This window comes from Ranitomeya imitator, chromosome 2, assembly GCF_032444005.1.
Source record: "Ranitomeya imitator isolate aRanImi1 chromosome 2, aRanImi1.pri, whole genome shotgun sequence".
NCBI classification, from domain to species: Eukaryota; Metazoa; Chordata; class Amphibia; order Anura; family Dendrobatidae; genus Ranitomeya; species Ranitomeya imitator.
This window is the reverse complement of record NC_091283.1, coordinates 11,112,681-11,184,769: the sequence shown is the minus strand read 5'-3', so window position 1 is coordinate 11,184,769 and position 72,089 is coordinate 11,112,681. Positions and strand designations below refer to the sequence as shown.

The 72,089-nt window shown below is 47.6% G+C and overlaps 1 long non-coding RNA gene across 1 annotated transcript; it reads right to left on the bottom strand.

Moving 5' to 3' along the window:
• Positions 1-15,363: 15,363 nt before the first annotated feature.
• On the bottom strand, positions 15,364-39,414 carry LOC138667108 (uncharacterized). The gene is made up of 3 exons (XR_011318601.1): positions 39,276-39,414; positions 18,164-18,303; positions 15,364-18,012 (listed from the first exon to the last, which is right to left on the bottom strand). It is a non-coding gene; the product is annotated as an uncharacterized lncRNA (long non-coding RNA).
• Between the last annotated feature and the right edge of the window lie 32,675 nt (positions 39,415-72,089).

Here is a 72,089-nt window from a genome sequence, read left to right as displayed (position 1 = left end):
ATTTCTTTTATTTATATTTTTACAAACTTTTTTTTTTTTTACTTTTTAGAGGACTTACTGGTGTATTGCAGTGTATTAAAAAAATCGTCTACTAATGAAGCTCAACTTTTGGTTAATGACTGAGCTTCACGGGAGTACCAAAATAGCAGTGACAGCAGCGATGATCGAGCAATAAAATGCTTGAGAGCTCGTTTCTCAAATCAAGCAAATTGTAATGGATAGCCAGTAGTTGTATGGCACAGAAGAATCACAAAAGATGCTGGTACGGTCAACAAGGTACTCCTTCCCCTCTTCAAAACACTTTTCCTTTCTTGTTAGGCTACCTTGCGCATCAGGGCCTGGGCACTGGAAGGGTAACATAGTAACATAGTTAGTACGGCCGAAAAAAGACATTTGTCCATCCAGTTCAGCCTATATTCCATCATAATAAATCCCCAGATCTACGTCCTTCTACAGAACCTAATAATTGTATGATACAATATTGTTCTGCTCCAGGAAGACATCCAGGCCTCTCTTGAACCCCTCGACTGAGTTCGCCATCACCACCTCCTCAGGCAAGCAATTCCAGATTCTCACTGCCCTAACAGTAAAGAATCCTCTTCTATGTTGGTGGAAAAACCTTCTCTCCTCCAGACGCAAAGAATGTCCCCTTGTGCCCGTCACCTTCCTTGGTATAAACAGATCCTCAGCGAGATATTTGTATTGTCCCCTTATATACTTATACATAGTTATTAGATCGCCCCTCAGTCGTCTTTTTTCTAGACTAAATAATCCTAATTTCGCTAATCTTTCTGGGTATTGTAGTTCTCCCATCCCCTTTATTAATTTTGTTGCCCTCCTTTGTACCCTCTCTAGTTCCATTATATCGTTCCTGAGCACCGGTGCCCAAAACTGGACACAGTACTCCATGTGCGGTCTAACTAGGGATTTGTACAGAGGCAGTATAATGCTCTCATCATGTGTATCCAGACCTCTTATAATGCACCCCATGATCCTGTTTGCCTTGGCAGCTGCTGCCTGGCACTGGCTGCTCCAGGTAAGTTTATCATTAACTAGGATCCCCAAGTCCTTCTCCCTGTCAGATTTACCCAGTGGTTTCCCATTCAGTGTGTAATGGTGACATTGATTCCTTATTCACATGTGTATAACCTTACATTTATCATTGTTAAACCTCATCTGCCACCTTTCAGCCCAAGTTTCCAACTTATCCAGATCCATCTGTAGCAGAATACTATCTTCTCTTGTATTAACTGCTTTACATAGTTTTGTATCATCTGCAAATATCGATATTTTTCTGTGTAAACCTTCTACTAGATCATTAATGAATATGTTGAAGAGAACAGGTCCCAATACCGACCCCTGCGGTACCCCACTGGTCACAGCGACCCAGTTAGAGACTATACCATTTATAACCACCCTCTGCTTTCTATCACTAAGCCAGTTACTAACCCATTTACACACAATTTCCCCCAGACCAAGCATTCTCATTTTGTGTACCAACCTCTTGTGCGGCACGGTATCAAACGCTTTGGAAAAATCGAGATATACCACGTCCAATGACTCACCGTGGTCCAGCCTATAGCTTACCTCTTCATAAAAACTGATTAGATTGGTTTGACAGGAGCGATTTCTCATAAACCCATGCTGATATGGAGTTAAACAGTTATTCTCATTGAGATAATCCAGAATAACATCCCTCAGAAACCCTTCAAATATTTTACCAACAATAGAGGTTAGACTTACTGGCCTATAATTTCCAGGTTCACTTTTAGAGCCCTTTTTGAATATTGGCACCACATTTGCTATGCGCCAATCCTGCGGAACAGACCCTGTCGCTATAGAGTCCCTAAAAATAAGAAATAATGGTTTATCTATTACATTACTTAGTTCTCTTAGTACTCGTGGGTGTATGCCATCCGGACCCGGAGATTTATCTATTTTAATCTTATTTAGCCGGTTTTGCACCTCTTCTTGGGTTAGATTGGTGACCCTTAATATAGGGTTTTCATTGTTTCTTGGGATTTCACCTAGCATTTCATTTTCCACCGTGAATACCGTGGAGAAGAAGGTGTTTAATATGTTAGCTTTTTCCTCGTCATCTACAGGGTCTAATGCAGTGTTCCCCAACTCCGGTCCTCAAGAGCCACCAACAGGTCTTGTTTTCAGGATTTCCTTAGTATTGTACAGGTTGCCCAAGAATCTACGACCTCTGCCTCCAGCCTTGTAAGATAGGACTTTTTCTACTAATTGTTCGACTAGGGCCTTCTACTATTGCACAATTTTACTAGCCCTTTCCACCACTGAGGGAGAGATGCAAAGTTCTCATTGTAGCTTTGGTAGAGAAGGGTGAAAAAACAGTAATCCTCCATCTCCTCCTCCTCTTCAGCCCATCCATTGTGAACAGATGGGATGAAAGTGGTGTGGGTGTAAGAGGGTGGTGCTGTTATGGACAATAAGGAACATGCTGTCACTTTAAGAGACTGCACCCCCTTGCAGTCACGCCATCTGGCGTGATGGAATGTTCTGCTCCTCCCCTGCAATAGACTGTGTGTTGTGAATTCTGTTTTCGGGCTCCCTCCTGTGGTCATGAATGGTACTTCGGCTGGTTCTGTTCATGGACTTTCTCTGATGCCTGTGGGTGTTTCTGAGTTTCCTTCTACAGGTGACGAGGCTAATTCGTTAGTGGGCTGCTCTATTTAACTCCACTTGGATCCTTGTCCGATGCCAGCTGTCAATGTTGTAGCATTGGTCTAGTTCGCTCCTGGATCTTCCTGGTTACCTGTTTCCTCCAGCAGAAGCTAAGTTTTGCTTTGCTTTTTTCTTGTTTGCTATTTTTTCTGTCCAGCATGCTTATGTGAATATTGCCTTGCTTGCTGGAAGCTCTGGGACGCAGAGGGGCGCCTCCGCTCCGTTAGTCAGTGTGGATGGTATTTTTCCCTGCACTCTCTGTGTGGCTTTTGTAGGGTTTTTTGCTGACTGCAAAGTGACCTTTCCTATCTTCTGTCTGTTTAGTAAGTCGGGCCTCTCTTTGCTAAATCTATTTCATCTCTGTGTTTGTGATTTCATCTTACTCACAGTCAATATATGTGGGGGGCTGCCTTTTCCTTTGGGGAATTTTCTCTGAGGCAAGATAGGCTTATTTTTCCTATCTCTAGGGCTAGCTAGTTCTGAGGCTGTGACGAGGTGCCTAGGTCATGATAGGAGCGCTCCACGGCTATTTCTAGTGTGCGTGATAGGATTAGGGATTGCGGTCAGCAGAGGTTCCACTTCCCAGAGCTTGTCCTGTATTAATGTGCTATCAGGTCTTTTCTGGTGCTCTAATTACCAGGTCCACTATTTGTCCTAACCACCAGATCATAACAACTGTGTGAATGAACTCGACTGAGCAGAGGATGGAGATGGAGCCTGGACAGCGTGTGAGAACGGAAGCTGCCTCAGAGAGAACTTTGCACTGTTTGCTGCAAGAGAGGACCCACAGTCTGTAATGGAGTGGACTTGTGAAATTTGACGCAGCAAGAATGGCTGTCCTGTGTTAGTTTGAGAAGCCATGAAGATACCGAGAAAGGGACTTACAGTTTCCAGGAGCACCTCTAGGACCCCAAAGCAAGGAGAAGACCATGTTTCATGGAGCTGGCAGAAAGCCATATGCACCACCATACTAGACTGCTGGGGGCCCACCGCAACTGGATCTGAATCCCCAACATCAACTTGAGTTTGTTCCTGTTTTGTGCACATGTCAGGGCCTAGTGTAGGCTTCAATAGTGAGAACACAGCAGCCGTGAGGCCTTTATTTATTGTTTGCATTAACTTGTGTGACATATATCTGTAACAGTTGGAGCACTGTGCTATTTTACAGACAAGCTAAAGAATATAACTCTTGTAAATCATCTTTTGCCATTGCATACCCCTGTTTGCATCTTCCTCATCCACTTCATTATTTGCCTTCCAATAAATCTACCCTTTGTTGTTTGCACCTCATCTTGTGTACGGTAGTCTTCCTGCACCGTGGTGGTCCCCTGGCCATCGCTTCATGGGTAATGCCCTCTGTAGCGCAGGCAACCATCTCCTGTTCCTCCTCCTCATTATAATCACCCAATCCATGCTGAGAAGATGAAATGAGGCAGGGTGTTATGATCTGGTGGCCTAGGAGCAGCATGTGACGTACTCTGGAGAAGGTGGTACCTGTACTGACCGCAGACCCTGAACTTAGCACCGCAACTAGAAGTAGCCGTGGGATGTACCTAACACTCCCTAGACACCTCGACACAGCCTAAGGACTAACTTCCCCTAAAGATAGAAACGGGAAAACTATCTTGCCTCAGAGAAAATCCCCAAAGGATAGACAGCCCCCCACAAATATTGACTGTGAGAAGAGAGGGAAATGACATACGCAGACTGAAATCAGGATTTAGCAAAGGAGGCCTTGCTAGCTAAAAAGAAAGAATAGGACAGAGAACTATGTGGTCAGTATTAAAACACTAGAAAATATCCACCACAGAAAATACAAAACTCCACCTCTGACTAAAGACATGGAGCGTATATCTGCATCTCCAGAGATACAGCTTGGCTGCAAAAAATCCTAACACAGACAAAGCTGGACAAGACAAAACATGAAAATGCACAGAACTATAAGACCCACAGCATGTGGACAGCAAAAACAAAGCCAGAACTTATCTTTGTTGAAAAGAACAGCAAACAGGAGAGACCAGTCTGGGATGTGAATCCTCCAAAAACAATGGACAACTGGCACTGACTAAAGGATCAAGCAAGACTAAATAGCCCAGTCCAAATTGCAATTTGTCCAAGTGGACACACCTGATAAATGCTGTGATCCAAAGACAGCAGCACTACCACTCATAACCACCGGAGGGAGCCCAAGAGCAGAATTCACAACAGCAGGGCTGGGTAGTATAACCCTGTCTACTTTCATCCTCTATCTCCACCTGGTCCACAAGCAAAGCTTCCTCTTTAATTGTGAACAGCGAGCACTTGAGTAGACACAGAAGTGGGATTGTTATGCTGATTGACGTCTGTTGTGAATTCTGTGATCAAGCTCCCTCCTGTGGTCACGAGTGGTACTGCGGCTTCTGAGTTTCCTTCCTCAGGTGATGAGGTTAAATCGTTAGGTCCTGCTCTATTTAACTCCACCTAGTGCTTTGATCCTGTCCTCCAGTCAATGTTCTAGTATTGGTCTTGCTTCCTCCTGGATCATTCCTGTGGCCTGTCTGCTCAGCATAAGCTAAGTTCTGCTTGTGTTACTTTTGTTGCTATATTTTCTGTCCAGCTTGTTTTTTTGGTTTTGCTTGCTTGCTGGAAGCTCTGAGACGCAGAGGGAGCACCTCCGTACCGTTAGTCGGTGCGGAGGGTCTTTTTGCCCCTCTGCGTGGTTGTTTGTAGGTTTTTGTGTTGACCGCAAAGCTATCTTTCCTATCCTCGGTCTCTTCAGTAAGTCGGGCCTCACTTTGCTAAATCTATTTAATCTCTGTGTTTGTATTTTCATCTTAACTCACAGTCATTATATGTGGGGGGCTGCCTTTTCCTTTGGGGAATTTCTCTGAGGCAAGGTAGGCTTATTTTTCTATCTTCAGGACTAGCTAGTTTCTCAGGCTGTGCTGAGTTGCATAGGGAGCGTTAGGCGCAACCCACGGCTACCTCTAGTGTGGTTTGATAGGTTTAGGGATTGCGGTCAGCAGAGTTTCCACGTCTCAGAGCTCGTCCTATGTTTTGTGGTTTTTGTCCGGTCACTTGTGTGCTCTGAACTTCAAGGTCCATTGTGGTTCTGAATTACCTATTCATAACAGACGTCACAATCTTGGTTGATTCTTCAAGATTTTGGGGAACCGCACAGATGTCAGACTTCCATGTCCACTCGTTGGTTGTTATGTGCGGAGTCTGGCCAGAATATCAACAGGTATGTTGTAGCTGGTATTCAACTACTGGCCACTGCTGCTCGCAAAGCCTTGCCACCATATGTAATGTGGAGTTCCAGCATGTGGTCACATCGCACACTTTCGGTGAGCTTACATTTGCAAGCGCTGTTGCAGCACTGCCAGAATGTTGGCAGCTGTTGCCCACTTGCAAAAATGGTTGCACACACGGCGTAGCTTCACAAGTAGCTCAGGCAAATCTGGGTAGGTTTTCAGAAACTGCTGAACCCCTAAGTGGAGCATGTGAGCCAGACATGATGCATGTGCGAGCTCGCTAAACATCAAGCCACCAGCAGATTCAGGCTAGGTTCACATTTGCGTTCAGGAGTGCTACGGATGGCTGCGTACTTTCTCCCTTCTTCCTCCCTGAAGCTCCGCCCATGCTCCGCCTACTTCTGTATGCATCCTGCGTGCCTATCTTTAACATTGGGTGGGCAGGGACATGCATTGTATGCGGATGCGTCCACATGATTTGACGTGTGAAGTGTGAGTCGACCGCACGAAAACGTAGCAGGGTGGTGCCAGAAATCATACTGGAAGTATTATCTACTTTTCACCTGATATCCTGTTCCCACTGTTGTTGCTTCAAGAGTTGTGTCCCGCGCACCCCTTAAAAGTGGAACAGGAAGCCATCTCCAAACAGCTTGTCAGCAGAGGGAAGTATGCAGAGCTCTAAAATATCCTGGTAGACGGCTGCGCATTGGTCTTGATAACACACAGTGGACCTCCACCAGCAGATGACATGGCTCCCTAAACCATCACTGATTGTGGAGACTTCACACTAGACCTCCAGCAGCTTGGATTGTGGCCTCTCCACTCTTCCTCCAGACTCTGGGACCTGGATTTAAAAATGAAATGCAAAATTTACTTTCATCTGAACACAACACCTTGGACCACTGACAACAGTCCGGTTCTTCTTCTCCATGGCCAAGGTTGGACGCTTTTGACATTGTCTATTGCTCATGAGCGGCTGACACAAGGAATGTGACACTTGTAGCCCATGTCCTGGAGAAGTCTGTGTGTGGTGAAGCAATGACTCCAGCAGCAGTCCGCTCCTTGTGAATCTCCTCCACATTATTGAATGGCCTTTTCTTAACAATTCTTTCCAGGCTGCTGTTATCCCGGTTGCATTTGCACCTTTCTCTACCACACTTTTTCATTCCACTCCATTTTCCATTAATATTCTTGGACACAGCACTCTGTGAACAGCCGGCTTCTTTAGCAATGACCTTTTGTGGCTTCCCCTTCTTGTGACTATGACTGCACCAGCAGAATAGTGAGTGCAGCTCTGGGGTATAATACAGGATGTAACTCAGGATCAGTAATGTAATGTATGTACACAGTGACTGCACCAGCAGAACAGTGAGTGCAGCTCTGGGGTATAATACAGAATCTAACTCAGGATCAGTAATGTAATGTATGTACACAGTGACTGCACCAGCAGAATAGTGAGTGCAGCTCTGGGGTATAATACAGGATGTAACTCAGGATCAGTAATGTAATGTATGTACACAGTGACTGCACCAGCAGAATAGTGAGTGCAGCTCTGGGGTATAATACAGGATCTAACTCAGGATCAGTAATGTATGTACACAGTGACTGCACCAGCAGAATAGTGAGTGCAGCTCTGTGGTATAATACAGGATGTAACTCAGGATCAGTAATGTAATGTATGTACACAATGACTGCACCAGCAGAATAGTGAGTGCAGCTCTGGGGTATAATGCAGGATGTAGCTCAGGATCAGTAATGTAATGTATGTACACAGTGACTGCACCAGCAGAATAGTGAGTGCAGCTCTGGGGTATAATACAGGATGTAACTCAGGATCAGTAATGTAATGTATGTACACAGTGACTGCACCAGCAGAATAGTGAGTGCAGCTCTGGAGTATAATACAGGATGTAACTCAGGATCAGTAATGTAATGTATGTACACAGTGACTGCACCAGCAGAATAGTGAGTGCAACTCTGGGGTATAACACAGGTTGTAACTCAGGATCAGTAATGTAATTTATGTCCACAGTGACTGCACCAGCAGAATAGTGAGTGCAGTTCTGGAGTATAATACAGGATGTAACTCAGGATCAGTAATGTAATGTATGTACACAGTGACTGTGTTAGGGTTGGCGGAACGCACCAAATATATTGTTTATTAAAAGGAATTGGTGCGTTCGCAACCCGGGATCCACCGTGCAGGAAAGTATCTGCTGCTAAATAATGGCGGCTGTATATGGCGGTATATACTAACTCTGTTAGCCTCACAGAGTAACCGCGAGAGGAAAGCTCTGTGCCCTGTTAGACTTTCACAGAGGCACAGGCCAACTACCCAGATGTGAGCAGTGAGTGGTCATGCATGCATACACAATCTCCTCGCCGGAGGAGCCAGCATTCTAGGGGCTTATTTCAGCCGGGTCCCTGAACACACTTATACACAATCTCCTCGCCGGAGGTGCCAGCATTCTAGGGGCTTATTTCAGCCGGGTCCCTGAACACATACAAACACATGACCACATTGGCGCAAAGCATATAGCAAAGACGATACTAGCGCATGGCCGTGCGGTCATGCGCAGTTTATATAGTTGCAGCACAGGAAGCTGCTACTGAAGTTTTTGCCCTTTCAGGACCTTCCAGAAGGACCAATGGAAAGTGCTGCAGTACCTGAGCATGTTTTGCCCTTTCAGGACCTTCCAGAAGGACCAATGGAATGTACTGCAGCACCTGAGCATGTGACCGAATATGTGGCCCTCGACCTCCAATGGGAGACCCTGCCCTGGGCATGCTCAGTGTGAGTAAACAAGGACTTAGTCCCAGAGAGGCTCGTTCGCCGCAGATCAGTGCAGGGTACCATAGGAAAGCCAGAAAAGGCAGTAGTGACCCTATGCACCGAATCAGCCCCAGCGAGACGCTGGGAGCGACGTCTCCGCTGAGCAGAGCCCACTGCGGCCGATACCGAATGGGAGACCGCAGCAGACACGGATCGAGATTCCCCCTGTGCAGCAGAGGAAACTCGACTCCTAACATTACCCCCCCCTCCTAGGGCCCCCCCCTCCTTGAGCCTTACTACGCTCAAAAGCTGCGATAAGCAGCGGAGCCCGAATGTGCTCCACAGGCTCCCAGGTTCTATCCTCTGGGCCGTGACCCTTCCAGTCCACCAGATAAAATTTCTTGCCACGTACCACCTTGCACCCCACAATAGCATTCACCTCAAACTCATCCGTGGATGAACCCGACGTCCCAGCAGATGACTCGGAAAACCGGGACAAATGAACGGGCTTTAAGAGGGAAACGTGGAAAGTATCGGTGATACCAAGGCTTGGAGGAATAGCCAAACGGTAGACCACAGGGTTGACCTGTTCCAGAACCTTAAACGGGCCAATGTAGCGAGGAGCAAACTTAGTGGACTCAACTCGCAGCCTGATGTTACGGGCGGAGAGCCACACTAAGTCGCCAGGAGCAAAGACCGGAGCGGGGCGCCGGTGTGTATCAGCTGAAACCCTCATTCTCTCCTTGGAGGCCCGGATAGCATCCTGTGTGCGGTCCCAGATGTCACGTGCCTCCACCGCCCAGTCTGCCACCCTAGAATCGGTGGATGACACAGGCATGGGCACAGGGACACGTGGCTGCTGGCCATAATTAAGGAGAAAAGGAGTTTGACCAGTGGAATCGGCTACGGCGTTGTTCAGGGCAAATTCCGCCCAAGGTAGCAAAGATGCCCAGTCATCCTGCCTAGCAGAGACGAAATGTCGCAAATATGTCACCAGAGTCTGGTTGGTTCTCTCCACCAACCCATTCGTCTCGGGATGGTATGCAGAGGAGAGGTTTAACTCTATGCTGATTAAACGGCAGAGCTCTCTCCAAAACCGAGATGCGAACTGGGGACCCCGATCGCTGACAATCTTATCAGGCATACCATGCAAACGGAAAACGTGTTTAATGAACAACACCGCCAAGGCCCGTGCTGAGGGTAACCGAGGAAGCGGCACCAAATGCACCATCTTGGAGAAGTGGTCGGTGACAACCCAAATAATGGAGCAGCCACGCGACTTGGGTAGACCCACCACAAAGTCCATCCCGACCATCTCCCAGGGCCTGTCTGCCACCGGTAGAGGGTAAAGCAACCCAGCAGGCCGTTGCCGAGGAGACCGATTCTGGGCGCAAGAAACGCACGCCTGAATATAGTCCTTGACATCTCGGGCCATATGCGGCCACCAGTATGTTCTCGCCAGAAGCTCAGATGTCCTCTTGGTCCCAAAATGCCCACCCACTCTGGAGGAGTGAGCCCAAGAGAGAACCTCCGGTCGCAAGTTAGCTGGTACGAAAGTCTTGCCCGGGGGCACAGACTCTAGCGAAACCGGAGCTACAGTTCTCAGGCTCTCAGAAGGGACAATAAGCCGAGGCTCCTCCTCCTCCTCCTCCGATGACACCACGGAGCGGGAGAGAGCGTCAGCACGAACGTTCTTCTCCCCGGAGAGGAAATGAAAAGTAAAATGGAACCGGGAGAAGAACAGGGACCATCTAGCCTGGCGAGAATTCAGCCGCTGGGCCGTTTGCAGATACACCAAGTTCTTGTGGTCAGTGAAGACTTGGAAGGGAAAGCGAGCTCCCTCCAAGAGATGTCTCCACTCCGAAAAAGCCAACTTCATGGCCAGCAACTCCCTGTCCCCGATGGAATAATTCCTCTCTGCTGGTGTGAAGGTCTTGGAGAAGAAGAAGCAAGGATGCTTCCGACCTTGAGCATCCTTTTGGAAAAGGACTGCTCCAGCACCAACGGATGAGGCATCCACCTCCAAGATAAATGGCTTATCAACATCAGGGCGATGTAGGATGGGAGCGCTAGCGAAGTGTGACTTGATCGAGAGAAAGGCTTTGGAGACCTCCTCTGACCACAACTTGGGATTTGCTCCCTTCTTGGTGAGGGCAACCAAGGGAGCTACCAAAGTTGAGAAGTGTGGAATGAACTGGCGATAGTAATTAATGAACCCCATAAAGCGCTGCACCGCTTTAAGAGAATGGGGTTCTTGCCAGTCCATTACAGCCTGTAGCTTGGCAGGATCCATAGCCAAACCCTGGGCAGAGATGATATAACCAAGGAAAGGCAAGGACTCCTGCTCAAACACACACTTCTCCAACTTGGCGTAGAGGGAGTTTGCCCGTAAGAGGTCGAAGACTTTGCGAACATCTCTCCGATGGGAGTCAATATCTGGAGAGTAGATGAGAATATCATCCAGATAGACTACGACCGAGGTGGTGAGCATATCCCGGAAGATGTCGTTCACAAAGTCTTGGAAAACGGCTGGGGCATTACAGAGCCCGAAGGGCATCACCAGATATTCATAGTGCCCATCCCTGGTGTTAAAAGCCGTCTTCCATTCATCCCCCTCACGGATGCGAATCAGGTTGTAAGCACCCCGCAGATCTAACTTTGTAAATACCCTCGCTCCCCGTAGCCTATCAAACAGCTCAGATATCAGGGGTAGTGGGTATTTGTTCTTAACGGTGATGGCGTTAAGACCCCTGTAGTCTATGCATGGACGTAAGTCTCCAGTCTTCTTCTGTACGAAGAAGAACCCTGCCCCTGCCGGTGACACTGACTTCCTAATGAATCCTCTTGCCAGATTCTCCTGGATGTACTGGGACATTGCCTCCATCTCCGGGAGAGATAATGGATAGACTCGACCCCGGGGAGGCTCAGCACCAGGCAAGAGGTCAATAGGACAGTCATAGGGGCGGTGAGGCGGAAGGGTCTCCGCAGCTCTTTTGGAGAACACGTCTGCATAGGGCCAATAGTGCTTGGGGAGAGAGGAAAGATCTGCGGGTACCTGTGTAGTAGCAACCTGAACGCACTCCCTCAGACATCTACCCTCGCAAGATTTACTCCAACCCAAAATTCTCCCAGAGGACCACTCAATATGAGGAGAATGGTAGCGAAGCCATGGTATCCGCAACAGGACCTCATCAATTCCCTCAGGAATGACTAATAGGGAGATTATCTCCTGATGTGATGGAGACACAGATAGCGTGAAAGGAATGGTTTGGTGGGTAATCTGTGAAGGTAGTGTTGACCCATTTACCACTCGAACGGTTACCGGCTTGGCGAGCATCACCAAGGGTATTGCGTGACGCTGGGCAAAAGCGGAAGACATAAAGTTACCCTCTGCCCCAGAATCCATGCATAGCTCGACCATAAGAGTGGATGGGCCTATGGTAATTGTCCCCTTGAAGGACAACTTTGAGGCAAACGTCACCGTGTCTAGTGTACCTCCTCCAACTGCCACTAGACGCTGACGTTTCCCCGACCGCTGAGGACCCTTGGAGGCAAGGTGTCCTGACTGCTGGCAAACATGACGGACCTTAGGTGCACGGGCAGACTGAGACTTGGATCCCGCTCGTGTCACCTCTAAGGCCTCATGTGACTCGGATGCCTGGACTGGAGATTCCAAAGGTTTGGCGAAGGTGGGAGCCAGCCGAAACCTCTGCCTACACTGGGCTCGCTCCAACCTCCACTCGTTAAAACGGAGGTCAATACGAGTAGATACGGCTATGAGCTCCTCCAGTGTGGCGGGAATCTCCCTAGTGGCCAAAGCGTCCTTCACATGGTCAGCCAGCCCCCTCCAAAATACGGGAATGAGGGTTTTATCTGGCCATTCCAACTCAGACGCTAATGTCCGGAAGTGAACAGCAAAATGGCTGACCATGGTTGAACCCTGAGTCAAAGCCAGCAGTTGGAGCGCTGTATCATGGGTGACTTGAGGTCCTAAAAAGACCTGTTTCAGAGTGTCCAGAAACCTAGGAACACTCCGCACCACATGATCGTTGCGCTCCCACAGCGGCGTAGCCCACTCCAACGCTCTGTCCAACAGGAGAGAGATTATGAATCCCACCTTTGTCCGCTCAGTAGGGAAACGTGCAGCCAGGAGCTCTAGGTGTATACCACATTGGCTCACAAAACCCCTACAGGACTTACTGTCCCCAGAGTATCTCTCAGGCAAAGGAAGGTGAGATAGGGTCGGAACAGAGGTGGCAGTGGGTAAAGCTGCTAAAGCCACGCTAGCAGCCTGAACAGCTATTGCGGTAACATCCACCGCCGAGGTTGCACGCTCAAGAGACGCCAACCGGCCCTCCAGCAGCTGGATGCTGCAATCGCTGTTCATCCGCCATTACTTAGCCAGATCCTGGCGCTAGTATACTGTTAGGGTTGGCGGAACGCACCAAATATATTGTTTATTAAAAGGAATTGGTGCGTTCGCAACCCGGGATCCACCGTGCAGGAAAGTATCTGCTGCTAAATAATGGCGGCTCTATATGGCGGTATATACTAACTCTGTTAGCTTCACAGAGTAACCGCGAGAGGAAAGCTCTGTGCCCTGTTAGACTTTCACAGAGGCACAGGCCAACTACCCAGATGTGAGCAGTGAGTGGTCATGCATGCATACACAATCTCCTCGCCGGAGGAGCCAGCATTCTAGGGGCTTATTTCAGCCGGGTCCCTGAACACATTTATACACAATCTCCTCGCCGGAGGTGCCAGCATTCTAGGGGCTTATTTCAGCCGGGTCCCTGAACACATACAAACACATGACCACATTGGCGCAAAGCATATATAGCAAAGACGATACTAGCGCATGGCCGTGCGGTCATGCGCAGTTTATATAGTTGCAGCACAGGAAGCTGCTACTGAAGTTTTTGCCCTTTCAGGACCTTCCAGAAGGACCATTGGAAAGTGCTGCAGTACCTGAGCATGTTTTGCCCTTTCAGGACCTTCCAGGAGGACCAATGGAATGTACTGCAGCACCTGAGCATGTGACCGAACATGTGGCCCTCGACCTCCAATGGGAGACCCTGCCCTGGGCATGCTCAGTGTGAGTAAACAAGGACTTAGTCCCAGAGAGGCTCGTTCGCCGCAGATCAGTGCAGGGTACCATAGGAAAGCCAGAAAAGGCAGTAGTGACCCTATGCACCGAATCAGCCCCAGCGAGACGCTGGGAGCGACGTCTCCGCTGAGCAGAGCCCACTGCGGCCGATACCGAATGGGAGACCGCAGCAGACACGGATCGAGATTCCCCCTGTGCAGCAGAGGAAACTCGACTCCTAACAGACTGTACCAGCAGAATAGTGAGTGCAGCTCTGGAGTATAATACAGGATGTAACTCAGGATCAGTAATGTAATGTATGTATACAGTGACTGCACCAGCAGAATAGTGAGTGCAGCTCTGGAGTATAATACAGGATGTAACTCAGGATCAGTAATGTAATGTATGTACACAGTGACTGCACCAGCAGAATAGTGAGTGCAGCTCTGGAGTATAATACAGGATGTAACTCAGGATCAGTAATGTAATGTATGTACACAGTGACTGCACCAGCAGAATAGTGAGTGCAGCTCTGGAGTATAATACAGGAGGTAACTCAGGATCAGTAATGTAAGGTATGTACCCAGTGACTGCACCAGCAGAATAGTGAGTGCAGCTCTGGGGTATAATACAGGAGGTAACTCAGGATCAGTAATGTAATGTATGTACACAGTGAGTGCACCAGCAGAATAGTGATTGCAGCTCTGGAGTATAATACAGGATGTAACTCAGGATCAGTAATGTAATGTATGTACACAGTGACTGCACCAGCAGAATAGTGAGTGCAGCTCTGGAGTATAATACAGGAGGTAACTCAGGATCAGTAATGTAATGTATGTACACAGTGACTGCCCCAGCAGAATAGTGAGTACAGCTCTGTAGTATAATACAGGAGGTAACTCAGGATCAGTAATGTAATGTATGTACACAGTGACTGCACCAGCAGAATAGTGAGTGCAGCTCTGGGGTATAATACAGGATGTAACTCAGGATCAGTAATGTAATGTATGTACACAGTGACTGCACCAGCAGAATAGTGAGTGCAGCTCTGGAGTATAATACAGGAGGTAACTCAGGATCAGTAATGTAAGGTATGTACACAGTGACTGCCCCAGCAGAATAGTGAGTGCAGCTCTGGAGTATAATACAGGAGGTAACTCAGGATCAGTAATGTAATGTATGTACACAGTGACTGCACCAGCAGAATAGTGAGTGCAGCTCTGGGGTATAATACAGGATGTAACTCAGGATCAGTAATGTAATGTATGTACACAGTGACTGCACCAGCAGAATAGTGAGCACAGCTCTGGAGTATAATACAGGATGTAACTCAGGATCAGTAATGTAATGTATGTATACAGTGACTGCACCAGCAGAATAGTGAGTGCAGCTCTGGAGTATAATACAGGATGTAACTCAGGATCAGTAATGTAATGTATGTACACAGTGACTGCACCAGCAGAATAGTGAGTGCTGCTCTGGGGTATAATGCAGGATGACTGGTGTTTATGATGGTGACATCTAGTGGCCATTATAAAAAACACATCTTGTTTTGATTTTAAAAATACTTTTTATTTCTCCAGTTCTGAGCATTTCACCAATTCCCTATATTTTTGGTGCTTATAGCATTATTTATATGAACTTCTGCTTCACGAATATAATGCTGTAATAAAAGTGAAAACTGACGCGCAGGCTCTGCAGGTAGAGGGGACGTCGTGCTATGAGGCTGTCGTCACACTATCAGTATTCGGTCAGTGTTTTACATCAGTATTTGTAGCCAAATCCAGCAGTGTGTTATAAATACAGAAGTGGTGCAGATGTTTCTATTATACTTTTCCTCTATTTCATCCACTCCTGGTTTTGGCTACAAATACTGATGTAAAATACTGACCAAATACTGCTAGTGTGACGGCAGCCTTTTAGTGTGGTCGTCATTCAGGGTCTGGGGCGAGCTGTGTGACCGCTCTGCAGGCACCATCATGTGTCTGTGAATGGTTCCAGGTAGATTTCGTATATATTGAGGATGTGTCAGAGAATCTGTGCCTGATCCAAACATGAAACTGTTCCAGACGGGATCTTTGATGTAGAGTTCAATTTTGGCTCTTTCATCCCAGTAAATTCTAAGCTGTTTTTCTGGACTCCTAAGCGGATGACAAAAGCCAAGAATTAACCCTTCAGTGTCAGAGTCTGCGCTCCCTGCACTCACACCCTGCCCGATGCAGCAGAGCTGAGGTCGTCTCCTAGGGCTCCGCTATGTGTTCGCTGTCTGGATGATTTATGTGAGCACCGCACGATTATTATACTGTTACTATACGCTGCCTGTCCTAATACTGAGGCAATGTGTAGCGATACCATGTGGCGCTGCATGGCGCTATCATACAGCTACCGAGTGACAAAGTTATGGGGACACCGCTATTGATCTACTGTATTTATAGCCACACAGTGGTAACATTATGAGGACACTATTGTGTGCTGCACTTTTATGCAGTTACTGTATTACTATACAAGTGTTCACAAACCTTTATGTTACGCTTCGTTGTCTGGATGTGTCATGTCAGCGCCATGTTACACCACTATTACACATCCTGTTAGTTGCACAATGTATAGCTTTACTTTGTGGACCCTGGATGGCAGCATTATCTAAGTACAATGTTCACTGAATAGATGTGATATATACTGTTATTAGGCGACATATAGAATTACTATGTGGGCACTTCATGGCGCTATGTTATATACAGAGGCAGTGAATGGGGCTGTTATTGATACATTGTATTATGTGTTTACTGTATGGATACATTTCGTGAGAACAATAATATACTGATTATTGGACACTGCACAATAATAATATTTAGTTTTATCATGCAGGCACGGCAGGAATATTATGTGGACACAATGTAGCATTATTATTAGGATGTTGTATGGTATCTCCATGTATCCAGTGCATTGCATTGTTTTCTAGGCACTGACACGTGTTCTTAGAATAATGTCAGCAGTATGTGGCAGCACATTCCAACCCTTTGGATGAATAATGTGAGTCCAGTAATAATAATTTACTTTTGCATTTCTATATGAGTGCATCACGCAGTGTTACTGTGAAGTGTTCTTTTATATTGTTTTACGGGTGTGGTCTCTGAGTGGACACAGTATGGCGCTATTATATGTTCACCATGAGGCACTAATATGAAGGCATGGTACGGCACTATACAGAGTTAGAGCAGCACTATTATATGTGCAATATATGGTATTAGTATACAGTTACTATATGGCGGTACTATGTGGACACAGTCTGCCATTACTATTCGTGGAGTCTCACAGCAGTTTATTCCTCCATTTTTCTTCGTGAGAGGGAACAATGTTTGCCAGCGCTGAGCTTCTACATATTGTACAGCATTACCATGATGCAAAGACGACTCAGGCCGACATGTTAAATGACAAGGTCGGCTCTGCCTCATCCATGCAGTCTGTGTATTATGGCTTTGATCTGTCCAGGGCTTTGAGCTTCTGGAATGGAGAAAACATTTTTTTTCCAATTTTCCTGGATGAGTATCGGATGGATGACACCACTCGGTCATTTGATCTTTCATGCATGGGAAAGGATTGCAGCCGGTCCGGTCGTGCGTTGCCCAGATAAGTAACGCTCGAACACGAACACTGTCAGAGAAATCAGCCCCAATCAATCTCCCGCCATATTTTTTTCTCTCCATCTGCTTTAAACTTTTATTTATTCCGATGAGTCCAACCTCTCATTAATTAGGAGAACTGGCCGGGTAGCGCCAATGTCGGACTGGGCATCGCGGCTATAGACCGATCCTCTCAGTCCTGGAAACACTGGACCCTCCTGATCCGTTCCTGGCGCTGCACGAAACATAATAATGAAACATACAAGAGACTTTGGTCCCAAGTCATCACAGTTTCAGCCAGAATTCTGGGGTAAAAATGCTTAAAATGTTGAACACTTTTTTCCCAACTGATATTTATGTACAAATGTTGCCACTTTTACCATTTCTAAGCCAGCCGAAATTTTTTGGAGCTAAGCCTGGAGGAGAGGAAGGCGTGACAATGTGTGATAAATTCATTGTGATTTTCATCACAAAAGTGGCACAAATTGCAACAATGAATGATGATCCTCAACACTGAGAATAATATCTGCGGTGGAGCTGAAAAATGTGCAAACTTCATTTATGACTCTATGAATTGCTCGCATCTTACTCCAGCAAACTCTGCATCAGGACCTAGAATCACAGAATCATAGAATGGTTGAGTTAGAAGGATCTCCTGGATCATCTGGTCCAACCCCCCAGCTCAAAGCAGGATTCACTAAATCATCTCAGACAGGTGTCTGTCCAGCCTCTGTGTGAAGACTTCCATTGAAGGAGAACTCACCGCCTCTCGTGGCCGCCTGTTCCACTCATTGATCACCTCACTGTCAAAAAGTTTTTTTTAATATCTAATCTGTGTCTCGTCCCATTCAGTTTCTTTCCATTGTTTCTAGTCTTTCCTTGTGCAAATGAGAATAATGAAACCTAGGAAATAAAAAACAAAAACAACGATTAATTTTTGAAAGGGTTTTTTTGGGTTCAAATTTTTCTTTTCCAATGATCTGACAGAATCCCAAATACCAACTTTGTAATGTCACATAGGTAACAAAAAAAAAAGACTCAGGTCCATGAAGATCAAATGTTCTTTCATTCTGAAATATTCCTGAGTGCAATTCATTCTCTGGGGTGAGATTACAAGGCGATGAGCCAGATATTAGCACTGGGACCGTGGAATTAATAGGTAAGTAAAATGTGTTTTCTATTAGGCATAGAGAGCAATGTGTCCTGGGAAATGTAGTTTTAGTGCAGAGATAACTCTTCCCCATGCTAGACGTTCCTCTGTATGACAGAGATGCAAATGTATACAGGCTGAACATATGGGGATTGTTGCAAACTAAGTGTCATGATCCAGTCCGGGTTTTGAGTCCTGTCTGCCTTTTTCCCGGACTGATCATGTCAAGGGTTAACTTTGCTCTGCCTCCTTCTGAGTTCAGGTTTGCTATTTAGCACCGCTGCATCCTGCAGGTGGTGTCAGTTATATTTTCTGCCTACGACGTGACTATTTGACTCTGGTAGTACCCTGATTGGTCCTGCTGTGCTTTCTGACCTTGCCAGTGTCTATTCCCCTTTCCCTGCCCGTCCCGTCTTAGTGTTTCCTGATTACTCTTGGATTTCCCTGTTTTTGACTTGGCTTTGACTCTGACTTGACTTTGCCTCTGGTCCCTGGTACTTCTGCTTTTTGTCTGGTTTTGACCCTTTGGCTCTCCACTGACTCTTTTTTTTCCTTTTGTACTGCGTGACAGTCTAGGTTTTGACTCGGCTTGTTTGACTATTCTTCTGCCATTTGGTGGTGGCTTTGCTGCAGGACTGCAGGTCTGCTCTTACAGACTTGTTACCATCCTTCCACTCTATTGCCATCTTGTGGAAGTTGCAGTTACCTGCATAGCTGCAGCGTGATACTAAGTGCTGCCATTTTATTTTCTACTATGAGCTTTTTTCTAATTCTTTTTTGTAGAAAGCCTATGAAATTCATATTAGCCAAATTTGCTGAATTTTTACCTAAACTTTGATTCACTGCAAGGTCTCCTATAACTCTGTCCAAGACCTTTCAGGCTCATTAACACAAATAGAAAAAGCTATGGGTAAATGGGTGGAAACTGATGGTAACCAACAGTGTGTAACATGCGCACTGAATGAGGAAAACTGTTGCAGTTAATTGTCTGGATTTTGGTTGATTTTCTCTTTCATTTGTTAACACAATTATTCCAGCTTCCCCAAGAAATGCAAAAACTCAGTACAGCCATTTGTGACAAGCACAATTTCTCTGACAAAGAGTTCAGATTTTTTTCTTTCAGAAATATTGTGTTGGCTTGCTGCTTTCTGGTGCATGAAGAATGAAAAAAAATGTGTTATTGAAATTTTTCTCTATAGCATGCGATGTGATAGCTGCAAGGCAGTATGACAAGATCATCCGGCCATGTCGAGGAGGTCATTTTAGCCTTCTCTGGCAGATACCATGTATTGCTTTGTGAAATTTGCAATGGGCATTTTTTGGGGGATGATTCCATCAAATTTCCTAAAATTGTATTTGATTTACACCTATTTGATTTACTCTTCTCTATTTTTCTCCTTTAAGAGGAAAATGTAGCATTATCAGCTATTCAGGTCCTTAGTCTCCAGCTTTGCAGTCTGATGTTTCCTTATGAGCAAAAGTGTAACAATTTTTTGAAGTTTATGCTTCATATTTTCCCATCCACTACTGCTTCGAACGTGAGACTGCCATCATTTTATAGAAAGACATATTGGCTATCTCATACGTGAATTTGACATGGCACGCACATGATGCACTTTGGCAATTTTCTTGGGAAATATTCTTCATGGCTGTTCCTTGATTTGAACCAGTGACCATTCACTTGGGAATCAACATAATAAAAGACTGAGCTATTAGGGAATGTGAGAACAGAATGTAATATATAGTATTCAGGAAGAAAAATATTTTTGAACCACCATGAACAAAACAGTAACAATGCAGCGACATGACGAGAATCTGCATAACCAGGGCCGTCATCAGAGCATTACTGCCCTTACCATTGTATGGGGCCCGGTGAGCAGAAGGAAAGAAGGTTGGTTCAGTCTCCCACTCTTGTGCTTCTGCTCACTGCGCTCCAGGAAATAATAAAGTAGTGTGTTCTGGCATGCCCCCATAGGCGGCGCACATTTCAGAGTAGGGAGCCTTCCTGGAGCTGCATAGAATAGCCGTGCAGCTCCAATGGAGTCCCTCCGCCTCTTCTGTGACACGTGGGTGATAGCCCTTATGCGATGATGTCATCACGTACAGAAAATCATGAATTGAGGGTCGGGAGAGCAAATAATGTTGAATTGAAGGTGAGGCACAGCAAATGATAATAAATTGAGGTTGGGGAGACTAAATGATGAATTGAGGGTGGGGGTGGGAGAGGATATAACCTAATGAATTGGGGCAGAGGGGGCAAGCAATTATAATGAATAGGAGGAGCGGGAGGCACATAGTGGGGGCATTGAGAATGCAGTGACTGGTATAAAATTTGGGAAACAGTACAGGTGCTAATTAAGTTATATATTTATTTGGTGGGGAAAGTGGCTATTTATAGTTGGGGGCACAGTGGCGGATTATAATTTATATTTGGAATGGTGGGCTGCATAATAACTAATTATATATTAATGATGGTTGCATGTCTGTATTCAGATGTAGTGTAGAAGAAAGGGAAAAAGGAGAATGTGCTATGGAAGCAGTGCTCTAGATAACTGTGTTATTTTATGCAGCAACGATTCCTGGCTGTAAGAAGTGATGGCGGTCTGTGCTGGATGAAGAAAAAGAGAAGATGGTGGGAAGATTGGTGGGGGTCTGACTGCTGGGACTCAGTCGTCAGAATACGGAGCTTTTATCCCCATTAGAGTGGAGTGTCATGTTCGACTTGACCACTGATCCATTCATTCACTCTGTGGCTGCAAGCACTGCACTTGTTTTTTTTCTGGAAGCCCCAAAGAGAATTAATGGAGCCACGGTTAGACATCTCATCTGCCGCTACATTTTAAAATGTAGACAAGTGTCCTAACAGGGATAAAACTTCCTCATTCTTCAGATTGGTGCTGTTTATCATGATGGGAACCAAGCGATCACCTATCCTGTGGAGCCCATGGATTGGTGATAACTTGTTTTAAGCAAAGAAACCCTTTAATGTAAACTACTATAATTGTACATCCCAGTTATGGTGGCGCACAGTAGATGTGCAGGAGCCGCCTATGTTTTACAGTTGATGCCAACCTATAATGGGGGTAATGGCTAACAGGCATTTGCATTTAGCTGTAGGGTGGCCCCCTTGAGTCCATTCCCCCTGTGTACCCCAGACACCGCAGTCCAAACCTGCAGCAGTTCACTCACCAGTGGTTCTCAGTCTGGACGGTCGCATCTTAGCACCGTCGAGGTTGAAAATTGTTTATCCCAAACATGCATTATGGCATGGGACAGAACGACGGACAGGCGAGGGATATGTTTTTGTTTTCTTTTTTGTTTTATTACAGGAGATGTGGGATTCAGTGGAATAAGGCATCAGGTAAGTATAACTGTATTTGCTATTTTTAAATAAATAAGTAAAACTGTGTTTTGTTTTTTTTATTTCAAATAAAGGGCTTTATTCTGGCTGTGTCTCTATTTACCGAACAACTATAGGATTAGTAATGGATAGGTGTCTTATAGACGCCTCTCTATTACTAAGCGGTGGGCTTGATGTCACCGGACAATACAAAGCTGACATCAACCCCACAAATATTACCTCACAGGGCAAGTGGGAAGAGTCGGGCAAAGTGACATAATTGGCACATCTCATAGATGCACCTTTTCTGGGCGGCTGCGGACTTCTATTTTTAAGCTTTGGGGACCTATATTCATAACCCCTTGCCAGACTGAGAATACCAGCCCCCTGCTGTCTGCTTTAGTTTGGCTGGTTGTCCAAAATGGGGGGACCCCATGCTGTTTTTTAAATTATTTATTTAAATAATTAGAAAAAAAAAACAGCATGGAAACCCCTCTATTATTGACAACCAGCCTTGCTGAAGCTGACAGTTGAGGGCTGCAGCCCGCAGCTGTCTGTTTTGCCTGGCTGGTTATCAAAAATACAGGGGAACCCAAGCTGTTTTTGTTTTTTTTCATTATTTATTTAGAGCGCAGACGCCGGCTGATGAATACTCCCATCAGCTGGCACCTGCTCTCTCTGTTATTAAACTTTTTATCTCTGATCACATCTGTGCGCTCGCGCTGTAATTTGAGAGCATGGGAACTGATTTTACTGTCGATCAGAAACATTGCTTGCCACGCTGTCAAACACTGGATGTTCAAGCCCCCCATTTAAGTGAATGGGGTCCAGGTTCGACTTCAGGTTCGGGTACTGTTCTGGTACCCAAACCTGAAATTTTTAACTGTTTTAACCCACCGGACCCAAACATCAAGGAGTTCGCCCATGTCTAGTGAGAACATGGTGCCGAAGTGAAGTTTTTCCAAGAGTGGGTGGTGGGACTGTGGAAGATTTGAGGGATAGAGGCAGAGCTGGGGTGGAGCCTGGGAAAAGTCTCAAGGGGGCTAAAAAAATGATTCCAGTATGGGGCCCTGAAATTCCTGGTGGCAGCCCTGTGCATAACTAATCATATGCTAAATAATTGCACGTAAAATTTGTGTATGAGAAAGCCAAGATGATTGTCTAAAAAATGATGGTGGTCTCACATTGGAAGCAGGAGTGGACAGTGAGATATGGAGCCTGAAATTCAAAAGGTCAACGCATTGTTACCCTTTTGCTTGTCAGTGTATGCCTAATTATACAATAATGGAGAATTAGACGGCAGACCTTTCGGCGTGGAGAACTCAAGAAAAGCTGTGCGCCCTTTATCTACCAGGAGTCACGATGGCAGCCATATTGACATTCACCTACGAACTCTGGAAAGAACTTTTACCAACGTAGCTTCATTTCCATTTACAGATGATTTTCTTCTATTTCAGGAGAACGCTCCTTTAATCACAGTCCTCCCCGTCTTCCTTCTTCCCGTACGCCATGTTTAATGTGGCGGTTTTTAATTGAAGCATTATTCAAGTGCAGCCATTCCTTTGATCAGGCACCTGTTAACATGATAAAAGTCTTCCAGATTTCACTAATGTCTTGTCCAAGATCATAATATCTTTTAATAGTTCTTAACATCTGTGAGGCAGAATTGTAATGAAGTCCTGAATATTAATATGTTCGGGGCTGTCAGTCAAAGAGTCAAGATTCTGCCGCATCATTAGAGTTTCAAAGTAGCGGCAGCTTTGTTCAAGAGGTGCAACAGATGCTGCCATCAATACCGGCGCGTCCCTCCACCGGCAGAACCGACTAAAAGTCCTGCGGAATCTTTAGGTTGTTGCCAAATGTGGAAGCTCTTCGGCCGACTCGGATATCTGAGGATCCCGCTCTGTAATAGCATAATTGGGCGTCACGTAACATAATGTGAGAAAAGCGAGTCCCATCATCTAGATACAATGTAACTGCGGCGAAATGAAGTATAACACAATGGAAATGTGTTACCCCGAATATTAATTTAACCACTGGATAAGTATTGCATCTTTCAGCTGTCAGTTATAATCCGCGGGCACTCGCCAGATTCATGATCTCTGCTTCCTTTAATTTCTTTTTAACTTTTAAGCAACTTTGATATTTACTTCTTATTAAAAAAAAATCCTCTCCATTTTCAAGAACAATGGATTTATAACTTTATAGCTACAAGGGTCAGCGACCACCTCTACAGTCTGTCGGAGACGGCTAGTCTGCCAGGTGAAAAGCACAGCACCTTTAGGCTCTGGAGCTTGTAAGCTCTGCTCTGAAGCTGTCCAAATCTCTGGATCCAAGCTTTAGTGTCCTCCAATGCAGAGCGACACCTGCTCGCAGTATTGGAGAGTACACAGGTGAGAGCGGCCACCATGACACTGGGCCAATCTGTCAGTCATCAGGAGCGCACTACTCCCCAGCAAGTAGGAAGCCTTGAGGAATAATAAAGAAAGACAACCCCTTTAAGAATTACCTAAAATATAGAAAACTGTAACCTGTGTGCAGGATATGATCGCAGGAACCTAACAACACCAGTGCAGAGGCATCATCATACTGCGGTCCTGGGGCATCATTCCTTAGTCAGGATGGACAGCTGCGGACGGCACCTTTCATACCACTTGTTTGAAGCCCCCCACAGAAGCACCATAGCGAAACGTGCGTTGGGGTTCCTCTTCCACGTCCCTGTCTTGAGGTTGGTTTTCTAACGTCGTTCTGATTTTACCATCCCTATTGACTATATATCTGGTGTGTCCCCTATTTATTATGATCTTATAGCAGTCATGTGATGTCTGACTTTTTTATGATGGCAGTCTTTTTTTAATTCTTTGAGATGAGTTTATATCTTTATGTATAACTTTGCATTGCACAAGCCCTTGTCACTTTATATATCTGAATTAGAGTCTTTATGAACATCGACATCTTTCACCGCCATTGCTTTCTCCATTATTTGATATGCTGCTTTGTACCTTCCTTTAATGATGGGGACAATATCATTTATATATAATTTTTGTTGGGATCTAATTATGCCTTTCTGAGATATATTTAACCAACCGCCCTTGGACGTGGCACTAAGGTGTCACTACCCCATGATATTTCTTTGTCTACTATTTTTAAAAATTATTTTTTTATCGTATGTTATTAATATTTTTCAATAAAAATCTAGTTTTATTTACTGCTCTGTGGTCCATATTTGTCTTTTTGGGTTGCTGTTAGGAAGCAGTATTGACAGACATACTTAACCCAGGGCTGCCACTAGAAATTTCCAGGGCCCCCTTGAGACTCCGCCCAGGCTCCACCCCCGCCCCGCCTCCACACTCCACCCCTCAAACTGGCCACAGTCCCACCACTCTTTCTTGAAAAATCTCCACTTCTCACCTATAACACATTAACAGTTCCCATCACCAGATCACACATATAGCCGGCAGCTTTTGTTTTGGCCAAAAGATTTTTTAAGCCACCAAAATGACAAGGTAGACACTTTTGGCCAGGCCCTACTCTACTGTAACCTATTAAATATTTGTTAAAATATGCAATACAATTTAGGTATATTTTTATTTATTTTTCAATTTTTAAAATGACCTATAATACCACATACAATGAACAAATACCACAGCACCATGACCAGACGCCATATCACCACAGTGACCTATAATACTATCTACAAGGCACAAATACCACCACACCATGACCAGATGACATATTACCACCACAGTGATCGAATAATATCAAATACAAGGAACAAATACCACAACATCATGACCAGTCCACATATTACCACCACATAGTGACTGAATACTACAATACTGATCAATAATTTAAAAAAAACACAATACTATCACCATCAGTGCCATTATACACAGGAGATCTGTACTTAGTATATAGTATACAGTGTATAGTGTCAGTGTATAGGTAACACACTGACTCACCAGTGACGTCTCTAGGTGAAGTCCTTCATCTTTCATCCAGCACAGACCGCCATCACTTCATCCAGCCAGGACTTGTCTCTACAGGAAATAACACAGTTATCTCGAGTAGTATCACTCTACACAGTAATAGGACCGCCCCCCCCCCCCATTTAGAACAGTATACTCAAAAAATAAAATAAATACATCACTGCAGTAATAATATCCCTTAATTTGCCCCTATGGTAATAATATTCACCATCCTAGCCCCCGTGTGTTTCATTTGTGGCGTCAGCCATATGTTCTCCCATCCTGCCCTAATGAGTATCCATCCTGCCCCATCTGTCTCCATCGTATCCATCCTGCCCCATGATCCTGTCCCATCTGTCTCCAATCCTGCCTCCAGTGTCTCCAATCATGCCCGTATCACCATTCTGCCCCATCTCCAATCATGCCCCCTGTGTCTCAATTCTGCCCCATCTGTCTCCAGTCATGCCCCAGTGTCTCCAGTCATGCCGCCATGTCTGACATCCTGCCCCCTGTGTCTCCAATCATGCCCCATTTCTCCATTCTGCCCCTGTGTCCAGCAATCTGCCCCTGTGTCCAGCAATCTGCACCTATGTCCAGCAATCTGCCCCTGTGCCCAGCTTTCTGCCCCTGTGTGCAGCATTCTGCCCCTGTGCGCAGCATTCTGCCCCTGTGCCCAGCTTTCTGACCCTGTGCCCAGCTTTCTGCCCCCCCCCCTGTGTCCAGCTTTCTGCCCCCCTGTGTCCAGCTTTCTGCCTGCCCTGTGTCCAGCTTTCTGCCCCCCCCTGTGTCCAGCTTTCTGCCCACCCTGTGTCCAGCAATCTTCCCCTGTGTTCAGCTTTCTGCCCCTGTGCCCAGCTTTTTGCCCGTGTCCAGCTTTCTGCCCATCTCCAGCTTTCTGCCCATCTCCAGCTTTCTTCCCCTGTGTGCAGCTTTCTGCCCGTGTCCAGCGTTCTACCCGTGTCCAGCATTCTGCCCCTGTGTCCAGCTTTCTGCCCACCCTGTGTCCAGCTTTCTGCCCCCTGGTGTCCAGCTTTCTGCCCCCGTGTCCAGCTTTCTGCCCCCCGTGTCCAGCTTTCTGCCCCCCGTGTCCAGCTATCTGCCCCCCTGTGTCCAGCTTTCTGCCCCCCCGTGTCCAGCTTTCTGCCCCCCCTGTGTCCAGCTTTCTGCCCCCGTGTCCAGCTTTCTGCCCCCCCCTGTGTCCAGCTTTCTGCCATTCGTGTCCAGCTTTCTGCCCCCCTTGTCCAGCTTTCTACCCCCCGTGTGTCAAGCTTTCTACCCCCACTGTGTCCAGCTTTCTACCCCCACTGTGTCCAGCTTTCTACCCCCACTGTGTCCAGCTTTCTGCCCCCCCCCCGTGTCCAGCTTTCTACCCCCCTATGTCCAGCTTTCTACCCCCCCTGTGTCCAGCTTTCAACCCCCCCTGTGTCCAGCTTTCTGCCCCCCTGTGTCCAGCTTTCTGCCCCCCCTGTGTCCAGCTTTCTGCCCCCCCGTGTCCAGCTTCCTGCCCCCCCGTGTCCAGCTTTCTGCCCCCCCGTGTCCAGTTTTCTGCCCCCCCGTGTCCAGCTTTCTGCCCCCCCTGTCCAGCTTTCTGCCCCCCCTGTCCAGCTTTCTGCCCCCCGTGTCAAGCTTTCTGCCCCCCCGTGTCCAGCTTTCTGCCCCCCCCGTGTCCAGCTTTCTGCCCCCCGTGTCCAGCTTTCTGCCCCCCCCTTGTCCAGCTTTCTGCCCCCCCTGTCCAGCTTTCTGCCCCCCGTGTCCAGCTTTCTGCCCCCCGTGTCCAGCTTTCTGCCCCCCCTGTGTCCAGCTTTCTGCCCCCCCCGTGTCCAGCTTTCTGCCCCCCCCGTGTCCAGCTTTCTGCCCCCCGTGTCCAGCTTTCTGCCCCCCGTGTCCAGCTTTCTGCCCCCCCTGTGTCCAGCTTTCTGCCCCCCCCCCGTGTCCAGCTTTCTGCCCCCCCCGTGTCCAGCTTTCTGCCCCCCCGTGTCCAGCTTTCTGCCCCCCTTGTCCAGCTTTCTGCCCCCCCCGTGTCCAGCTTTCTGCCCCCCCTGTGTCCAGCTTCCTGCCCCCCCCGTGTCCAGCTTTCTGCCCCCCCCCCGTGTCCAGCTTTCTGCCCCCCCCCCCGTGTCCAGCTTTCTGCCCCCCTTGTCCAGCTTTCTGCCCCCCCTGTCCAGCTTTCTGCCCCCCGTGTCCAGCTTTCTGCCCCCCGTGTCCAGCTTTCTGCCCCCCGTGTCCAGCTATCTGCCCCCCTGTGTCCAGCTTTCTGCCCCCCTATGTCCAGCTTTCTGCCCCCCCCTGTGTCCAGCTTTCTGCCATTCGTGTCCAGCTTTCTACCCCCCTTGTCCAGCTTTCTACCCCCCGTGTGTCAAGCTTTCTACCCCCACTGTGTCCAGCTTTCTACCCCCACTGTGTCCAGCTTTCTACCCCCACTGTGTCCAGCTTTCTGCCCCCCCCCGTGTCCACCTTTCTACCCCCCTATGTCCAGCTTTCTACCCCCCCTGTGTCCAGCTTTCAACCCCCCCTGTGTCCAGCTTTCTGCCCCCCTGTGTCCAGCTTTCTGCCCCCCCTGTGTCCAGCTTTCTGCCCCCCCGTGTCCAGCTTCCTGCCCCCCCGTGTCCAGCTTTCTGCCCCCCCCGTGTCCAGTTTTCTGCCCCCCCGTGTCCAGCTTTCTGCCCCCCCTGTCCAGCTTTCTGCCCCCCCTGTCCAGCTTTCTGCCCCCCGTGTCCAGCTTTCTGCCCCCCCGTGTCCAGCTTTCTGCCCCCCGTGTCCAGCTTTCTGCCCCCCCCGTGTCCAGCTTTCTGCCCCCCGTGTCCAGCTTTCTGCCCCCCCTTGTCCAGCTTTCTGCCCCCCCTGTCCAGCTTTCTGCCCCCCGTGTCCAGCTTTCTGCCCCCCGTGTCCAGCTTTCTGCCCCCCCCTGTGTCCAGCCTTCTGCCCCCCCCCCCCCGTGTCCAGCTTTCTGCCCCCCCCCGTGTCCAGCTTTCTGCCCTCCCTGTATCCAGCTTTCTGCCCCCCCCCTGTGTCCAGCCTTCTGCCCCCCCCCCCCGTGTCCAGCTTTCTGCCCTCCCCCGTATTCAGCTTTCTGCCCCCCCTGTGTCCAGCTTTCTGCCCTCCCTGTGTCCAGCTTTGACCTCCCTGTGTCCAGCTTTACTGCCCTGGGCCCCCCTGGATCGCCGCTGTCAATAAAAAAAAAAAAAAAGTTCTGCTTACCTGCCGCGCTCCTGCTCTCTCCAAGCAGCTGCAGCGTGCACTCGCCGGCGACTCACAATGACGTCAGACGCCGGCGACCTGCACGCTGCGGCTGACGTCAGCTGCCAGCCTCAGATTGATGTGCGGGCGCGGGCCCAACACGTCCGATTATCCACCACCCTCGGATCCTTCAGACGGAACCTGAAAACCCATCTCTTCAGGAAAGCTACAGCCTGCAATAACCATTCTGCTGCCTCATCAACCACCAGAGCTGCCGCCTCACCACCACCAGTGCTACAGCACACCGACCTTCTGTCTCTTCCCCATTATCCCGAAGAGTGTAAGTCCGCAAGTTCAGGGTCCTCTCCCCTCTGTACCAGTCTGTCACTGTAAATTCTTAACGATATCTATAACCCTGTATGTAACCCCTTTCTCATGTACAGCACCATGGAATTAATAGTGTTATTTAAATAATAATAATAATAATCTGTAACAAAAGTTGAAACATTTTTAGAACTTACATTCCCGCATTCCTCATCCTTGCACTCGCCCATTATTGCTCCTCATGTGGGTACTAGTAATCATTGGCCACGACTGATGAACGTTAATATTAATATTTGTAGTTTTGCTCAAACTCGATCAAATGTATTTGACATAAATTGAATGTACATTATTGTGCCCTGAGGTTTCCCCAGACCCAGAACACAATGAATGTGGGATACGTATAAAACTGTCACCTGTACCTACCTGTATCACCACACAGTCCTGCTCCAGTCCAGTCACGCACCCCAGTCTGATCACTGGTTCTACATGGGCCATCCTCAGCTTCTTACAGTGAGCGCCATCTTGAGCGTCTTCCGGCTCCAGCACTTTTGTTATCTTGTGCACTGAATAAATCACGATGTTTTGATGCCGGTTATGACATTGTGGGTCCTGACTCCTGACCTACTTGGCACAGCAGACTTTAAAGTTGTCAATGGCCCGAAGAGCCTGAAGATAAACCAGTGCCAACTGCACTGGACACCAGACCGCAGAAGACAAGTGAGGAGGTTAGCATTAGCTTTACTGTGTGCAGGTCTATGAGGGGACAGTGCAGTGATCATTGCAACGAGGCAAGGGGAACATCATCTAAATATAGATGAAAGGTTTACTTATAATCTCTGAAATAGATTTTTCACTGTGCGAGCAGTGACTATGGATTCTTTACTGTGCAAGCAGTGAGACTATAAATTCTTTAATGTACGAGTAGTGAATTATGGAATTTTTCCCATGCAAGTGAAGCGCCCCAGGCTCCTGGTCGTTGCAGTAATGTCATTTTCTTCTCAGGGAGAGTGATGCTATGTTTGGAGGCAAAGAAGGATAACTGCATCCAGGTATCACAAACATGCAACACATTTCACACTCCAGGCCACCAGGGGGAGCTCTTGCTCTTATTTGTTAGGTCACTCCCCACATTGGTAAAACTGGTGACCTGTAGGGAAAGTGAAAGAGTTGCTGGCTGAGCTTCGCTCAGGTAGTTGGTCCCTGAAAGAGGTTGGATCCTGTCAGAGATCGGAGGGAGAAGGACACGGAGCTGTGCATGCCCTCAGAGCTGCAGCTCCTGGAAAGAGACATCGAAAGCAGAATTGTATTGCAGCAAGCGTGCAAAAGAAGTCGTAGCAAAGGAGTGGATATCAGAAGGGGACCAGCCCTACACAGGCTGCCTCCTTCTGAGGCGCAGAAGCCCGGTAGCCGGAACACCGAGTGAGTAAGGACCTTTATGCCTTGCTCCAGAGACCAGCAGGACAGCTAATTTCACGTTACCTGTCCACCCTACACCCAAACCTAGGAGGCACGGTGGCATGATAGAGTCCCTATAAACCGCCTCAAGCCACCAGTCATACGGGTTTGTCCTATCCTATCCTGGGGACAGAGAGAGAGACATAACATCTACAACAGTTGTGAGGACCTTATGAGAAGCTTAGCAGTAAGGGACTACAACATTGCAGTGCTAGAGGAAGGCTACTGATTTCCACCTGGACAAAGGAACTATGGACTTGCCTCCAAAGCGGCCGGACTCTGCCTGTCCTGTGATCTGGTGCCCTGGACTGTGGATGCTGAAGTCTTCAGTAAAGGTAAAGAGACTGCACCCTTTGTGTCCTGGTTCTTCTCTGCGCCTCCCACCATCCACCATCTACACACTGGGAAGCCCTGGAGACACATTTCGCTTGTGGGAAGGTATACCATCTAGCTGCCATAACATCACAGTCACCCTGACCGAACACCACAGGTGGCGTCACGAACATTATCCCTTTAAAGACCTTTCCCTTTTTACACGGACGTCCCAGGGCCACGGACCGGGTCAGCCACCGTGACATCCTCCCTGTGAATCGAAGGACCCAGTATCGAGTACCCCACGGCCCCATGGGGGTGATCCACAAGCAGTAAGATTATGGATTTCTATCAGAAAAATATCAGATTCTGCCTAAATTGTTTTTTTGTTTTTTAAATTTGAGGAAAATTAATCTTTATTGGCCATTTTTCAAATAATTCTATTAGCCATTATTATGTCCCTTCAGTAACCTAAAAGCCTTGATGTATGTGAGCTAAAGAAAGCAGAAGATAAAGCATTATTCCCAAAATTATAACTTATCCCAATCCATAGGATATAGGATAATTTGGTAATTTCTGGGGAACTGATCGCTGGGGCCTCCAACAATTCTGATCTCTGGATCTGGAAGCCGAGCTTTGTAATGCTATGTTCTGAATATAGCACAGTAGCGCATGCTCAACTTCTGTTCCAATAATTGTCTAAGGGAATGGCGAAAATAGAAGAGCGCCATTTTTGGCTTTTTTAAAGTCGTCCCAGAGATAATGAATAGAACATTCACGCCTCCCTTTAAGACGGGTGACAAGGGCAGAATAACATAACTTTTGGAGTAACTCTTTAAGTCCAAACTTCCACTCAAATAATGGCAAACTGTTTGGTCCCGCCCCCGAGGAGCAGTTCTTTAAAGCTACATTTTTGGGGGGTCATTTTTCATCAGAATCTAAGACTTCTGTGAATCCTAAGACTGACTGCGAGCTACAATGAGGTTGCTGGTAAAGCCATTAGTGGAAGCAAATCTTCCTGAGATTTTGGAAAGCAATAAACAGCTTTGACTTGATCACTGTAATGTAATTAGCAAACCATTATAAAGCAGAAGTGCGGATAAATGATCTCCAGCGGCAAGGAAATAAATCTATTTTATATCTGAGATAAGTTTTATGCTTTAAATACTCCCAGGACCTCGGATATCAGACGACCTAGAAGGGAGGAAATGTGCCGACAACGTAATGCATTTGGCCCGAATACAAAAAAAATAAGGAAAAATTATCTGTCCAGTTAATTTGCCGAGTAAACGAGCGATGAAGAACAAGTGTCTTGTATCAATCTGTGACACCGGGAGATGAATAAAGAGCCTCATGGATTTTATTTTTCTAACTTCTTCCTCTTATAAGATTGCTATAGATCCGTCTGCTTGTTTCAGAGGGAAGCGATCCGATCTCAGGATGGCGGCCGCACGGGGGAAGAGCCTAATTGCATTTGGCCCCGTAATAAAATTTATCCCACATAATTGTGTTATCAAGCTTTTCCTTGATTGAAATCTGACTTAATAATTTCCAACAAGACCGAGCACCAGACCCGACCATGTTTACATTCGCCTCAAAGTTTGCATCCAAAACTATTTTAATGCAGTTTTAATGGCATTTTTATTGGAAATTGCCGCCTGATCCTCATTTCATTTACACAGTGGCGGAGCGCTGCTCCGGATAATTAAGTTTGATTTCTATCACATTAATATGCTTATTGAAAGAAATCAAATAAGGACAACATTAGCTGAACTTTGGCGGAGAGACAAATGGAGGAAATGTGAGATAACACTTGGGTCGGGATTTAGCCATTTTTACAGTTCTTGGAGTAAGAGAGTAGTTAATGGAGTAGATAAGGCGGCATAAAATGGGCAAAGGGACAAATAAATATGGGGGGTTTATGAAGCTGATGGACTCAAAAATATAACTTTGTGCACCTCCTTCCGTCACTTCTCAATTGGGACATGGATAATGCAAACGTGGCGGCCGTTATCCAATGGTGGACAGTAGATCGCCGGATCCAAAGCAGCACATGCAAGCTCAAAAGCAAAGAACCGGTAAGCGCTGCGCTCATCTCCTCGGAGGCCGGCCACCTACGATAGACTTCAGAGGAGGCAAACCTTGGAAATGAGCTGTAAATCTTGGAAATACAAATCCCTCCTTTCTTTAGAAGAGAGAAGTTTTTTTTAATAACAAATCAATTGCAAAGTTGCTTTTTTTTTTTTTTTGCAAACATTTTGCAGTTTTGCCCTCTTATCATGACAACAAGAATAAGCCTTTAAATGCTTTCGCAGAGATATAAAACTACAAGAACAGGCGGTCAAAAGTCGCATTCACACAATGTCTTTTTCAAGTGTATTCCGCCTGTACCCAGCCTGAAAAAGCACTAAAAAATGTCAAAATGAATGAGAATATGCACAGTAATGTCAAATATTTTGCAACCTCTTTTAACCACTTCAGGGTTCAAAATTCATAAAGATGCGAATAAAAAAGTGGCCGGTCCATTCTTCTGGCGGTTTTCGATCGCCACCACTGTGTTATCTATGGAATTAAAGATAAAAACATTTGTTGCAAAACTGCCAAAAAAGATGTTGGAAAATACAGTAACCTTCAGAAAAACACAATTAGCGTTTTCCTTTGGCTCCAACAACGGTGCAAATTCGTGGCAACCATATAACTTGTATACATATGGACAAAACTAAAAGAATTCTACTGGAAACAGCTTCAGGGAATTCTCCTTTTTTGGGGAGTTTTGATGGTTTTTTTTTCCTCCTGATTAAATGTTTCCTACATTGATTTTGAAAAGTTTTCAAGCATTTTGAAGTTTCATTTTTTTCCTGGAGCTTTTTTTTGCAACCTTTCAATTAGACTGTGTCATCAGAAGACACTTTATAGAATATCTACTGCACTTACTTTTCTCCCTCAAGACATTTTAAAATCCCAAAACAGGACAACATTCAATGCTCAAAAACATAAAGGGAACACTAAAATACCACATCCTAGATATCTCTGACTGAAATATTCCAGTTGCAAATTTTTATTCATTGCATAGTGGAATGTGTTCTGAACAATAAAACAATTATCAAAGTAAATCAAAATGAATATCCAATGGAGGCCTGGATTTGGAATGATACTCAAAATCAAAGTGGAAAATGAAGTTACAGGCTGATCCAACGTCAGTGAAAATGCCTCAAGACAAGGAAATGATGCTCAGTAGTGTGTGTGGCCTCCACGTGCCTGTATGATCTCCCTACTGCACAACGCCTGGGTATGCTCCTGATGAGGCGGTGGATGGCCTCTTGAGGGATCTCCTCCAAGACCTGGACCAAAGCATCCGCCAACTCCTGGACAGTCCGTGGTGCAACGTGACGTTGGTGGATGGAGCGAGACATGATGTCCCAGATGTAGTCAGTCGGATTCAGGTATGGGGAACGGGCGGGCCAGTCCATAGCTTCAACGCCTTCATCTTGCAGGAACTGCTGACACACTCCAGCCACATGACGTCTAGCATTGTCCTGCATTAGAAGGAACCCAGGGCCAACTGCACCAGCATATTGTCTCACAAGGGGTCTGAGGGTCTCATCTCGGTACCTAATGGCAGTCAGGCTACCTCTGGTGAGCACATGGAGGGCTGTGCGGCCTCCAAAGAAATGCCACCCCACACCATTACTGACCCGCTGCCAAACCGGTCATGCTGAAGGATGTTGCAGGCAGCAGATCGCTCTCCACAGCGTCTCCAGACTCTGTCGCATGTGCTCAGTGTGAACCTGCTTTCATCTGTAAAGAGCACAGGGCACCAGTGGCGAATTTGCCAATCCTGGTGTTCTGTGGCAAATGCCAAGCGTCCTGCCTGGTGTTGGGCTGTGAGCACAACCCCCATCTGTGGACGTTGGGCACTCAGACCATCCTCATGGAGTCAGTTTCTAACCATTTGTGCAGACACATGCACATTTGTGGCCTGCTGGAGGTCATTTTGCAGGGCTCTGGCAGTGCTCCTCCTGTTTCTCCTTGCACAAAGGCTGAGGTAGCTGTCCTGCTGGATTGTTGCCATCCTACGGCCCTTCCACATCTCCTAGTGTACTGGCCTGTCTCCTGGTAGCACCTCCAGCCTCTGGACACTACGCTGACAGACACAGCAAACCTTCTTGCCACATTTCACATTGATGTGCCATCCTGGATGAGCTGCACTACCTGAGCCACTTGTGTGGGTTGTAGAGTCCGTCTCATGCTACCACGAGTGTGAAAGCACAACCAACATTCAAAAGTGACCAAAACATCAGCCAGAAAGCATTGGTACTGAGATGTGGTCTGTGGTCCCCACCTGCAGAACCACTCCTTTATTGAGAGGGTCTTGATAATTGCCAATAATTTCCATCTGTTGTCCATTCCATTTGCCCAACAGCATGTGAAATTGATTGTCAATCAGTGTTGCTTCCTAAGTGGACAGTTTGATTTCACAGATGTTTGATTTACTTGGAGTTAGATTCTGTTGTTTAAGTGTTCCCTTTATTTTTTTGAGCAGTGTATTAAACAAATGAATTGCAAAGTGGTTTTACAAAAGAAATCTTTCAAGGGTATTTTGAGCGATTTTTGTGGCATTTTTCTAGTGGACCTGCTCTAAAAAGTCTCTTCAAAAAAACTATGTTTGCTCGACGGTGTGTTCACACTGAGTCTCTTTGCTTTATTTTTAGAGCAAAATCAACGTTTTTGATAAATTTTGAGTTTTTGAGAAGGGATTAAAGAATGTCCGCCCAGTTTCTGCTCAGTGGCTATGTGCCAAAAAGTCTTCAAAAAGTTTTGTCTGCACATAGCTAGTTTATGCTCCAAAAACTCAGTGGAAAACTTCATGTGCACATAGTCACTGGGAGGAAATTCAACATTTTTCAGGAGTTTTTAGAAAAATTTGAAACGTTTTATGCTCAGTTTTCTGCTACAGAAACTCCTTGAATGACCCAGTGTGCACATAGCCTAAGCGAGAACCCAGTGATGGATTCTACAATCTGTGTTTCATTATTTTTCCTTGCTATTTCTCGTTTCTTCCTTTTTTAATAGCGTTGTTGAACAATAGTTGAATGGTGGCAATTTTTCCCAGTGGGAGCACTGGTCCTGGGTGACAGATACATGGCACGTACCCCCTGTCCTCCATCTACTGGAGGCAATCATCATTTGCATGCGCGACATGTTGGGAAGAATTGGGCGCTGAGGTGTGTTTTTGTGATGGCATTTTCTGGAAGGGCTACAGACGGATATAAGTCTGGGCTTTGGCATCAGGAGTTGGCTTGTTGTATACCTCGTCTTGTGACTGCTACCAAACACCAGGCATTGGCCAATACAACCAGCAGAACTGTGCAGGGGATAATGGGATGGAGGCCGTGGAGAAGGAAATCACCTGGACAGGAGGGGTGCACAGCTACGGCCATGTGGTTCAATCCAGGCCAGGAATAACGGAAGCTTTGGCGAAGCCTAAGGCTACGTTCACATTTGCGTTGTTGGGTGTTGCGTCGGTGACGCAACGCACAACGCATGCAAAACAAATGCAAAAATGCATTGTTTTGTGACGCATGCGTCCATTTTTGGCTTGATTTTAAACGCAAAAAAAATGCAACATGCAGCGTCCTCTGCGCCCTGATGCTTGCGCCAAAAATGACGCATGTGTCACAAAACGCAAGACAACGCATGTCCATGCACCCCCATGTTAAATATAGGGGCGCATGACGCATGCGTCGCCGCGGCTGCGCCCGACGCAACGCTAATGTGAACATAGCCTAAGACAGACTGTGCCTGTGACTGTGTACAGCAAATACATAGTAACCACAGGACAGAGCTGAGAAAGTTCAGGTTCCCTTCGAGACTGACCAGACATCTGTGGACAAAGGAGCCACAGCTAACATACCAACCAAATCCGTGCCATGCCAAGTATTTGTGCACTGCCATGTAGAAGAGCATGAACATTGTCCTGGTGAGATAGAAAAATAGAGATTTTATTTCCACCGATAATGACATGTGAGTAACTGTGTCACCGGCGCTCGTCTCCGGCTTCTCATTTCTGCCATTTTCCCGTTCTGCACATTACTTATCATGGACCTATTGTACCACATCTCACATTAGAGCGGAGAATTTCTGTGTTTTCCATTAAAGGCCGATAACGAATGTTATGATATTAGGAATCTTTGGTAGAAGTGCTGAACTCTCGCACCGCGCTCATCCATCTTCCCTGTCCACAGCTGAACCTCTGCGCTCTGGGTATTGACTACGTTCTTCAGTACAAAGGTGGAATAAAGGAAAATCATCGTCCGGCGGCCATCCCCTCTCCATAAGAAATGGCATCTTTCAGTATATGATTATTATTTCTGACCTGCAGATGAAAGAAATTTACCTTCTGGATTGTGGCCAGTAAAAGCATTTTCCTCTTGACGTTCCATTATGAAGATCTCGGAATCTCTCGCAGCAGATACATTCTCTCTTCGTGGCACCTGTGATAATGTATCTGTTCATACTGCAGAGACATCACACAAAGTGCTTTATCTCGCGGGGCCGCGGCCAACTCCAGCCCCTCAATCTGTTACATGAGGAGGGAAGAGACGACGAGAGTGACAAGTGTCATGGATGGAGCAGAGGAAAAGAATGGAAGTCACAACGGATTTATGCACCAATAGTAACAAAAATACAAAGTAATATTTAATTCAATAATTCCCCCCAGCGGATATTACAGGGAGTGCAGGACCAGTGGGATGACCAGCAGATATTACAGTGAGCGGAGGACCAGTGGGATGACCAGCAGATATTACAGTGAGTGCAGGACCAGTGGGATGACCAGCAGATATTACAGTGAATGCAGGACCAGTGGGATGACCAGCAGATATTACAGTGAGTGCAGGACCAGTGGGATGACCAGCAGATATTACAGTGAGTGCAGGACCAGTGGGATGACCAGCAGATATTACAGTGAGTGTTGGACCAGTGGGATGACCAGCAGATATTACAGTGAGTGCAGGACCAGTGGGATGACCAGCAGATATTACAGTGAGTGCCGGACCAGTAGGATGACCAGCAGATATTACATTGAGTGCAGGGCCAGTGGGATGACCAGCAGATATTGCAGTGCGTGCAGGACCAGTGGGATGACCAGCAAATATTACAGTGAGTGCAGGGCCAGTGGGATGACCAGCAGATATTACAGTGAGTGCAGGACCAGTAGGATGACCAGCAGATATAACAGTGAGTGCAGGACCAGTGGGATGACCAGCAGATATTACAGTGAGTGCAGGACCAGTGGGATGACCAGCGGATATTACAGTGAGTGTTGGACCAGTGGGATGACCAGCAGATATTACAGTGAATGCAGGACCAGTGGGATGACCAGCAGATATTACAGTGAGTGCAGGACCAGTGGGATGACCAGCAGATATTACAGTGAGTGCAGGACCAGTGGGATGACCAGCAGATATTACAGTGAGTGCAGGACCAGTAGGATGACCAGCAGATATTACAGTGAGTGCAGGACCAGTGGGATGACCAGCAGATATTACAGTGAGTGCAGTACCATAGGGATGACCAGCAGATATTACAGTGAGTGCAGGACCAGTGGGATGACCAGCAGATATTACAGTGAGTGCAGGACCAGTGGGATGACCAGCAGATATTACAGGGAGTGCAGGACCAGTGGGATGACCACCAGATATATTACAGTGAGTGCAGGACCAGTGGGATGACCAGCAGATATTACAGTGAGTGCAGGACCAGTGGGATGACCAGCAGATATTACAGTGAGTGCAGGACCAGTAGGATGACCAGCAGATATTACAGTGAGTGCAGGACCAGTAGGATGACCAGCAGATATTACAGTGAGTACAGGACCAGTGGGATGACCAGCAGATATTACAGTGAGTGCAGGACCAGTGGGATGACCAGCAGATATTACAGTGAGTGCAGTACCAGTGGGATGACCAGCGGATATTACAGTGAATGCAGGACCAGTGGGATGACCAGCAGATATTACAGTGAGTGCAGGACCAGTGGGATGACCAGCAGATATTACAGTGAGTGCAGGACCAGTGGGATGACCAGCGGATATTACAGTGAGTGCAGGACCAGTGGGATGACCAGCTGATATTACAGTGAGTGTTACCTCGGCTCCTGTTCCTGGCGCTCCTCCTGCTGCCGCCAAGTCCAGGTCAGCTGATGTCCTTGCTGCGTCCTCCTCACTCCGGGGCTTGGTGCTTGCATCCCAGGGCGCGCGTCCTCCCTGCACTCAGCTGCGCGCTCCTGTGGGTTGCGCAGTCGCAGTAGGCTCTGACCGCGCGCGCTCTCTCTGGGTCCACTCTTTGTTCCCGTCGCCTTCGGCGTAACAGGCTGCACTCGGACGACATCTGAGTGCAGCCTGAGTCTAACAGTATAATCAGGCCATGGACCCCGCTTGGGCCTCTGCCCAGAAGGAGTTGGTTTTCTTGCGTGAAAACCAGACTCGCATCATGTCTTTTATGAAGACAATGGATTCCCGCTTGTCTGCTTTACAAGCCGCGGATCCTGGGAATGCTACTCAGTTGGCCAGCCTCCAGCAAGAGCTGGTACAGCAACGTGATACCCAGGTGCACATCCTGTCTTATATGGCATCCATGGATGATCGCTTACATTCCTTGCAATCGGCTTCTTCGCAAAGTTCTTCCCGACCTCCTGATACTGCCACAGTGCCTACTCCTCGTTTGGGTAAACCACCTCGCTACAGCGGCGATCCCAAACTGTGTCGGGGTTTCCTCAACTAGTGTCGTTTACACTTCGAGTTGTTGCCCCAACAGTACCCTACCGACCGGGCTAAGGTCGCCTTTATCGTGTCTCATTTGGAGGGTGAGGCCCTTTCCTGGGTGAATCCCCTCTGGGAACGAGACGACCCTATTGTGACCAGTATAGTCACCTTTTTGGACTCTTTCAGAAGGGTTTTTGATGAGCCCGGAAGGCTCGCTTCCACGACTGAGGCTCTTTTTAATCTTCATCAGGGTACCCTCTCTGTGGGGCAGTATGCCATACGCTTTCGTACCCTATCTTCTGAACTAGGGTGGAACAACGAGGCGTTGGTAGGTACCTTTTGGCGATGTTTGTCGGGAAAGATTAAAGATGAGCTCGCAGGACGAGATACTCCTACTTCCTTGGAGGAGCTCATTTCACTTGCTACACGCATTGATTTGCGCTTCCAAGAGCGCTCTAGAGAGGCTGCTAGGGAGAGGAGGCCTATGCGCCCTTCCTCTTTATCTGTTCAGTGTCCTCTCACTCTTCGGCCTTCGGTTTCTTCCGGTAGTGCTGCTCCTGAACCCATGCAGGTTGATCGGGTCAAGATGGCGGACCAACGCAGAAGAGAGAGGCTGGCACAAGGTCTTTGCTTGTACTGTGGTGGAGCATCTCATTTCCTGCATTCATGTCCTGAGAGGCCGGGAAACGCCTCCACTTAGGACAGGTAAGAGAGGCCTCCCTAAGTGTGTTTGAACCCTCTCCACCTCTTACTCTTTCTGTTCTTATAATTCAGGGTCAGAGACGTGGCTCGGAACTAGCATATTTGGATTCGGGTGCGGCAGGTAACTTTATCAGGCTTAAGGAGGTGAAGAAAGGAATGAGGACTCTCTTTTCAGTTAGCCATTAAAAGGTATCAACCACTGAGGACTCTCAATTCTAAATATTTTTCAGATTCCGGTGGTCGCCCTGAGATGTCCACGAATGATTGCTTCCGTTGATGGCAAGCCTCTGCAGGAGACCGTCTCTATGGTTACCGAGGAGGTAACTCTGCAAGTGGGAGCTCTGCACCAAGAGAAGATTGCTCTCTACGTTTTGCCCAATTTGTCTCATCCCCTTTTGATCGGTCTTCCTTGGCTTCGGACTCACGAACCCGTCCTGGATTGGCGTTCTGGTGAGATTCTTCGGTGGGGACATCCGTGTCAAGAGAGGTGCTTGGCTTCTGTCCAACCAGTTACGGTCTCTCAATCCTCGTCTGGCCCCGTGGGCTTGCCTCCTGCCTATTGGTCCTTTTCTGACATTTTCGACAAAAAAGAAGCCGAGACTCTTCCGCCTAATCGGCCCTATGATTGTCCTGTCGAGTTACGTCCCGGAACCACACCGCCCAGAGGTCGGATCTATGCTTTATCCCCTGCTGAGACGTCTGCCATGTTTGAGTACATCCAAGAAAATCTCGCTAAGGGTTTTATAAGGAAATCCTCCTCGCCTGCTGGTGCCGGCTTTTTCTTTGTGAAAAAAAAGGACGGCTCTTTACGTCCCTGCATTGACTATCGAGGTTTGAATGACATCACGGTAAAAAATAAATACCCTTTGCCGTTAATTCCAGAGCTCTTTGATCGCTTGAGAGGGGCACGGATCTTCTCGAAGTTGGACCTACGTGGAGCCTACAATCTCGTTCGTATTCGCCCAGGGGATGAGTGGAAGACTGCTTTCAACACCCGGGATGAACATTACGAGTATCTTGTCATGCCCTTTGGTTTGTGTAACGCTCCCGCGGTCTTTCAAGAATTTGTAAACGACATCTTTTGAGATCTGCTTTACTCCTGTGTTGTGGTCTACCTTGATGATATCCTCATCTTCTCACCGGATCTGTCTTCCCACAGAAGAAGCGTTCGTCTGGTCCTGCAGCGCCTCCGGGAGAATCGCCTTTATGCTAAGATGGAAAAGTGTCTCTTCGAACGATCTTCTTAGCCCTTTTTGGGGTATATTGTCTCTGAGAATGGATTGGAGATGGATCCAGAGAAGTTGTCTGCTATCCTACAGTGGCCTCGTCCGGTTGGGGTGAAAGCTATCCAACGCTTCCTCGGTTTTGCTAACTACTACCGACAATTTATTCCGCATTTCTCGTCCATCATCAAGCCTATCTCCAACCTCACTCGGAAGGGATCCAGTTCTATTGTTTGGTCTCCAGAGGCCGAAGAGGCTTTCTCTAGTCTTAAACAGGCTTTCTCTTCTGCACCAGTATTGCATCGGCCTGAGGCTAATAAGCCGTTCATCCTGGAAGTGGACGCCTCTTCCACTGGAGCTGGCGCAGTGTTATCCCAAAAGTCTTCTTCCGGTCGATTGGTTTCCTGCGGATTCTTTTCTAAAGCCTTCTCTCCTGCGGAGTGCAACTATTCTATTGGGGATAGAGAGTTGCTAGCCATCAAGATGGCCCTTGAGGAGTGGCGCCATTTGCTGGAGGGAGCTGTTCATCCGTTTATCATCTTCACTGACCACAAGAATCTGGCCTACATCCAGTCTGCCCGGAGGCTCAATCCCCGACAGGCCAGGTGGTCCTTGTTCTTCGCTCGCTTTGAATTCGAATTGCATTTTCGTCCTGGTCTGAAGAATGTCAAAGCAAATGCCTTATCCCGGTCTTTTCAATCTCAAGATGTGGAGGAGGATCTCTCTCACATCATTGATCCTTTCAAGGTCATCTCTGTGGCTCCCGTGAGGTTGATTACTCCACCGCCTGGCAAGACCTTTGTTCCTGAGACCAAGAGAACTCAAGTGTTGCGATGGGGCCACTCCTCCAAAATCTCTGGTCATGTCGGGGTTAAAAAGACTTTGGAGCTCATCTCTCGGTTTTACTGGTGGCCCTCTCTCTCCGCCAAGATGTGATTGACTTCTCTGCTTCTTGCTCCTCTTGCGCCAAGGTTAAAGTTCCCAGAAGATTACCTTCTGGATTTTTGCTTCCGTTACCTGTTCCTTCTACTCCTTGGCAACACATTGCCTTGGATTTCATCACAGATCTACCCTGCTCTTCCGGTTTCACTACCATCCTGGTAGTAGTAGACCGCTTCTCCAAGATGGCACACTTTGTTCCGTTACAGCAACTACCTTCAGCTCATGAACTGGCAAAAGTTTTTGTCCAGCATGTTTTCCGACTTCATGGTTTCCCGTCACACATGGTGTCAGATCGAGGTGTGCAGTTTACTTCTCGATTTTGGAGGGCTCTCTGCGGTCTCCTGGAGGTCAAATTGGATTTCTCTTCCGCGTATCACCCTCAAACCAACGGGCAAGTGGAACGTGTCAATCAGGTGTTGGCGACCTATCTTCGCCATTTCTCTAATGCACATCACGATAATTGGTCAAGTCTTCTTCCATGGGCTGAGTTCGCCTACAATAACCACCCTGGCGAGTCTTCAGGCAAGTCTCCTTACTTTGTGCTTTATGGCATGCATCCCAGGGTTCCATTGCCCATCTCTGCCTCCGCCGGGGTTCCAGCAGCTGACTCCGTGACTGTGGATTTCTCCAAGATCTGGCTGGAGGCTAAGGAAGCCCTGAAGAGGTCAGGTGAACGGTTTGGCTGTCTTCAAAAAAGAAGATTCCTTCTTACAAGCTTGGACCTCGTTATATCGGTCCTTTTGAAGTCCTCCGGCGCATTAACAATGTTGCTTACAAGCTCAGGTTACCTGTCTCACTCCGTATTCCTAATGTCTTCCACGTCTCTCTCTCCTAAAACCGGTCATTCTTAATCGTTTTCATTCCGTTCCTAGTCCTTCTCCTCCTCCAATCTCTGCAGATAACGTTTTTGAGGTGGAGGATATCTTAGCATCCAAAAGAGTCAGGGGCAAGACATTCTTTTTGGTTGATTGGAAGGGTTTTGGTCCTGAGGAGAGGTCTTGGGAACCTAGGGAGAACATTAATGCTCCTCGCATTCTTAAGAAGTTTTTGTCAAAGAGTAGTAGGAGGGGGTGTAAGAGAGGGGGTATTGTTACCTCGGCTCCTGTTCCTGGTGCTCCTCCTGCTGCCGCCGAGTCCAGGTCAGCTGATGTCCTTGCTGCGTCCTCCTCACTCCGGGGCTCGGTGCTTGCATCCAGGCGTGCGTCCTCCCTGCACTCAGCTGCGCGCTCCTGTGGGTTGCGCAGTCGCAGTAGGCTCTGACCGCGCGCGCTCTCTCTGCTCTTCTATCCCTCCATGACCTGACCCGGAAGTACTTCCTGCCAATCAAAGTCTGGCCTCAGGTATTTCTGGCCCTCCTCCCTTTGTGGAGGCGCCTGATTATTGTGTTTTCCTGCTTTAGTTAGGCCGCATAGTTTTCTGTGCTTTACCAGTCCTGTGCATTCCCAGTCTTGTGCCTTTCCAGCCCTGTGTTTGCTTAACCTCTTGTTCTCCTGTTTTCTCTTTCAGTTCCTGCTCCTGTGTTCCGCAGTTCCTGTGTTTTCCCTTTCCTCAGTCCGATCCTCAGCTCCTTTACTTCTCACCCAGGTTTTCCTCCGTCACCTTCTTCCCTATCTGTTTTTCCCCGTTTTTCTCCCTGTTTCCTTTTCCTGGAGCCGATCCCTGGTCCTGGCCTCCGTGGTACTAGTTTTCCCTGTGCTTGCCTTCTAACAGTCCCTGAATAGGGGTTGGTTCCACTCTGGAGTGCTCGCTCAGGGGAGGTTCGGTGCCACGGTCCAGTGGGTCCACTCTTTGTTCCCGTCGCCTTCGGCGTAACAGGCTGCACTCGGACGACATCTGAGTGCAGCCTGATTCTAACAGTGAGTGCAGGACCAGTGGGATGACCAGCAGATATTACAGTGAGTGCAGTACCAGAGGGATGACCAGCAGATATTACAGTGAGTGCAGGACCAGTGGGATGACCAGCAGATATTACAGTGAGTGCAGAACCAGTGGGATGACCAGCAGATATTAGAGTGAGAGTTGGACCAGTGGGATGACCAGCAGATATTACAGTGAGTGCAGGACCAGTGGGATGACCAGCAGATATTAGAGTGAGAGTTGGACCAGTGGGATGACCAGCAGATATTACAGTGAGTGTTGGACCAGTGGGATAACCAGCAGATATTACAGTGAGTGCAGGACCAGTGGGATGACCAGCAGATATTACAGTGAGTGTTGGACCAGTGGGATGACCAGCAGATATTACAGTGAGTGTTGGACCAGTGGGATGACCAGCAGATATTACAGTGAGTGCAGGACCAGTGGGATGACCAGCAGATATTACAGTGTGTGCAGGACCAGTGGGATGACCAGCAGATATTACAGTGAGTGCAGGACCAGTGGGATGACCACCAGATATATTACAGCGAGTGCAGGACCAGTGGGATGACCAGCAGATATTACAGTGAATGCAGGACCAGTGGGATGACCAGCAGATATTACAGTGAGTGCAGGACCAGTGGGATGACCAGCAGATATTACAGTGAATGCAGGACCAGTGGGATGACCAGCAGATATTACAGTGAGTGCAGGACCAGTGGCATGACCAGCAGATATTACAGTGAGTAAAGGACCAGTGGGATGACCACCAGATATATTACAGTGAGTGCAGGACCAGTGGGATGACCAGCAGATATTACAGTGAGTGCAGGACCAGTGGGATGACCAGCAGATATTACAGTGAGTGCAGGACCAGTGGGATGACCACCAGATATATTACAGTGAGTGCAGGACCAGTGGGATGACCAGCAGATATATTACAGTGATTGAAGGACAAGTTGAATGATCAACAGATATATTACAGTGAGTGCAGGACCAGTGGGATGACCAGCGGATATTACAGTGAATGCAGGACCAGTGGGATGACCAGCAGATATATTACAGTGAGTGCAGGACCAGTGGGATGACCAGCAGATATTACAGTGAGTGCAGGACCAGTGGGATGACCAGCAGATATTAAAGTGAGTGCAGGACCAGTGGGATGACCAGCAGATATTACAGTGAATGCAGGACCAGTGGGATGACCAGCAGATATATTACAGTGAGTGCAGGACCAGTGGGATGACCAGCAGATATTACAGTGAGTGCAGGACCAGTGGGATGACCAGCAGATATTACAGTGAGTGCAGGACCAGTGGGATGACCAGCAGATATTAAAGTGAGTGCAGGACCAGTGGGATGACCAGCAGATATTACAGTGAATGCAGGACCAGTGGGATGACCAGCGGATATTACAGTGAATGCAGGACCAGTGGGATGACCAGCGGATATTACAGTGAATGCAGGACCAGTGGGATGACCAGCGGATATTACAGTGAATGCAGGACCAGTGGGATGACCAGCAGATATATTAGAGTGAGTGCAGGACCAGTGGGATGACCAGCAGATATTACAGTGAGTGCAGGACCAGTGGGATAACCAGCAGATATTACAGTGAGTGCCGGACCAGTGGGATGACCAGCGGATATTACAGTGAATGCAGGACCAGTGGGATGACCAGCGGATATTACAGTGAGTGCAGGACCAGTGGGATGACCAGCAGATATTACAGTGAGTGCAGGACCAGTGGGATGACCAGCAGATATTACAGTGAGTGCAGGACCAGTGGGATGACCAGCAGATATTAAAGTGAGTGCAGGACCAGTGGGATGACCAGCGGATATTACAGTGAATGCAGGACCAGTGGGATGACCAGCGGATATTACAGTGAATGCAGGACCAGTGGGATGACCAGCGGATATTACAGTGAATGCAGGACCAGTGGGATGACCAGCAGATATATTAGAGTGAGTGCAGGACCAGTGGGATGACCAGCAGATATTACAGTGAGTGCAGGACCAGTGGGATAACCAGCAGATATTACAGTGAGTGCCGGACCAGTGGGATGACCAGCGGATATTACAGTGAATGCAGGACCAGTGGGATGACCAGCAGATATTACAGTGAGTGCAGGACCAGTGGGATGACCAGCAGATATTACAGTTTAGTGCAGGGCCAGTGGGATGACCAGCGGATATTACAGTGAATGCAGGACCAGTGGGATGACCAGCAGATATTACACTAAGTGCAGGACCAGTGGGATGACCAGCGGAAATTACAGTGAATGCAGGACCAGTGGGATGACCAGCAGATATTACACAGGACCAGTGGGATGACCAGCGGATAATACAGTGAATGCAGGACCAGTGGGATGACCAGCGGATATTACAGTGAGTGCAGGACCAGTGGGATGACCAGCATATATATTACAGTGAGTGCAGGGCCAGTGGGATGACCAGCAGATATTACAGTGAGTGCAGGACCAGTGGGATGACCAGCGGATATTACAGTGAATGCAGGACCAGTGGGATGACCAGCAGATATTACAGTGAGTGCAGGACCAGTGGGATGACCAGCAGATATTACAGTGAGTGTTGGACCAGTGAGATGACCAGCAGATATTACAGTGAGTGCAGGACCAGTGGGATGACCAGCAGATATTACAGTGAGTGCAGGACCAGTGAGATGAACAGCAGATATTACAGTGGATGCAGGACCAGTGGGATGACCAGCAGATAATACAGTGAGTGCAGGACCAGTGGGATGACCAGCAGATAATACAGTGAGTGCAGGACCAGTGGGCTGACCAGCAGATATATTACAGTGATTGCAGGACCAGTGGGATGACCAGCAGATATTACAGTGAGTGCAGGACCAGTGGGATAACCAGCAGATATTACAGTGAGTGCCGGACCAGTGGGATGACCAGCATATATATTACAGTGATTGCAGGACCAGTGGGATGACCAGCAGATATTACAGTGAATGCAGGACCAGTGGGATGACCAGCAGATATTACAGTGAGTGCAGGACCAGTGGGATGACCAGCAGATATTACAGTGAGTGCAGGACCAGTGGGATGACCAGCAGATATTACAGTGAGTGCAGGACCAGTGGGATGACCAGCAGATATTACAGTTTAGTGCAGGGCCAGTGGGATGACCAGCGGATATTACAGTGAATGCAGGACCAGTGGGATGACCAGCGGATATTACAGTGAATGCAGGACCAGTGGGATGACCAGCAGATATATTAGAGTGAGTGCAGGACCAGTGGGATGACCAGCAGATATTACAGTGAGTGCAGGACCAGTGGGATAACCAGCAGATATTACAGTGAGTGCCGGACCAGTGGGATGACCAGCGGATATTACAGTGAATGCAGGACCAGTGGGATGACCAGCAGATATTACAGTGAGTGCAGGACCAGTGGGATGACCAGCAGATATTACAGTGAGTGCAGGACCAGTGGGATGACCAGCAGATATTACAGTGAGTGCAGGACCAGTGGGATGACCAGCAGATATTACAGTTTAGTGCAGGGCCAGTGGGATGACCAGCGGATATTACAGTGAATGCAGGACCAGTGGGATGACCAGCAGATATTACACTAAGTGCAGGACCAGTGGGATGACCAGCGGAAATTACAGTGAATGCAGGACCAGTGGGATGACCAGGAGATATTACAGTGAGTGCAGGACCAGTGGGATGACCAGCAGATATTACAGTGAATGCAGGACCAGTGGGATGACCAGCGGATATTACAGTGAGTGCAGGACCAGTGGGATGACCAGCATATATATTACAGTGAGTGCAGGGCCAGTGGGATGACCAGCAGATATTACAGTGAGTGCAGGACCAGTGGGATGACCAGCGGATATTACAGTGAATGCAGGACCAGTGGGATGACCAGCAGATATTACAGTGAGTGCAGGACCAGTGGGATGCCAGCAGATATTACAGTGAGTGTTGGACCAGTGGGATGACCAGCAGATATTACAGTGAGTGCAGGACCAGTGGGATGACCAGCAGATATTACAGTGAGTGCAGGACCAGTGGGCTGACCAGCAGATATTACACTGAGTGTAGGACCAGTGGGATGACCAGCGGATATTACAGTGAATGCAGGACCAGTGGGATGACCAGCAGATATTACAGTGAGTGCAGGACCAGTGGGATGACCAGCAGATATATTACAGTGAGTGCAGGACCAGTGGGATGACCAGCAGATATATTACAGTGAGTGCAGGACCAGTGAGATGAACAGCAGATATTACAGTGGATGCAGGACCAGTGGGATGACCAGCAGATAATACAGTGAGTGCAGGACCAGTGGGATGAACAGCAGATATTACAGTGAGTGCAGGACCAGTGAGATGAACAGCAGATATTACAGTGGATGCAGGACCAGTGGGATGACCAGCAGATATTACAGTGAGTGCATGACCAGTGAGATGAACAGCAGATATTACAGTGGATGCAGGACCAGTGGGATGACTAGCAGATATAATATTGAGTGCAGGACCAGTGGGATGACCAGCAGATATTACAGTGAGTGCAGGACCAGTGAGATGACCAGCAGATATTACAGTGAGTGCAGGACCAGTGGGATGACCAGCGGATATTACAGTGAATGCAGGACCAGTGGGATGACCAGCAGATATTACAGTGAGTGCAGGACCAGTGGGATGACCAGCAGATATTACAGTGAATGCAGGACCAGTGGGATGACCAGCGGATATTACAGTGATTGCAGGACCAGTGGGATGACCAGCAGATATTACAGTGAGTGCAGGACCAGTGGGATGACCAGCAGATATTACAGTGAGTGCAGGACCAGTGGGATGACCAGCAGATATTACAGTTTAGTGCAGGGCCAGTGGGATGACCAGCGGATATTACAGTGAATGCAGGACCAGTGGGATGACCAGCGGATATTACAGTGAATGCAGGACCAGTGGGATGACCAGCAGATATATTAGAGTGAGTGCAGGACCAGTGGGATGACCAGCAGATATTACAGTGAGTGCAGGACCAGTGGGATAACCAGCAGATATTACAGTGAGTGCCGGACCAGTGGGATGACCAGCGGATATTACAGTGAATGCAGGACCAGTGGGATGACCAGCGGATATTACAGTGAATGCAGGACCAGTGGGATGACCAGCAGATATTACACTAAGTGCAGGACCAGTGGGATGACCAGCGGAAATTACAGTGAATGCAGGACCAGTGGGATGACCAGCAGATATTACAGTGAGTGCAGGACCAGTGGGATGACCAGCAGATATTACAGTGAGTGCAGGACCAGTGGGATGACCAGCATATATATTACAGTGAGTGCAGGGCCAGTGGGATGACCAGCAGATATTACAGTGAGTGCAGGACCAGTGGGATGACCAGCGGATATTACAGTGAATGCAGGACCAGTGGGATGACCAGCAGATATTACAGTGAGTGTTGGACCAGTGGGATGACCAGCAGATATTACAGTGAGTGCAGGACCAGTGGGATGACCAGCAGATATTACAGTGAGTGCAGGACCAGTGGGCTGACCAGCAGATATTACACTGAGTGTAGGACCAGTGGGATGACCAGCGGATATTACAGTGAATGCAGGACCAGTGGGATGACCAGCAGATATTACAGTGAGTGCAGGACCAGTGGGATGACCAGCAGATATTACAGTGAGTGCAGGACCAGTGGGATGACCAGCAGATATTACAGTGAATGCAGGACCAGTGGGATGACCAGCGGATATTACAGTGAGTGCAGGACCAGTGGGATGACCAGCAGATATTACAGTGAGTGCAGGACCAGTGGGATGACCAGCAGATATTACAGTGAGTGCAGGACCAGTGGGATGACCAGCAGATATTACAGTGAGTGCAGGACCAGTGGGATGACCAGCATATATATTACAGTGAGTGCAGGGCCAGTGGGATGACCAGCAGATATTACAGTGAGTGCAGGACCAGTGGGATGACCAGCGGATATTACAGTGAATGCAGGACCAGTGGGATGACCAGCAGATATTACAGTGAGTGTTGGACCAGTGGGATGACCAGCAGATATTACAGTGAGTGCAGGACCAGTGGGATGACCAGCAGATATTACAGTGAGTGCAGGACCAGTGGGCTGACCAGCAGATATTACACTGAGTGTAGGACCAGTGGGATGACCAGCGGATATTACAGTGAATGCAGGACCAGTGGGATGACCAGCAGATATTACAGTGAGTGCAGGACCAGTGGGATGACCAGCAGATATTACAGTGAGTGCAGGACCAGTGGGATGACCAGCAGATATTACAGTGAGTGCAGGACCAGTGGGATGACCAGCGGATATTACAGTGAATGCAGGACCAGTGGGATGACCAGCAGATATTACAGTGATTGCAGGACCAGTGAGATGAACAGCAGATATTACAGTGGATGCAGGACCAGTGGGATGACCAGCAGATAATACAGTGAGTGCAGGACCAGTGGGCTGACCAGCAGATATATTACAGTGATTGCAGGACCAGTGGGATGACCAGCAAATATTACAGTGAGTGCAGGACCAGTGAGATGAACAGCAGATATTACAGTGGATGCAGGACCAGTGGGATGACCAGCAGATATTACAGTGAGTGCAGGACCAGTGAGATGAGCACCAGATATTACAGTGGATGCAGGACCAGTGGGATGACCAGCAGATATTACAGTGAGTGCAGGACCAGTGGGATGACCAGCAGATAATACAGTGAGTGCAGGACCAGTGGGATGACCAGCAGATATAATATTGAGTGCAGGACCAGTGGGATGACCAGCAGATATTACATTGAGTGCAGGACCAGTGGGATGACCAGCAGATATTACAGTGAGTGCAGGACGAGTGGGATGACCAGCAGATATGACAGTGAGTGCAGGACCAGTGGGATGACCAGCAGATATTACAGTGAGCGGATGACCAGTGGGATGACCAGCAGATATTACAGTGAGTGCAGGACCAGTTGGATGACCACCAGCAGATATTACAGTGAATGCAGGACCAGTGGGATGACCAGCAGATAATACAGTGAGTGCAGGACCAGTGGGATGACCAGCAGATATAATATTGAGTGCAGGACCAGTGGGATGACCAGCAGATAATACAGTGAGTGCAGGACCAGTGGGATGACCAGCAGATATAATATTGAGTGCAGGACCAGTGGGATGACCAGCAGATATTACATTGAGTGCAGGACCAGTGGGATGACCAGCAGATATTACAGTGAGTGCAGGACCAGTGGGATGACCAGCAGATAATACAGTGAGTGCAGGACCAGTGGGATGACCAGCAGATAATACAGTGAGTGCAGGACCAGTGGGATGACCAGCAGATAATACAGTGAGTGCAGGACCAGTGGGATGACCAGCAGATATAATATTGAGTGCAGGACCAGTGGGATGACCAGCAGATATTACATTGAGTGCAGGACCAGTGGGATGACCAGCAGATATTAGAGTGAGTGCAGGACGAGTGGGATGACCAGCAGATATTACAGTGAGTGCAGGACCAGTAAGATGACCAGCAGATATTACATTGAGTGTTGGACCAGTGGGATGACCAGCAGATATATTACAGTGAGTGTTGGACCAGTGGGATGACCAGCGGATATATTACAGTGAGTGTTGGACCAGTGGGATGACCAGCAGATATATTACAGTGAGTGCAGGACGAGTGGGATGACCAGCAGATATTACAGTGAGTGCAGGACCAGTGGGATGTCCAGCAGATATTACATTGAGTGCAGGACCAGTGGGATGACCAGTAGATATTACAGTGAGTGTTGGACCAGTGGGATGACCAGCAGATATTACATTGAGTGCAGGACCAGTGGGATGACCAGCAGATATTACAGTGAGTGTTGGACCAGTGGGATGACCAGTAGATATTACATTGAGTGCAGGACCAGTGGGATGTCCAGCAGATATTACAGTGAGTGCAGGACCAGTAAGATGACCAGCAGATATTACATTGAGTGTTGGACCAGTGGGATGACCAGCAGATATATTACAGTGAGTGTTGGACCAGTGGGATGACCAGCAGATATATTACAGTGAGTGCAGGACCAGTGGGATGTCCAGCAGATATTACATTGAGTGCAGGACCAGTGGGATGACCAGTAGATATTACAGTGAGTGTTGGACCAGTGGGATGACCAGTAGATATTACATTGAGTGCAGGACCAGTGGGATGACCAGCAGATATTACAGTGAGTGCAGGACCAGTGGGATGACCAGCAGATATTACAGTGAGTGTTGGACCAGTGGGATGACCAGCAGATATTACAGTGAGTGCAGGACCAGTGGGATGACCAGCAGATATTACAGTGAGTGCAGGACCAGTGGGATGACCAGCAGATATTACAGTGAGTGTTGGACCAGTGGGATGACCAGCAGATATTACAGTGAGTGCAGGACCAGTGGGATGACCAGCAGATATTACAGTGAGTGGAGGACCAGTAGGATGACCAGCAGATATTACAGTGAGTGCAGGACGAGTGGGATGACCAGCAGATATTACAGTGAGTGCAGTACCAGTGGGATGACCAGCAGATATTACAGTGAGTGCAGGACCAGTGGGATGACCAGCAGATATTACAGTGAGTGGAGGACCAGTGGGATGACCAGCAGATATTACAGTGAATGCAGGACCAGTGGGATGACCAGCGGATATTACAGTGAATGCAGGACCAGTGGGATGACCAGCGGATATTACAGTGAATGCAGGACCAGTGGGATGACCAGCAGATATTACAGTGAGTGCAGGACCAGTGGGATGACCAGCAGATATTACAGTGAGTGTTGGACCAGTGGGATGACCAGCAGATATTACATTGAGTGCAGGACCAGTGGGATGACCAGCAGATATTACACTGAGTGCAGGACCAGTGGGATGACCAGCGGATATTACACTGAGTGCAGGACCAGTGGGATGACCAGCAGATATTACAGTGAGTGCAGGACCAGTGGGATGACCAGCAGATATTACAGTGAGTGCAGGACCAGTGGGATGACCAGCATATATATTACAGTGAGTGCAGGACCAGTGGGATGACCAGCATATATATTACAGTGAGTGCAGGACCAGTGGGATGACCAGCGGATATTACAGTGAATGCAGGACCAGTGGAATGACCAGCAGATATTACAGTAAGTGCAGGACCAGTGGGATGACCAGCAGATATTACAGTGAGTGCAGGACCAGTGGGATGACCAGTAGATATTACAGTGAGTGCCGGACCAGTAAGATGACCAGCAGATATTACATTGAGTGTTGGACCAGTGGGATGACCAGCAGATATTACAGTGAGTGCAGGACCAGTGGGATGACCAGCAGATATTACAGTGAATGCCGGACCAGTAAGATGACCAGCAGATATTACATTGAGTGTTGGACCAGTGGGATGACCAGCAGATATATTACAGTGAGTGCAGGACCAGTTGGATGACCAGCAGATATTACATTGAGTGCAGGACCAGTGGGATAACCAGCAGATATTACAGTGAGTGTTGGACCAGTGGGATGACCAGCAGATATTACATTGAGTGTTGGACCAGTGGGATGACCAGCAGATATTACAGTGAATGCCGGACCAGTAAGATGACCAGCAGATATTACATTGAGTGTTGGACCAGTGGGATGACCAGCAGATATTACAGTGAGTGCAGGACCAGTGGGATGACCAGCAGATATTACAGTGAATGCCGGACCAGTAAGATGACCAGCAGATATTACATTGAGTGTTGGACCAGTGGGATGACCAGCAGATATATTACAGTGAGTGCAGGACCAGTTGGATGACCAGCAGATATTACATTGAGTGCAGGACCAGTGGGATAACCAGCAGATATTACAGTGAGTGTTGGACCAGTGGGATGACCAGCAGATATTACATTGAGTGTTGGACCAGTGGGATGACCAGCAGATATATTACAGTGAGTGCAGGACTAGTTGGATGACCAGCAGATATTACATTGAGTGCAGGACCAGTGGGATAACCAGCAGATATTACAGTGAGTGCAGGACCAGTGGGATGTCCAGCAGATATTACAGTGAATGCCGGACCAGTAAGATGACCAGCAGATATTACATTGAGTGTTGGACCAGTGGGATGACCAGCAGATATATTACAGTGAGTGCAGGACCAGTTGGATGACCAGCAGATATTACATTGAGTGCAGGACCAGTGGGATAACCAGCAGATATTACAGTGAGTGTTGGACCAGTGGGATGACCAGCAGATATTACATTGAGTGCAGGACCAGTGGGATGACCAGCAGATATTACAGTGAGTGCAGGACCAGTGGGATGACCAGCAGATATTACAGTCAGTGCAGGACCAGTGGGATGACCAGCAGATATTACAGTGAGTGCAGTACCAGTGGGATGACCAGCAGATATTACAGTGAGTGCAGGACCAGTGGGATGACCAGCAGATATTACAGTGACTGGAGGACCAGTGGGATGACCAGCAGATATTACAGTGAATGCAGGACCAGTGGGATGACCAGCGGATATTACAGTGAATGCAGGACCAGTGGGATGACCAGCGGATATTACAGTGAGCGCAGTACCAGTGGGATGACCAGCAGATATTACAGTGAGTGCAGTACCAGTGGGATGACCAGCAGATATTACAGTGAGTGCAGGACCAGTGGGATGACCAGCAGATATTACAGTGAGTGGAGGACCAGTGGGATGACCAGCAGATATTACAGTGAATGCAGGACCAGTGGGATGACCAGCGGATGTTACAGTGAATGCAGGACCAGTGGGATGACCAGCGGGTATTACAGTGAATGCAGGACCAGTGGGATGACCAGCAGATATTACAGTGAGTGCAGGACCAGTGGGATGACCAGCAGATATTACAGTGAGTGCAGAACCAGTGGGATGACCAGCAGATATTACAGTTTAGTGCAGGGCCAGTGGGATGACCAGCGGATATTACAGTTTAGTGCAGGGCCAGTGGGATGACCAGCGGATATTACAGTTTAGTGCAGGGCCAGTGGGATGACCAGCGGATATTACAGTGAATGCAGGACCAATGGGATGACCAGCAGATATTACACTGAGTGTAGGACCAGTGGGATGACCAGCGGATATTACAGTGAATGCAGGACCAGTGGAATGACCAGCAGATATTACAGTGAGTGCAGGACCAGTGGGATGACCAGCATATATATTACAGTGAGTGCAGGACCAGTGGGATGACCAGCATATATATTACAGTGAGTGCAGGACCAGTGGGATGACCAGCATATATATTACAGTGAGTGCAGGGCCAGTGGGATGACCAGCGGATATTACAGTGAATGCAGGACCAGTGGGATGACCAGCAGATATTACAGTGAGTGCAGAACCAGTGGGATGACCAGCAGATATTACAGTTTAGTGCAGGGCCAGTGGGATGACCAGCGGATATTACAGTGAATGCAGGACTAGTGGGATGACCAGCAGATATTACAGTGAATGCAGGACCAGTGGGATGACCAGCAGATATTACAGTTTAGTGCAGGACGAGTGGGATGACCAGCGGATATTACAGTGAATGCAGGACTAGTGGGATGACCAGCAGATATTACAGTGAATGCAGGACCAGTGGGATGACCAGCAGATATTACAGTTTAGTGCAGGACCAGTGGGATGACCAGCGGATATTACAGTGAATGCAGGACCAGTGGAATGACCAGCAGATATTACAGTGAGTGCAGGACCAGTGGGATGACCAGCATATATATTACAGTGAGTGCAGGACCAGTGGGATGACCAGCATATATATTACATTGAGTGCAGGACCAGTGGGATGACCAGCATATATATTACAGTGAGTGCAGGGCCAGTGGGATGACCAGCGGATATTACAGTGAATGCAGGACCAGTGGGATGACCAGCAGATATTACAGTGAGTGTTGGACCAGTGGGATGACCAGCAGATATTACAGTGAGTGCAGGACCAGTGGGATGACCAGCAGATATTACAGTGAGTGCAGGACTAGTGGGATGACCAGCAGATATTACAGTGAATGCAGGACCAGTGGAATGACCAGCAGATATTACAGTAAGTGCAGGACCAGTGGGATGACCAGCAGATATTACAGTGAGTGCAGGACCAGTGGGATGACCAGCAGATATTACAGTGAGTGCAGGACCAGTGGGATGACCAGCAGATATTACAGTGAGTGCAGGACCAGTGAGATGACCAGCAGATATTACAGTGGATGCAGGACCAGTGGGATGACCAGCAGATATTAAAGTGGATGCAGGACCAGTGGGATGACCAGCAGATATTACAGTGAATGCAGGACCAGTAAGATGACCAGCAGATATTACATTGAGTGTTGGACCAGTGGGATGACCAGCAGATATATTACAGTGAGTGCAGGACCAGTTGGATGACCAGCAGATATTACATTGAGTGCAGGACCAGTGGGATGACCAGCAGATATTACAGTGAGTGTTGGACCAGTGGGATGACCAGCAGATATTACAGTGAGTGCAGGACCAGTGGGATGTCCAGCAGATATTACAGTGAGTGCAGGACCAGTGGGATGACCAGCAGATATTACAGTGAGTGCAGGACCAGTGGGATAACCAGCAGATATTACAGTGAGTGCAGGACCAGTGGGATGACCAGCAGATATTACAGTGAGTGCAGGACCAGTGGGATAGCCAGCAGATATTACAGTGAGTGCAGGACCAGTCGGATGACCAGCAGATATTACAGTGAATGCCGGACCAGTGGGATGACCAGCAGATATTACAGTGAGTGTTGGACCAGTGGGATGACCAGCAGATATTACAGTGAGTGCAGGACCAGTGGGATGACCAGCAGATATTACAGTGAGTGCAGGACCAGTGGGATGACCAGCAGATATTACAGTGAGTGCAGGACCAGTGGGATGACCAGCAGATATTACAGTGAGTGCAGGACCAGTGGGATGTCCAGCAGATATTACAGTGAGTGCAGGACCAGTGGGATGACCAGCAGATATATTACAGTGAGTGCAGGACCAGTGGGATGTCCAGCAGATATTACAGTGAGTGCAGGACCAGTGGGATGTCCAGCAGATATTACAGTGAGTGCAGGACCAGTGGGATGACCAGCAGATATTACAGTGAGTGTTGGACCAGTGAGATGACCAGCAGATATTACAGTGAGTGCAGGACCAGTGGGATGACCAGCAGATATTACAGTGAGTGCAGGACCAGTGGGATGACCAGCAGATATTACAGTGAGTGCAGGACCAGTGGGATGACCAGCAGATATTACAGTGAGTGCAGGACCAGTGGGATGAACAGCAGATATTACAGTGGATGCAGGACCAGTGGGATGACCAGCAGATATTACAGTGAGTGCAGGACCAGTGGGATGACCAGCAGATAATACAGTGAGTGCAGGACCAGTGGGCTGACCAGCAGATATATTACAGTGATTGCATGACCAGTGAGATGACCAGCAGATCTTACAGTGAGTGCAGGACCAGTGGGATGACCAGCAGATATAATATTGAGTGCAGGACCAGTGGGATGACCAGCAGATATTACATTGAGTGCAGGACCAGTGGGATGACCAGCAGATATTACAGTGAGTGCAGGACCAGTGGGATAACCAGCAGATATTACAGAGAGTGCAGGGCCAGTAAGATGACCAGCAGATATTACATTGAGTGTTGGACCAGTGGGATGACCAGCAGATATTACATTGAGTGCAGGACCAGTGGGATGACCAGTAGATATTACAGTGAGTGTTGGACCAGTGGGTTGACCAGCAGATATATTACAGTGAGTGCAGGACCAGTGGGATGACCAGCAGATATATTACAGTGAGTGCAGGACCAGTGGGATGACCAGCAGATATATTACAGTGAGTGCAGGACCAGTGGGATGACCAGCAGATATTACATTGAGTGCAGGACCAGTGGGATGACCAGCAGATAATACAGTTTAGTGCAGGGCCAGTGGGATGACCAGCGGATATTACAGTGAGTGCAGGACCAGTGGGATGACCAGCAGATATATTACAGTGAGTGCAGGACCAGTGGGATGACCAGCAGATATATTACAGTGAGTGCAGGACCAGTGGGATGACCAGCAGATATTACATTGAGTGCAGGACCAGTGGGATGACCAGCAGATAATACAGTTTAGTGCAGGGCCAGTGGGATGACCAGCGGATATTACAGTGAGTGCAGGACCAGTGGGATGACCAGCAGATATATTACAGTGAGTGTTGGACCAGTGGGATGACCAGCAGATATATTACAGTGAGTGCAGGACCAGTGGGATGACCAGCAGATATATTACAGTGAGTGCAGGACCATTGGGATGACCAGCAGATATTACAGTGAGTGCAGGACCAGTGGGATGACCAGCGGATATTACAGTGAATGCAGGACCAGTGGAATGACCAGCAGATATTACAGTGAGTGCAGGACCAGTGGGATGACCAGCATATATATTACAGTGAGTGCAGGACCAGTGGGATGACCATCATATATATTACAGTGAGTGCAGGGCCAGTGGGATGACCAGCGGATATTACAGTGAATGCAGGACCAGTGGGATGACCAGCAGATATTACAGTGAGTGTTGGACCAGTGGGATGACCAGCAGATATTACAGTGAGTGCAGGACCAGTGGGATGACTAGCAGATATTACAGTGAGTGCAGGACCAGTGGGATGACCAGCAGATATTACACTGAATGTAGGACCAGTGGGATGACCAGCGGATATTACAGTGAATGCAGGACCAGTGGGATGACCAGCAGACATTACAGTGAGTGCTGGACCAGTGAGATGACCAGCAGATATTACAGTGAGTGCAGGACCAGTGGGATGACCAGCAGATATTACAGTGAGTGCAGGACCAGTGGGATGAACAGCAGATATTACAGTGGATGCAGGACCAGTGGGATGACCAGCAGATATTAAAGTGGATGCAGGACCAGTGGGATGACCAGCAGATATTACAGTGAGTGCAGGACCAGTGGGATGACCAGCAGATAATACAGTGAGTGCAGGACCAGTGGGATGTCCAGCAGATATTACAGTGAGTGCAGGACCAGTGGGATGACCACCAGATATATTACAGTGAGTGCAGGACCAGTGGGATGACCAGCAGATATTACAGTGAGTGCAGGACCAGTGGGATAACCAGCAGATATTACAGTGAGTGTTGGGCCAGTGGGATGACCAGCAGATATTACAGTGAGTGCAGGACCAGTGGGATGACCAGCAGATATTACAGTGAGTGCAGGACCAGTGGGATGACCAGCAGATATTACAGTGAGTGCAGGACCAGTGGGATGACCAGCGGATATTACAGTGAATGCAGGACCAGTGGGATGCCCAGCAGATATTACACTGAGTGCAGGACCAGTGGGATGACCAGCGGATATTACAGTGAATGCAGGACCAGTGGGATGACCAGCAGATATTACAGTGAGTGCAGGACCAGTGGGATGACCAGCGGATATTACAGTGAATGCAGGACCAGTGGGATGACCAGCAGATATTACAGTGAGTGCAGGACCAGTGGGATGCCAGCAGATATTACAGTGAGTGTTGGACCAGTGGGATGACCAGCAGATATTACACTGAGTGCAGGACCAGTGGGATGACCAGCAGATATTACAGTGAGTGCAGGACCAGTGGGCTGACCAGCAGATATTACACTGAGTGTAGGACCAGTGGGATGACCAGCGGATATTACAGTGAATGCAGGACCAGTGGGATGACCAGCAGATATTACAGTGAGTGCAGGACCAGTGGGATGACCAGCAGATATTACAGTGAGTGTAGGACCAGTGGGATGACCAGCAGATATTACAGTGAGTGCAGGACCAGTGGGATGACCAGCAGATATTACAGTGAGTGCAGGACCAGTGGGATGACCAGCAGATATTACAGTGAGTGCAGGACCAGTGGGATGAACAGCAGATATTACAGTGGATGCAGGACCAGTGGGATGACCAGCAGATATTACACTGAATGTAGGACCAGTGGGATGACAAGCGGATATTACAGTGAATGCAGGACCAGTGGGATGACCAGCAGATATTACAGTGAGTGCTGGACCAGTGAGATGACCAGCAGATATTACAGTGAGTGCAGGACCAGTGGGATGACCAGCAGATATTACAGTGAGTGCAGGACCAGTGGGATGAACAGCAGATATTACAGTGGATGCAGGACCAGTGGGATGACCAGCAGATATTAAAGTGGATGCAGGACCAGTGGGATGACCAGCGGATATTACAGTGAGTGCAGGACCAGTGGGATGACCAGCAGATAATACAGTGAGTGCAGGACCAGTGGGATGTCCAGCAGATATTACAGTGAGTGCAGGACCAGTGGGATGACCACCAGATATATTACAGTGAGTGCAGGACCAGTGGGATGACCAGCAGATATTAGAGTGAGTGCAGGACCAGTGGGATGACCAGCAGATATTACAGTGAGTGCAGGACCAGTGGGATAACCAGCAGATATTACAGTGAGTGCAGGACCAGTGGGATGACCAGCAGATATTACAGTGAGTGCAGGACCAGTGGGATGACCAGCAGATATTACAGTGAGTGTTGGACCAGTGGGATGACCAGCAGATATTACATTGTGTGCAGGACCAGTGGGATGACCAGCAGATATTACAGTGAGTGCAGGACCAGTGGGATGACCAGCAGATATTAAATTGAGTGCAGGACCAGTGGGATGACCAGCAGATATTACAGTGAGTGTTGGACCAGTGGGATGACCAGCAGATATTACAGTGAGTGCAGGACCAGTGGGATGACCAGCAGATATTACAGTGAGTGCAGGACCAGTGGGATAACCAGCAGATATTACAGTGAGTGCAGGACCAGTGGGATGTCCAGCAGATATTACAGTGAATGCCGGACCAGTAAGATGACCAGCAGATATTACATTGAGTGTTGGACCAGTGGGATGACCAGCAGATAATACAGTGAGTGCAGGACCAGTGGGATGTCCAGCAGATATTACAGTGAGTGTTGGACCAGTGGGATGACCAGCAGATATTACAGTGAGTGCAGGACCAGTGGGATGACCAGCAGATATTACAGTGAGTGCAGGACCAGTGGGATAACCAGCAGATATTACAGTGAGTGCAGGACCAGTGGGATGTCCAGCAGATATTACAGTGAGTGTTGGACCAGTGGGATGACCAGCAGATATTACAGTGAATGCCGGACCAGTGGGATGACCAGCAGATATTACAGTGAGTGCAGGACCAGTGGGATGACCAGCAGATATTACAGTGAGTGCAGGACCAGTGGGATGACCAGCAGATATATTACAGTGAGTGCAGGACCAGTGGAATGACCAGCAGATATTACAGTGAGTGCAGGACCAGTGGGATGACCAGCAGATATATTACAGTGAGTGCAGGACCAGTGGGATGACCAGCAGATATTACAGTGAGTGCAGGACCAGTGGGATGACCAGCAGATATATTACAGTGAGTGCAGGACCAGTGGGATATCCAGCAGATATTACAGTGAGTGCAGGACCAGTGGGATGACCAGCAGATATATTACAGTGAGTGCAGGACCAGTGGGATGTCCAGCAGATATTACAGTGAGTGCAGGACCAGTGGGATGACCAGCAGATATTACAGTGAATGCAGGACCAGTGGGATGACCAGCAGATATATTACAGTGAGTGCAGGACCAGTGGGATGACCAGCAGATATTACAGTGAGTGCAGGACCAGTGGGATGACCAGCAGATATATTACAGTGAGTGCAGGACCAGTGGGATGACCAGCAGATATTACAGTGAGTGCAGGACCAGTGGGATGACCAGCAGATATTACAGTGAGTGCAGGACCAGTGGGATGACCAGCAGATATTACAGTGAGTGCAGGACCAGTGGGATGACCAGCGGATATTACAGTGAGTGCCGGACCAGTGGGATGACCAGCGGATATTACAGTGAGTGCAGGACCAGCAGGACAACACAAGTCCAGCAGATGCCTCATGTGGCGCAGGACTCACGAGTGCAGAAACTAGAAATATAAATCTTTAAGTCCAGAATCCGACTAACACAACAGAAAACTGACAGATACCATGGTGGCTGTACCCTGGCAAGGTGCACATTTGCTCTCGCAGAGTTGTGTACCTTAAAGGGACCATTGCAGAGTTTATTACAGAGCCCCACTTTCTGCACCATGTAGAAGACTTTTTGCATTTTAGATATGCACCTTTTGGTCTCACAAGCACCAGAGTGACTGAGAACTCAGCACTTCCCCTCCCCTCCCCCCTCCCCCGTAGCCAGATCCTCTCTCATAGCTGGAGGTCAGAATCCTCAGAATCTCTCTTAAATGGTCCAAGTTGCTGCTTTAAGTGATTCCATCATGTTTTATTGGTTGTGCTTTATGTATGTATTTTCATGCATTTTTGAGAACACTAAACTTTGACTGCAATTTCTACATGATGTCCTGAATGGAAGATAAACCAAGAGACAGCAATGGATACATTGTTTTTTTTTATTTTGATATCTCTTTGGGTCCATTTCTGAAAAATCTTGGGGAGTTACAGGCCTTCCTGTTTTATTACTGAGCTCAATATATATATATATATATATATATATATATATATATATATATATATATATATATATATATATATATTTTATGAGATTGCGCTCCATGAGTGTGTTGGGGAACACTCGCTTGGCAACGGGATTAAGGCACACAGGAATGGTTTCTCACAAAAATAGTCTATTTGGTTTATTCACTCAGCATAACCGCATAAGGTAAAGTCCATTTCATTACATCCATGAACATATCATGACCACCAGTCTGTTCATGTAGCAGATAAACCTCTCTGCCATTTCTTACATCCCCTTATCTGAGGTTACCTTCCAGGAGCTCCGCTCCACACGCTGACTTCTTGTCAGTCCTGGCTTCCAGGGAAACTGCCTTACTAGGATCACTGTCCCGCATGATGACTTGCTCCGCAACATCCCACACGACAGTTCCAGACGCTTAGAAGGACGGTAGCTTCCCCAACACAGTTAGCCATCACAGGCTCTGCAGGTACATGGTCTCACCACGTGCTCTTCAGGAATCCGGTCCACTTGCAGGACCTTCCAACATAAAGCATCCAGGTACATGCCCTCACCATGTGCTCTTCAGGAATCCGGTCCACTTGCAGGACCTTCCAACACAGAGCATCCAGGTACATGGTCTCACCACATGCTCTTCAGGAATCCGGTCCACTTGCAGGACCTTCCAACACAGAGCATCCAGGTACTGTACATGCCCTCACCATTTGCTCTTTAGGAAACCGGTCCACTCGCAGTACCTTCCAACACAAAGCATCCAGGTACATGCCCTCACCATGTGCTCTTCAGGAATCCGGTCCACTTGCAGGACCTTCCAACATAAAGCATCCAGGTACATGCCCTCACCATGTGCTCTTCAGGAATCCGGTCCACTTGCAGGACCTTCCAACACAGAGCATCCAGGTACATGGTCTCACCACATGCTCTTCAGGAATCCGGTCCACTTGCAGGACCTTCCAACACAGAGCATCCAGGTACTGTACATGCCCTCACCATTTGCTCTTTAGGAAACCGGTCCACTCGCAGTACCTTCCAACACAAAGCATCCAGGTACATGCCCTCACCATGTGCTCTTCAGGAATCCGGTCCACTTGCAGGACCTTCCAACACAGTCCATGTGATCACACCACAGTCTCACTATATCGTCTGAGACACACCCAGTGATGGGAGGTAGGTCATAGCCAGACCCACCCAGCTCTCCGGCTAACCCTGTAAGCCCAACCCCTTACAAGTTAAACAAAGTTCGTGGAACTACAGGTCCCAGAACAACATTTCAGGCTTACAGTGCAGAGGACCTCCTCCTCTGCGACACATACCGGCCATTCACAACAACGCTGGTTACTGTCTTACAATATATCATATATAGTATGCAATAGGCTCCTGAGCTCCCTCTCGTAGTGGCTGCAGGTACTGGTCTATGCTGGAAATACGGAGATCTGTCAGAAATGGAGGGCCAACTGCTATAAAGACACATTATACATTAATCATTAAATAATGGTAAATTTATTCAAACTGAAACACATTAAAAAGTGGTCTAGTTCCTGCACCTTCTGTCTCCAGTGTAAAAACTTTATTTCCACCTCCTGAGGATCTGGAATGAAGAATATATATGTTAGAACCCCGATGATTGTATTCCGGAGAGCCCCATATTCTCTTATGCTATGTCTGATATAAATGATCAGGTTATTAAAACTGTAAATGGGCCGGAGAGTTACACATTCCTCCCATTTAGCTCTTCACTTTCAGAAGTTTTTGTTAGATTTGGAAATATTTCATCCCTAATGTGATATCGTCCATTCTCTGGTCCGTGCTACCCACTTACTGTTTTATCAGCTTCATTAGGACAATAATATCTTCATTTAGGAAACAATTACAGTTAATTAGCTCCAAGACAGGATGAGAAACTCTTCTTCTGTGATAATAGTTGTAATGTACATATTAAGGCTCGGCATTATTATATAATGATCCGTCCTCGTAGTATTAATGGTGGGATCCCATCTGAGGTATGAAGGCTATGGAGACAGAGGGGCAGATGGGGCGTGCACTATGGCTGTCAGTTGGGATGGCAACAAGACATTTGGCCTTGGCCATAATATTTCTTATCAGGATGATGGCGGAAAGCTGTACCTTCTCTCCAGAAGAGACAACGTCTCACTACTGCTCCTGGAGGAAAGCTGGACCTTCACTCCAGAAGAAACAAGGTCTCACTACTGCTCCTGGTGGAAAGCTGGACCTTCACTCCAGAAGAAACAACGTCTCACTACTGCTCCTGACGGAAAGCTGGACCTTCACTCCAGAAGAAACAACGTCTCACTACTGCTCCTGACGGAAAGCTGGACCTTCACTCCAGAAGAGACAATGTCTCACTACTGCTCCTGACGGAAAGCTGGACCTTCACTCCAGAAGAGACACTGTCTCACTACTGCTCCTGACGGAAAGCTGGACCTTCACTCCAGAAGAGACAACATCTCACTATTGCTCCTGACGGAAAGCTGGACCTTCACTCCAGAAGAGACGTCTCACTACTGCTCCTGGTGGAAAACTGGACCTTCACTCCAGAAAAGACGTCTCACTACTGCTCCTGACAGAAAGCTGGACCTTCACTCCAGAAGAGACAACATCTCACTACTGCTCCTGACGGAAAGCTGGACCTTCACTCCAGAAGAGACAACATCTCACTACTGCTCCTGATGGAAAGCTGGACATTCACTCCAGAAGAGACAACGTCTTACTACTGCTCCTGGCGGAAAGCTGGACCTTCACTCCAGAAGAGACAACGTCTCACTACTGCTCCAGGCAGAAAGCTGGACCTTCACTCCAGAAGAGACAATGTCTCACATGTTCTACCTCAAAATCGAGAGAAAGGTTAACGGCACAAAGCCCAAGAGTTGAAAGCAAAAAGAATCCGGAGAGCCCCATATTCTCTTATGCTATGTCTGATATAAATGATCAGGTTATTAAAACTGTAAATGGGCCAGAGAGTTACACATTCCTCTCATTTAGCTCTTCACTTACAGAAGTTTTTGTTAGATTTGGAAATATTTCATCCCTAATGGGAAAAGCTTTGGGAAAAGCGAAGAGTCTCCCTTAGCTAGAAGATCGTTGGGTACAGCCGGGACCAGCTGCTTGGAAAGCATCACCAAACCAGGGATTCAAGCTTGAGGAGGCTAATTTGCATATTCCAGGTGCCTTCTGGGAAAAGCGAAGAGTCTCCCTAAGCTCGAAGATCGTTGGGTACAGCCGGGACCAGCTGCTTGGAAAGCATCACCAAACCAGGGATTCAAGCTTGAGGAGGCTAATTTGCATATTCCAGGTGCCTTCTGGGAAAAGCGAAGAGTCTCCCTAAGCTAGAAGATCGTTGGGTACAGCCGGGACCAGCTGCTTGGAAAGCATCACCAAACCAGGGATTCAAGCTTGAGGAGGCTAATTTGCATATTCCAGGTGCCTTCTGGGAAAAGCGAAGAGTCTCCCTAAGCTAGAAGATCGTTGGGTACAGCCGGGACCAGCTGCTTGGAAAGCATCACCAAACCAGGGATTCAAGCTTGAGGAGGCTAATTTGCATATTCCAGGTGCCTTCTGGGAAAAGCGAAGAGTCTCCCTAAGCTCGAAGATCGTTGGGTACAGCCGGGACCAGCTGCTTGGAAAGCATCACCAAACCAGGGATTCAAGCTTGAGGAGGCTAATTTGCATATTCCAGGTGCCTTCTGGGAAAAGCGAAGAGTCTCCCTAAGCTAGAAGATCGTTGGGTACAGCCGGGACCAGCTGCTTGGAAAGCATCACCAAACCAGGGATTCAAGCTTGAGGAGGCTAATTTGCATATTCCAGGTGCCTTCTGGGAAAAGCGAAGAGTCTCCCTAAGCTAGAAGATCGTTGGGTACAGCCGGGACCAGCTGCTTGGAAAGCATCACCAAACCAGGGATTCAAGCTTGAGGAGGCTAATTTGCATATTCCAGGTGCCTTCTGGGAAAAGCGAAGAGTCTCCCTAAGCTAGAAGATCGTTGGGTACAGCCGGGACCAGCTGCTTGGAAAGCATCACCAAACCAGGGATTCAAGCTTGAGGAGGCTAATTTGCATATTCCAGGTGCCTTCTGGGAAAAGCGAAGAGTCTCCCTAAGCTAGAAGATCGTTGGGTACAGCCGGGACCAGCTGCTTGGAAAGCATCACCAAACCAGGGATTCAAGCTTGAGGAGGCTAATTTGCATATTCCAGGTGCCTTCTGGGAAAAGCGAAGAGTCTCCCTAAGCTAGAAGATCGTTGGGTACAGCCGGGACCAGCTGCTTGGAAAGCATCACCAATCCGCGCGCCGTAAGTTGCCTGTAGGACATTATTGCGAGAGAGCTTGGCTGAGTAGATTACACAAGAAGGAAAACACACAGCAAGTCAGCAGGATCTAGGAGCAACATGGCAGATGTGACAACCTACATGGTGAGCTGTAGCATGTGCTACATGTTCACAGATTGACCAGTAGAAGAATCAAATTTCACCTGTCAGAAGTGTAGACTAGTGGCCCTTTTAGAAGAAAAGGTGCGGGGTCTGGAAGAAAGAATAGCAACTTTGAAACTCATCAAAGAGAATGAAGACTTTCTAGACAGAACAGAAGCATCTCTACTGGTCACAGAAGGTGAAAAAAGTGTCAGAGAACCTCCAAAAGCAGATGAGTGGAAGCATTTGACCAAAAGAAGCAAGAAGACCATGGAGAAATCACCAACCACACAACTGAAGAACCGATATCAAATCTTTGTAGAGGATGAAGATGGCACACCTAAGAATGAAGCAATACCAGCAAGCAAAAAAGAAAAGGGCACACAGCAACAAGTGACAGCAAAAAGTACAGCCAAGAAGCAACGAAGAGTGGTGGTGGTGGGAGACTCACTACTGAGAGGCACAGAAGCAGCCATCTGCAGACCGGACATAACTGCAAGAGAAGTATGCTGCCTTCCAGGTGCAATGATCAAGGATGTGACCGATAGGATACCAAAGCTCTTCAGCTCCAAGGACGTCCACCCATTTCTTCTGATACATGTTGGCACCAATGACACGGCAAGGAAGGACCTACCGACAATCTGCAAAGACTTTGAAGAGTTGGGGAAGAAAGTAAAGGAACTGGATGCACAGGTAGTTTTTTCTTCTATCCTTCCAGTAGACGGGCATGGCACCAGGAGATGGAACAGGATCCTTGATGCAAACAATTGGCTAAGACGATGGTGCAGACAACAAGGATTCGGATTCCTGGACCATGGTGTGAATTACTGGTACGATGGACTCTTCGCCAGAGACGGACTACACCTCAACAAACCTGGGAAACACACATTCGCCAGAAGACTCGCTACACTCATCAGGAGGGCGTTAAACTAGAAGAAGAGGGGACGGGAAGAAAAACATTAGACTTGAACAAAGAAGACCCAGGAAAACATACTCAGAAGGGAGGTAAGAACATTTCTAAAACAATCCACAGAGAGGAGATTGGAACAAAACAAAATCCTCTAAACTGCATGCTCGCAAACGCCAGAAGCCTGACAAACAAGATGGAAGAACTAGAAGCAGAAATATCTACAGGTAACTTTGACATAGTGGGAATAACCGAGACATGGTTAGATGAAAGCTATGACTGGGCAGTTAACTTACAGGGTTACAGTCTGTTTAGAAAGGATCGTAAAAATCGGAGAGGAGGAGGGGTTTGTCTCTATGTAAAGTCTTGTCTAAAGTCCACTTTAAGGGAGGATATTAGCGAAGGGAATGAGGATGTCGAGTCCATATGGGTCGAAATTCATGGAGGGAAAAATGGTAACAAAATTCTCATTGGGGTCTGTTACAAACCCCCAAATATAACAGAAACCATGGAAAGTCTACTTCTAAAGCAGATAGATGAAGCTGCAACCCATAATGAGGTCCTGGTTATGGGGGACTTTAACTACCCGGATATTAACTGGGAAACAGAAACCTGTGAAACCCATAAAGGCAACAGGTTTCTGCTAATAACCAAGAAAAATTATCTTTCACAATTGGTGCAGAATCCAACCAGAGGAGCAGCACTTTTAGACCTAATACTATCTAATAGACCTGACAGAATAACAAATCTGCAGGTGGTCGGGCATCTAGGAAATAGCGACCACAATATTGTGCAGTTTCACCTGTCTTTCACTAGGGGGACTTGCCAGGGAGTCACAAAAACACTGAACTTTAAGAAGGCAAAGTTTGACCAGCTTAGAGATGCCCTTAATCTGGTAGACTGGGACAATATCCTCAGAAATAAGAATACAGATAATAAATGGGAAATGTTTAAGAACATCCTAAATAGGCAGTGTAAGCGGTTTATACCTTGTGGGAATAAAAGGACTAGAAATAGGAAAAACCCAATGTGGCTAAACAAAGAAGTAAGACAGGCAATTAACAGTAAAAAGAAAGCATTTGCACTACTAAAGCAGGATGGCACCATTGAAGCTCTAAAAAACTATAGGGAGAAAAATACTTTATCTAAAAAACTAATTAAAGCTGCCAAAAAGGAAACAGAGAAGCACATTGCTAAGGAGAGTAAAACTAATCCCAAACTGTTCTTCAACTATATCAATAGTAAAAGAATAAAAACTGAAAATGTAGGCCCCTTAAAAAAAAATGAGGAAAGAATGGTTGTAGATGACGAGGAAAAAGCTAATATATTAAACACCTTCTTCTCCACGGTATTCACGGTGGAAAATGAAATGCTAGGTAAAATCCCAAGAAACAATGAAAACCCTATATTAAGGGTCACCAATCTAACCCAAGAAGAGGTGCGAAACCGGCTAAATAAGATTAAAATAGATAAATCTCCGGGTCCGGATGGCATACACCCACGAGTACTAAGAGAACTAAGTAATGTAATAGATAAACCATTATTTCTTATTTTTAGGGACTCTATAGCGACAGGGTCTGTTCCGCAGGACTGGCGCATAGCAAATGTGGTGCCAATATTCAAAAAGGGCTCTAAAAGTGAACCTGGAAATTATAGGCCAGTAAGTCTAACCTCTATTGTTGGTAAAATATTTGAAGGGTTTCTGAGGGATGTTATTCTGGATTATCTCAATGTGAATAACTGTTTAACTCCATATCAGCATGGGTTTATGAGAAATCGCTCCTGTCAAACCAATCTAATCAGTTTTTATGAAGAGGTAAGCTATAGGCTGGACCACGGTGAGTCATTGGACGTGGTATATCTCGATTTTTCCAAAGCGTTTGATACCGTGCCGCACAAGAGGTTGGTACACAAAATGAGAATGCTTGGTCTGGGGGAAAATGTGTGTAAATGGGTTAGTAACTGGCTTAGTGATAGAAAGCAGAGGGTGGTTATAAATGGTATAGTCTCTAACTGGGTCGCTGTGACCAGTGGGGACCGCAGGGGTCGGTATTGGGACCTGTTCTCTTCAACATATTCATTAATGATCTGGTAGAAGGTTTACACAGTAAAATATCGATATTTGCAGATGATACAAAACTATGTAAAGCAGTTAATACAAGAGAAGATAGTATTCTGCTACAGATGGATCTGGATAAGTTGGAAACTTGGGCTGAAAGGTGGCACATGAGGTTTAACAATGATAAATGTAAGGTTATACACATGGGAAGAAGGAATCAATGTCACCATTACACACTGAATGGGAAACCACTGGGTAAATCTGACAGGGAGAAGGACTTGGGGATCCTAGTTAATGATAAACTTACCTGGAGCAGCCAGTGCCAGGCAGCAGCTGCCAAGGCAAACAGGATCATGGGGTGCATTAAAAGAGGTCTGGATACACATGATGAGAGCATTATACTGCCTCTGTACAAATCCCTAGTTAGACCGCACATGGAGTACTGTGTCCAGTTTTGGGCACCGGTGCTCAGGAAGGATATAATGGAACTAGAGAGAGTACAAAGGAGGGCAACAAAATTAATAAAGGGGATGGGAGAACTACAATACCCAGATAGATTAGCGAAATTAGGATTATTTAGTCTAGAAAAAAGACGACTGAGGGGCGATCTAATAACCATGTATAAGTATATAAGGGGACAATACAAATATCTCGCTGAGGATCTGTTTATACCAAGGAAGGTGACGGGCACAAGGGGGCATTCTTTGCGTCTGGAGGAGAGAAGGTTTTTCCACCAACATAGAAGAGGATTCTTTACTGTTAGGGCAGTGAGAATCTGGAATTGCTTGCCTGAGGAGGTGGTGATGGCGAACTCAGTCGAGGGGTTCAAGAGAGGCCTGGATGTCTTCCTGGAGCAGAACAATATTGTATCATACAATTATTAGGTTCTGTAGAAGGACATAGATCTGGGGATTTATTATGATTAGTGTTGAGCATTCCGATACCGCAAGTATCGGGTATCGGCCGATATTTGCGGTATCGGAATTCCGATACCGAGATCCGATATTTTTGTGATATCGGGTATCGGTATCGAATCAATAGGGATGTGTAAAATAAAGAATTAAAATAAAAAATATTGATATGCTCACCTCTCCGGCGGCCCCTGGACTTCACATGTGACCGGCACGCGGCCAATCAGAAGCCGCGACGTCATTCTCATTCACAAAACTGCTAATTCTAGGAATTGAGGACCTGCGAATGACGTCGCGGCCTCTGATTCGTCGCGTGCCGGTCACATGGGCGGCACGCGACCAATCAGAAGCCGGGACGTCATTCACCTGTCCGAAAGGCGCGCTTTTTAAACAAAGAAGCCTCCCGGATAGCAGTGTGAAGTCCAGGGGCCGCCGGAGAGGTGAGCATATCAATATTTTTTATTTTAATTCTTTATTTTACACATCCCTATGGATCCCAGGGTCTGAAGGAGAGTTTCCTCTCCTTCAGACCCTGGGAACCATGAGAATACCTTCCGAT